The sequence below is a fragment of the Xenopus laevis genome, chromosome 1S (assembly GCF_017654675.1).
Source record: "Xenopus laevis strain J_2021 chromosome 1S, Xenopus_laevis_v10.1, whole genome shotgun sequence".
NCBI lineage: Eukaryota > Metazoa > Chordata > Amphibia > Anura > Pipidae > Xenopus > Xenopus laevis.
The window spans coordinates 92,640,298-92,700,985 of NC_054372.1; the positions used below are offsets into that span (position 1 = coordinate 92,640,298).

Genomic DNA, 60,688 nt, shown 5'->3' on the forward strand with positions numbered 1-60,688 from the left:
TTTTTGTTTTTCTACTAAAGCAAAAAAAGTTTTAGTAAATAACCCCCTTACTGTTTTTATAGACCACTTTTTGCAACCCATAGTACAGCAATCTCATTAATGTAATTTAACACCTCAAGGGCTCTTTGTTGATTACTATGTATGTCAGCAGTCTACAGCATCATTCCCCATCAAGTGATCTTCAAGCCTGTGCTAAAGTTCTGAGAGATTTCTACAATGGCCATCCACTGCTACAGTTTTTGGTTGAACTACTAAATCTTGTTCTGTTGCATAATTATTTTATATTCAGGGACACCTGCAAGTATTTGTGATGGTTATAGGATAAAGTTTTTCTCCTTTATTTGCCAATATGAGTGAATATGAACAGCAAAACATTTCTCTTTCAAAGGTGGACCAATTGCATTTTACAAAAGGTACATTGATGACCTCTTCGTTATCTGGCATGATTCTAAGGATAGTCTCAAGGTTGCCATACACAGGCCGATATGGGGACCTCCGACTGGCTTCCCCGATCGATATCTGGCTGAAAGTCGGCCATCTGTTTATTGATGCGGTACCATGATCCGAAAACCCGTTACCCATCGTTAGGATCTGATGTTGAGCCCTAGGGCCCACGATCGGATCAGCCCAATATTGGCATATCGGGGAGAGATCCGGTCATTTGGTGACATCACCAAACGAATGGATCTCTCCGTGTATGCCCACCTTCAGGCTAGTGCCACACCTGGGCTGAAATCAGCCTACTTTACACAGGCCAATTTCAGTCTTCATGAAGAAGAAGCTACTGCCCATGTAGGGGATGAAATCGGTCTCAGTATTTTAGCAGGCCAATTTCAGCCTTCATATGGTTCTAGCCTTACTTTGTTAAATATCCTATCTGTTTGCATTCTCCTGTAAGGCTCAGCATGCAGTTCAGGCACTCATTGAAATTGCAGAACACATTTGTTAAATGGGATGTCCTGAGTCAAAGGGGGACTGTTGAGAAAATTTTAATATATGCTTCCTCATACTGAAATAAGAAACTTTCTAAATACAATCAATCAAAAATTCTGCATAGTTTCTGAAATAATCAAGTTTATATTCACTATTTATCTCTCAGCATCTGTTTCACTCTTTCTTCATGCAGCAGTTGGGTGTCAGATGAATGATCCAATATAACTTATAGTGGGCTCCCTTTCCTAGCAGATGAATTAGAGCTCACTCAAATAACTGATTCCGGTACAAAAAAAGTCTAACAAAATAACTGCCCTTTGCACAAATTCTGCATGTAGAGAGACAGGATTTCTAGTGATTTTAATAGAGTGAGCTCTAATAATCTTCTAGGCAAAAGGTAGCCCCCTATAAGATGCTGAGAGATGCATAGTGAAGATAAACTTGATTATTTCAGAAACGGTACACAATTTTTAATTGTTTGTATTTAGAAAGTTTCTTATTTCAGTATGATGAAGTTTATATTCAATTTTAATTTTCACAATAGTTCCCCTTTAAATGAGGGCCAAACTTCTGAAACAACTTGTCGTCCTGCACAATAGGAAGGCTGACAACAAACGTGATGACCCACCCTAATTTTTGGCACCACATATTGCATAGCTAGCAAAGAGATTTGCAATATTGTGAATAAGAGATGGGAAAATTGTCTGGAAACTCCCTACCAAATAGAGACCTCCATTTGCTTATAGACATGGCGGACATTTTGGTGATCTCTTAGTAATAAAAGATTTGTTACCAGATGCCTCATCCCATAAAATTACCTGGTTGGATTCACATAAGAGAAATGGTTTTTTTCGTTACACTGGCTGTTTTACATGCAGTGGCACATTGCAAGAGAGTACTTTCAGCCATCTCCACACAGGATGTATATTTTCTATTAAATGCCACATCACATGCACCACTGGGTGTAAAGTTACAGAATTATAACTCACTACACAGGAATAAAATAAAATATGAGAGGCTTTGCATTACTTATGGAAGTTAGCCATGCCTGAAATTTCTACATTCAGATCACTGTTCAGAATTAAACCACATTTCTCTGGATGTCTTTTTATTTTTATTTGCCACAGTCACATGCACCATGAGACAATTTTCTACAAATAGTATTATCTTAACTCCAAATGGTTAATTGTTTAACTATTTGGTTTTCAAGTATCTTAGCAAACTCTATGGTGAAAGTTTGTCTTCTACTCATGGATCTTCTGTGAGATACAATTCTAACCAGTTTGAAATCTCTGCTAGCTATTGGAACTTTTGTCCCTTCCTTAACATTTTGGTCCTTAAGCTGGCCATAGACGCAAGGATCTGATCATACGATTTTCGGAACGTGTGTGGAGAGTCCCAACTTTTTTGTCCGGCGGAGATCGGTCATTTGGTCGATCGGACAGGTTAGAAAATTTATGTCGGCTGCCGATAATATCTCTGCGTGTATTGCCGATCGTACGTTTTTCAGAGGGAGACTGTCACTAGCTTTGGTTGGACATAGATATTGTACGATTGCTGTCAGGGGCAGAACATTGCTGATCTGTTCTTTTACTAATCTGACTGGTAAGACTTTGATCTGAATGGTTAGTGGCGGGTCGGGAGATGGGAAAGTCCGATCGTACGATGATTCGTACGATCGGATCTTTGCATCTATGGCCAGCTTTACACACTGCTTGCCACAACAGAGACCCCTTGCACTGGATGAAATCTTTTCTTCAGTATTGTTTGTTTTCACTATTTTGAGCACAGCAAGCATATGCTTTGAGTTCATCAGTTGGCGTTACAATAAATGCCGCAGTTTTCTGACGATAGGAGCACCGGCCCGGGGTTTCAGGTAAGTCAATACAATCACTTGGGGGTGCCTAACATTTGCTGCAAAGTGCAAACAGACTTTCCTTCTCATTTAATAGAAACATGAGCATAACTCGTGTCCTCGTAGTGATCATGATAGATACCATACCTGCTAACCTCCACTGAATATGACTACAGACCTTTCCGATTGCTTAGACTGCGCACCTCTGGGGCGAATTAAAGCCCTTGATTGCCAGATGATGAGCATCTCAGCCTGCACAGAAACGTAGACCAAGAATCCTCTCCTCTGCTTTTTGATGTGCCTGCACCCAGAAACATTGCCTTGCTTGAGAGCAGATGCCATATTTCGGCGTCCAAAAGTGAAATATTGCTTTTTTTGAAGGGTTTGATTGATATAGAAGAGGCAGAACTGATATTAAGGAAACTTTTGGTGCCTGCGATGTTTTTGTTGGGGAATTGTGGCCAGAGTGAAGTTTTCTGCAGAGTAATCAGGCCACTGGGAACACCATGCTAGGTGAGCTATCTTCAGACCAACTAAGCTTTTTCTTGGTTTGGAACAAACTTCTAAAATGTCCAAGAGTGTGGATCAGGTAACATGCCATGCAGCACACCAGCCTCTTAGTAGATTTCTTAAGAGCCAGAAATAAACAGTGACAGATTAAATTATTTGACATTACAGCTGCTTCCACTGATGTCAGTGATTAACACTATTGCAGCAGCAACACTTTAACCCACAATAAGATCGGTGAAGCGGCACATGTGCAGTTGGAGCAATTTTCTGTACCGCGACAACTATTAATTCAATCCAGGATGCAGCATCCTTACAACAGGATCTTGACAAACTGGCAATCTGAGCAGCTAAAATTAGATTCAATGTTGATAAATGTAAAGTCATGCACCTGGGATGTAAAAATATCTAATATATTACTGCACTAGGCAAATCCATTATGGAAATTGACCTTGGAGTCTTTGAAGATGATAAAATTGGCTGTAACAAGCAATGCCAGACAGTAGCATCAAGGGCAAATAAAGTTTTGAGCTGTATTAAAACGGACATTAATTCACGGCAGGAAAGGGGTCATTCTTCTACTGAATAGAGCACTAGTAAGGCCCCATCTAGAATATGCCGTACAGTTTTGGTCTCCAGAAAAGAGAAGGGCAACTAAGCTGGTAAAAGGTATGGAAAATCTTAGTAATGAGGAAGACTGGCCAAATTGAGGATGTTCCCATTGGAGAAGAGGTATTTAGGGGGAGATATGATAACTATGTATAAATATATAAGGAGATCATATAATAATCTCTCTAATGCATTATTTACCAGTAGGTCTTTCCAGCTGACCCATTCCGATGAAAAGAGGTTCTGCCTAAATATTCGGAAGGGATTTTTTACAGTGAGAGCTGTGCAGATGTGGAATTCTCTCCCTGAATCAGTTGTACAGGCTGATACAGGACTTCAAACTTGTCACAGGTCACCATCTTAGAAAGTGTCTGAGACACTCACATGCTCAGTGGGCTCTAAGCAGCTACTGAGAAGGTAAGCTTAGGGGTTGCAAATTATCAAGCAGAAAATGAGGTTTGTCTGTGATATAAGCTGATGTTACAACGCTGATTATTAAATTCTGGTGCTAGTTGCATTGGTTTCTGAGCTGCCATGTAGTAATTATCTGTATTAATTACTAATCAGCCTTATACTGTGACATTTATATTCTATGTGTACTGTATATTGTGAGTTGGTTCCTAAGCTCAGTGACAGCAGCACAGAGCATGTGCAGTGAATCAGCAGAAAAGAAGATGGGGAGCTACGGGGGCATCTTTGGAGACATAGATCTTCCCTGCTAAAGGGTTGTGGTTGCCTTGGGCTGGTACAGAAACGCAAAACATAATGTACAACATGCCTAGCCTACTTCTTTAGTTAAGCTTTAGTTCTCCTTTAAGGTTAGATTATACTAGAATCAGGGATTCTATTCCAAAACATAAAACCAGTCCTGGCTTAGAGGCTTGCCTGGGTCCTTTCAGCCATATAGTATGTATATATAAATTTGTTCAATTTCCTCCATCATTGTTGGACTGGGATGCCACCAGAAGGCCCCACCAGGAAACCTTAGACTGTGGACTCACTTTCCTATTATTCCTCCTCTCCCCACTCAACCTCTTTATTCTTCTAGTCTTTTATATTTACTTACTATACTCTTTTCTTCCATTATTGAGCCTCTTTTCTCCCCCTTAAAGAAATCGGAATGATCATGAAATATGCTAAATATACTGGTATCCCGGTGGGCCAACCTGACACTGCTCATCACCATTAGTGTGATATCCTGTTTTTTAATTCTTCTTCACTCTAAATGGTAACATAAGATTGAAACATTACCACTCTTATGAAATTGGGTTAATTGATATGTCTATGTATGACAAACATTAGAATTAAGAGTAGCTGCTGAATTAGATTTTAACATAAAGTTTAGGAGCAAATTAGAAAGCAAATTCTTTTAATTTGTTCCCATTTCTTCCTTGCTCTACAGGCTGAAGCCATATAGGAGAGCCTTCAACATGTCTTTTCATGCTATTTCTAATGGACAATATCAATAGCCACCTGCTGTCTATCTGAACTTAAATAAGAACTATAGACAAGATAATGTTACTGGGAGATGTAGCTTGCACAGTTTTTGATAAATATTGATATGTACTGATTATACTATTCTGGTGGGATGCAGTGACTTCTCTGCACAGTAGCAGTGACGACCCATGACTACTGTGGGACCAACGTTCCCATACTTAATGCAGTTTAATCAAACTTAAAAAGCTTCTTGACCAATGGCTATTCCTTCTTCTTAGGTCATCTTGCCCGTGGTAGGTACCCCTGCTGCTCTTGAATTGTTAGCAGAGTAACTTTGTAATCTGGAGTTGCAGTGATAGTCAGGACTCTTACCAGTCAGTATGATGCTGCAAGCATGGCTGATACTTTATTCTCCTCACAACATGCAGAAGAAGGAAGGATATAACATCACCTCATGGGGATTATTCCCAAGATGCACGTTTCAATAAAACTTTTTGAACACACAACATGAACACTGACACCTATTGGCAGAAGTAAACAACAGTATAACACAGCATATGAGAGAAAAGTTTTTTTGTTGCTAACTGATAGTGTACACACACTAGTCTAACATGAATAAACCTGTAATTAAACTTTTTTTTTATATATAGTATTTGCATTTTACTATGATGTAGACAGTGCTATTCTGAGACAATTTGCAATAGGTCTTAATTTTTTGTGGTTTTCAAATTATTGTGTTGTTTGTTCAGCCTCTCTCCATTTTGTAATCTATGATTGTCTACTAGCTAGGGTCCAAGAATAGAAAGAGGAAAAGTAGAATTCTGACACCCAGTGGACACATTTGGTAATGCTGAAATATCAGCCTGAGTGGAAAAGCTCAGATTTGTTGTAATAGTAAAATAAACTTGTTAACTTTTTTTTTTTTTTTTTTTTTTTTTGGCCTTTTGCCAAATCATTTTCTTCAATTTGATTTAGTTCAGTTTTTAAATTTAAAAGATGATTGATTGTCATATAGTCCTCTATCCTGAACTCCAAGGGTAGGATTAACTGCTGGAATGTAGTGTATTACAGTATATAAAAATTATATTACTTTTTATGTATTTTTTTTTAATTAATTTTAAAGATGTACTAATCTCATTTAATTTTTGTTGTCTTCTTATTTGTGTTGGGCATTTTTATGTTACTTAAAAAGAGCAATGTAGAATTTTCTTAGTTGGCATTATGTCACACAGAATGCATCTGTGGTGAAAGACAGTTTCCATGCAAGCCTGCATAGTGGTTAAAGGGATTCTGTCATGATTTTAATGATGTCATTTTATTCACACTGAAAATAATTCACTCTACAATATAAAATTGCATTCCTGAACCAGCAAGTGTATTTTTTTAAGTTGTAAAATTGGTGTGTAGGTAGCGATTTCGGGTAATTTTGCCTGGTCATGTGCTTTCAAAAAGAGCCAGCACTTTAGGATGGAATTGCTTTCTGGCAGGCTGTTGTTTCTCCTACTCAATGTAACTGGATGTGTCGCAGTGGGACCTGGATTTTACTACTGAGTGCTGTTTATAGATCTACCAGGCAGCTGTTATCTGATTAGTGTTAGGGAGCTGCTATCTGGTTACCTTCCCATTGTTCTGTTGCTAGGCTGCTGGGGGGAGGGGTGAAATCACTCCAACTTGCAAGTATAGCAGTAAAGAGTGAATGAAGTTTATCAGAGCACAAGTCACATGACTGCTGATGCGGTAGGGTTTTTTTTTGTTTTTTTTAACAAAATGGTCTGGTCTGGCCCGGCGGGGGCCCATTAAGGGTCGGGGCCCACCAGGTTTTTTCCTGGTTTGCCGCCGGGCCAGTCCGACACTGCTAATGCTAATAGCAAAAGGGTCTTTTTTTCTGCCAGCGTTTATGCAGCAGAGAAAAGCCAATCCCCTGCCTTCCACAAATGTATTTGTGCTGGCGGGCATGGGATCAGCCTGCCAGTGCACACAGCAGCTTTCCCATGCCTGTCAGTGTACACTCATTTAAGATCTATAAATGCCAGTTGTGAAAACAACCTATCGATCGTTAGCCTTAGGGTTCTCATAATGGGTGGAAATGTTCTCTGAACAATGTGCTGAAGGTCAAATATGGTCAAAAACATTAGGTAAAATACTGCAAACATTACTTATTAATGGGGCTATCCTGGCCCCTTTGCTGCCTGAGGTGGCTTGCCGCTGCCTCCTCCCCCCACGCACGAACTTTTTGGCACCAGAGGGTATCATGGGGTGGTCAGGGGGCCAGGAAGCTAGCCCAGAGAATTGTTCTTGTACTAGAAGAGCCGGATTTCCAGTTTGAAAACAGGAAATTCTGTTCTTAAAGTAATCAAGAGTAGCATCTTTGCAGCACCCCCTGGTAATCAACCCGGCGCTTGCTGATTCAGGTGAGTATCACAACTTGCTTCATTGGCGCAGCACCCCTTGTTATTACATTGCTGATCTATCATCATGCACCATTCCCTAATGACTTCAACAATAACATAAAGTTATTTATGAGAACACATTAAAGGGCTTGTTCACCTTCCAAATACTTTTTTTCGGCTCAGTTGTTTTCAGATTGTTCACCATAAACAAAGACTTTTTTCAATTGCTTTCCATCTTTAATTGTTACCGTTTTCCCAAAATTTAAGTTTAAAGTTTAATGTTCGTGTCTGTGGTGAGTCTGGCAGCTCAGTGACCAAGGAGAATTCTGAACTGTTACAATGTTGCTACATTTAGTTGATACAATTAGTTGATACATTTCTCAGCAGCATCGGTGGAATATTAGCAACTATTGTATCATTTCTAACAGGTGCCTTTATTTAATTAACTAAATGTATCAATTTAGAACAGTTACAGTCAGCAACCCCCCTCCCCCAGAGCTGCTTCAGAAGGGGAAAAATTATACTTTACACTTCAATATTAGAAAAACAGTCACAAAAAGAAAGTAGTTGGGAAAAGTCTTTATTTCTGATGACCAATCTGAAGCCAACTGAACTGAAAAAAGTGTTGGAAGTTGAACAACCCTTTTTAACCTACCTACCTGCAGATAGTAACTTGCAAAGGGAACCGTGCAAGAGATTTCAGTTAAGGCTGAGAGGGTTTTTCTTTCACGCTCTATGGGAGACACTTTATGCATAAGATTAGTATGCTAAAAGTGGGCATAACATATCTACTAGATATGACTTATAACAAACAAGGTAAAGCTAATGCTCACCACTAATTTTTAAAACCATTAGGCAGGGTTGCAATGAGGCTGTGAGCACAAAATACATATAGACAAATACAAGAGTTCCTTTGTAGTGATGTGCGGGCTGGAACGATACCCGCGGGTCGGGCGGGTTTGGGCTCAGATGCAATTTGAGTGTAGGACTGGCCAGATATGGGATGACTTTGACGTAGTTGGCCAGCTTAAATATATTGTAATATATGGACAAACAATCCCTGTTTTGTTTAAAGGGTAAGGCATTTTTCAGTAGCAGTATGCACAAAATGTCTCTGTCTTAAATATATTGATAATGGGTTGAGTGCAGAGGACCTCTTGTATTTGTCTATAGATATGACTTAAAATAATGCAACTGAGTTTTAGCCACCCTTTCAATCACGTTAGACTATGACAGCTGACTGAAACCAATTTGAGATCATAAGATAGTTTAGATTCTCATCTGTGCGACAACTCTTTTATAAACTGATGACAGTTTGTGGGACAAGTGGGTCACTGTAAAAGCATTGTATGATGTGGTAGAATATTACTCTTTCAGCAACTGCAGAGTCATATAACAAAGTTGATGTTTTCCGCTCTTCCACATTTTGGCTTATTTGACTAGGGGCCTGGGCACTTCTTGTGCTTACATCAATGTAAATACTATAGGATAGGAGGAAGCAGACTCTGTATCTGCTCTTGGACCCAGAAACTATAAGGGGCACGATAGGGCAACAACTGATTTTTAAATCTGTTAAGCTGTTTTAATATATGTTTATGAAAAATGTTGTATTTCCAAGGTTGGGGGGGGGGCTAAATGATTTTATTGTGGAGTAACTTTTAATTTAACTAGTAACTTTTAATTCCCCAGTGCTCTAGCATATGTAATGTATGCAAGAGCATACATTGCAAGAACATAAATCTCTCTTTCTACTGTATATACATGTGTGTGTATATATATATATATATATATATATATATATATCTATATATACATATATATATATATATATATATATATATATGCGTATATATGTGTGTGTGTGTGTGTGTGTGTGTGTGTGTGTGTGTGTGTGTGTGTGTGTGTGTGTGTGTGTGTGTGTGTATATATATATTTGTGTCTATCTGTCTGTTTTTCAGCTAGTAATATAAATTGGCCTGTGAGATAGGGGGGACCTGTAAATTACTGTGGTAACACAACATTAAAGGGAGTTCAGGAAAACAAATTTATGCCACTGAATACAGGAACTTGTAATTTAATGTAGCTGTATTTGAACGTGCATTCATTTCAAGAAAGTGTTTGATACCATTCTTGCAATAAAAAAGTGATAAAAAAAACAAGGTCACTGGAATGAAATCTTAGTACAGGTACAAAGTTAATGCAGGAACTGGTTCAATTGCCCTCTTGGAGTCTAGAAGGAAATAACTCTGAGGAGTTAAAGATAGGTTCAGTTTTTCCTCCTTCTTGGTAGGTTTCATTTGGATGAAAAATGCTAGTCTTCAAGTACTATGCTACAGTTATGTTATACACCAGGGGTGTCCAAGAGGTAGATCTAGATCTACCAGTAGATCTTTATTTGGTGATCAGTAGATCTCAAGACACTGTCAATAAACAGCTTGACTAAATTACCCCTCTTTTTTATTCTTTTCATTCAGGTATTTATTCTGTTAAGGTTACAAAGAAATAGTTGTTTTTTAAATATAATAATATAAATTCTCTTATAAATCAATATAATATTTAAGTAATATTTTCCATGGAACAGAATGTTAACAGTGATATTATGGCTGTAGATCCTAATAGGACAACATCACTAAAAGTAGACCCTACATTAGTGAAGTATGTGCACTCCTGTTATACACCATAGCTTAGGGTCGGACTAGTCTTCCAGGGCACAGGGTAAAAACCCGGTGATCCCTAGTTACATCAGTGCAGGTGAGTGAGGATTGGGGCAATGGGCCCACTGTTGCCTACATCATTCACTAAGTGCAGGAAGATGCAATGAACACTAGTGCAGAACAGTAGCGGCCAGGGCCAAAACATGTGCAAATCGACATTGTATGCGGGGAGTGTGGGGCCCCTGAGGTGGAAGCCCCAGTGGGCCCCGGACCCTCCAGTCTGACGTTGCCATAGGTAATCAAGAAAAAACACCTTTGCTGCTTTGATTTGTCAAAGATTGTGTCAGAAAGCAACCCGATTTTCTGTCCATTGATTTATAGGAATGGGATCCCTTATCTGAAAACCACTTATCCAAATTACAAGAAGGCAATATCCATTAGTCCATTTAAGCAAATAATTCTAATTTTTTAAATTGATTTACTTTTTCTCTGTTTAATAAAACAGTACCTTGTACTTAATGGTAAATAAGCTGCGCAAATCCAAATTGGTGGAAAAACAATTCTTATTGGGTTTATTTAATGTTTTAATGATTTTTAGCAGGCTTCAGGTATTGAGATCCAAATTTTGGAAATACTCCTGATCCAATAAAGTCCAAGCATTCTGGATAATAAATTTAATGCCTTTACTTCTATAAATGGTTGTCCTTCTTGGTGTTGTAAATTAAACTTTTAAATCGCTAAGTCTTTATTAAGAAATAAGTTACCGAAACTCTGCTTGCGCTCCTCTTCAGAAAAGGTGTCACGGCAACGATCCATCATGCGGCGCTTGATTTCTCCTCCCTGGCTGTCTCCTATAAGAAAAGCAGGGAGGAGAAATCGAGCACCGCACGATGGATCGCCGGATCGCCTTTTCTGAAGAGGAGCGCAAGCAGAGTTTCAGCGACTTATTTCTTAATAAAGACTTAGCGATTTAAAAGTTTAATTTGTCCTCGTGGTTTTTTTTGTTCTATACTAACAACATTTTTTATTTAAAAAAATTGATGTTAGAGGCGTACCAAGATGTCTAATTGCAATACTGTTTTGGGCTGATTGCAATTTTTAGTCCACAAGGTGGCAGTGTAATCCCTGTAAAGCATAGGGCTTATTGCAATTGCTTGTTATGTTGTGCATACTTTGATTACATCACAAAAAACAGTCCAACTAAACAGAGATACATATGAATAAGCCTAGTGTGACCAATAAAATTATTAATTTCTCAGTTACTGTTTCTAAATAAAGATAATGTTCTAAAGGGGAGGTATAGATGGATTTTTTGGTTTATAGACACTGGAAATTTGGTTTTCAAACTCAAAATTACTATGGGTGGCATTTGTGCCATCTGAGGCACATTTAGGGTTTCCACCTGTCCAGATTTCACCCGGACAGCCCAGTATTTCAAGGGTTGTCCTGTCTGAATTTCCTAATTTGGAAATCTGGACAGGACAGTGAAAATAATGACATGGCGATCAGCCCGAAGTCACCAGCCCGCCCCCTGATGTCAGCAGCCCGCCCCCACCTCCGACACCATTCGCCCCGACCCCCTTCCCATTTTTATGGCCGCAGCAAATGTGGCAACCCTAGGCACATTGCCTCATGCCAGAAACAGCACTGTATAGAGGGAGCAGAACCCCTCGTTGTAACATGCTTCATTCAGGGCTGAAGTATGGCTTGTAGAGCTTTGCACTCTTTTATTTTAAATCATGCCCAATAGAGGGAAATGTAGGGAACATGTGCTATATATGTATAGTCAGGGGAGGAATCAGCGAGAAATTTGAGAGGCGTTACACAAGATTGGGGTTTGGGGGAGGGGTGCAGTAGGTGGTCAAAGGGCCATATAAGCACAGAATTTATGGCAGAAATTCATTCAAGCATGTAAAACTGAATATAATAAGGCAAGTAATAAAGAAATTGTCTATGTTTACTAAAGTAGATGTCCTGGTGCGTGGATAAAATGCAATCACAAAATGTGGACATGATAAGATTAAAGCAATGAGTTATTTTTGGGGGATGTATTAGCAGATGAAAGGTCTAATGCTGGGCCCCATGCAGTGTCAAACTGGCCTGCAGGTGGAATCTGGAGTTTTTCCAGTGGGCCCTTTGACCGTTCTGGTAAACAAAGTATTAGCGATTTTCTCCTTTTTCCTGGTTCTGCTTGTGTTTTGATTTATTACCAGCAGTAAAAAGGCTAGGAAAGAGTTAATAGAGAATTTTTTGATGGTGTCAGGGAAAAGACAGAAGACAAATGTATTGCCACATAGAAGCAGGAGAATCCAGTGAGGCTGTTAATTATACAGGGCTGCCAGGCGGAATTTCTCAGTAAGGGCAAGGGCATACAGAGTATTGGCACCGCTGCTCTAAGCCTGCATTTTTCTTTTTTTTGCAGAAAAGCAGATCTGCTCCATTGCCCAGCTCTGTTTTCTGCACTTAAAGTACAGCTTCCGCTTGTGTGCAGGCGCAGGCAGCGGGGTTGGCCCAAAAATGGCTGCACCACTGAGATACTGGAAGTAAAATCCCTGTGCCTGCTTCCGACTGCTTACTGCCCTTCTGGGTCATGTCGACTGCCCACTACCTTGCTTGGTTCTGCTGACCACCTGCTGCCATTGCCAGACTGAAACAGTTTGACTTCTTTGGAAGGCAACAACAACAACTGTGGAATGCATGGCTATCTTTATATTTCATCTGTAAATAGTGCCATGCATTCCAGGAGCATGTGAGGTAAGCAGCACTAGAGGACTGGAAGAGAAGATACCTTTGTGGAATTCTGCTTGTGCAAGTGTGGGTGAGGTAATGGTTTCAGTCTGCTAGTGATTGATACGTAAAATCCCAGGTACCTGGGATTCTACATATCAATCACTAGTGCACTGAATCTTGAAATTACTTTTGTTTTACTCTGTGTATCCACAATTACCCTTGGTGCTGCTAATCATCTCCTTGATTGGACTTTGCGCAGAGCTCACACCCGACTGCCATAATGGTTTCAGTGTATCTAGAATGGAGACCAGGGTAAAAATTTCATGAATTTAGTTTAACTTTCCAGATGCTGATTTAAGTTAATTCATGGATCTGTTTAGATTGGAAACAAACGTAGTCGTTTATTAGACCTACAGAATGGTCTGACTGCCCAGTTACCAGAACCAGATAAACTTTTCATGCATTTGCATTTTCAACTTGCTGATTATTGCCCCCGTGTGGCCTTATATTATATGTGGCATATATATATATCATATGTTCAGTACCCCTGTTTACATTTTCTGAGCTTAGCCTGTGTAGTAAATGTTCAAGAACTTGTTAGATAAAGGGTAATCAATCCTGCCTGCCATACAACAAGATAGGAATTCTACTGTTTGCTATAAAGGAAACAGAATTAATACTGGATAGCCCCTATGGTAATACACCACTGGCACAAAAATGTCCTGTGTATGCGCCAATTGGGTGGGGATGGGGCAGATGGAGGGGTGCTGCATGATATTGCATTGTAGTATACACTTTTGCACTAAATCTGGCAAGGTCACTTTAATACAATATTGCTTTGATACAATGTAGTCATGGGCACAATCCAATCCGAGGAGCAGAGAGGGTGGGTATAGGGATACGTCTGATTAATATGTGATTTTAATATGTATGTCCCCTACAGATCATGTTCCCGTACAATCAGACTTTCCCATTTCTCGACCCTCCACTAACCATTCAGATCAAAGTCTTACCATTCCGATTAAATAAAGTAGTTAAAGAACAGATGAGCCGATGTTCTGCCCCTGACAGCAATCGTACAATAGTTATGTCTGACAAAGCTGGTGACAGTCTCCCTCTGAAAATCATATGATCGGCAATACACGCAGAGATATTATCGGCAGCCGACAGAAATTTTCTAACCTGTCCGATCGACCAAACGGCCGATCTCCGCCGGACGAAAAATGTCGGGAAGCCACAAAAGGAGTCAAAGCTGAAGCCCCAAGCCACGAAAAGACCTGAAGCCACAAAAGGAGCCTAACGTAAGTTCCACTGAACATCAATGTGTTGTTTTTAATTATATTAAACCCCTGGCCACCAATGCATTATTTTAATAGTGCATAGGCCCCATGCCACTATTTTATTTTAAATATTCTATGGGGCCCCTGACCCATGTCAGTATGAGCCAGCATTGATGGGGGCATTATGGGACCTGTCTAGAATGCTCCAAAAACAGAGTCCACCAAGCTGATGCCACTATCATGCACAATACAGCTAGGCCTGCTTTAATTAGATAAGTGAGTGGGATGCCACACAAAACAGATTTACACCATTTTATTTTGATAATCTGAATTCCTGATGCTATCAACTAAAAAGCATTTCAAGATTCACTTTTGTAAAAGGTTAATGATTTGAAAATCATATTGAATGAGATCACTGCAAACAGCATTGTTTATATTTCTTTCATCTGAACTATTGTAATGAAACATAGTCTATCTTTCACTCTACTCCTACAGCTAAGCTGTGGGTAACAGAAGTTGGCACGAGGAGGAGAAATTTGTGCAATTTGTAATATTTGGCACAATGTTACGGTAACATTTTGACAGTGAAATTGCACCGAATTGAGTGGACTGACTCAGGTGGGGTCATTTTCATGGCACTAGCAGTGGAATGCATAGGAAAAGGATAGTCTGATAGTTTGACTGTGTGCCTTAAAGGAGAACTATGTGATAGATTTACTACAGTATTCTTAGCAGCATTATTTATAATAAGGATCAATTTAACCATACTATTTTTGCCCTAAAAAAATACTAAAGCACAGTAAGAGAACCACTGCCATTAGGCAAAACTCCCCTTTACCTGTGCTTCCATCAATTTAGCTGATAAACTGTAGCAGACTAAAATAGGTTTGATTATTTTCTAAAGGGGGGGGCATGCCACAAGGACTGCAAATTAAAATGCAGCCAGTCTCTACATAATGTGGGGAACCTACTTTACTACCACAGAATAGTCATCAACAAAATGCCTCTGAAGCTGTTGCTAAAGCATGACTTCCCATGTCACGTGGGTGACTGTATTTATAGTAAATCATCTCATCCATTTTACCATAATACAGTATTTAGAACTAAGCCATCACTTCCAGAAATGCGGTTTCACGTCTATTCCACCAGTTGCTAAACCCCATTTCACATGAATCTATTAAACAAAATCTGTTAAACATGCTTTGAAATTACTGGCCTAACGTTAGGGTTATTTGTTTTTGATTTCCCCCAAAATGTGGCTATTTGGTGGCATCTAGGGAACACATCTAAGTTTTTACACAAAGCCATGCTGTTGCCATGCTGTTACCATGATGTCGTGGACTTGCCTCTTTCTCACCTGACCGCGTTTCACACCCACCTTAAGTAATAGGTTGAAGTTAAGGCGCAAGTACTGCAGTAGACTTCCCGAACAGCTATAAATAACATTTTTATTACTGCTTCTATGCTGCAACCGAGATACTGACTGGACTGTAAATGTGTAGGACCATCTTTAGCGTGTGGTGTTACAGGAGCATAGTGTCGTTCCTGTCATTTGTGTTCGCTTTCACATGTGTTGATGAATTTATTATTTGGGCAGAACTGGTGTTCAATGGAGTAATGGTTTCTGACAGACTAAGGTGTGAGCAGAGTAGAAATGCAGCCAGTTACTATACACTGAATAAGCAAAATACATGTTTGATTAGGTTTTCTTCTGCTTTTAGACAGTGCACTGTATTCCTTCACAAATGATTGCTTATCGGTCCCTGGTCCTTTTGTACTCATGGGATGCTCTTTTGTTTTTTGATCACTTTATTGTTAAACTAGCGCATTGAAAAGCTTGGTACAACTGGCGCAACCAACTTGTCACTTTAACAGAGTACAAGTAGTGTAGGGCACTATTATTCTTTGTTGACCAGTTTAAAGAACATCAAGCTTCCTTCGTAACAAATTCATATTTGCCAGGACTAGAGCCAGGTTTTGAAGTGAGGAAATTAATCTATTTTCCCCATGAGCGAAATTAGAGACAGATTATTTTTTTTGCCTTCTAGACTAGAAAGTATTTTAATATTGAGTTAAAGGTTAATCTTGATAGACCATGTCTTCCCCCCACCCCTGTGTATTTTCCATTGTCCTATGAATCCAGTTTGCACATGTACTCTGCTCTGGGTCCTTTTTTTACTTTGATGAGGGCTAGTGTTGCCTCCTTCCAGACTGCCTTTTTGTTTTTGTTTTTTAAATTGTGTGCTCCCCGAGCAAAGTCGGTGTGCTACATCCTAGATCTTTGCCCCCACGTATGCCAACTTATTTATGGGATGGTCAGCGGCCAACTGGGTTTTTGGAGACCATATGGCCCAATATGCTCAATACATATCGTACTGGTTTCGCTATATTGACGATCTGACGTTTTTTTGGACTGGTACCAAAGAAGATTTAAGTGAATTCCTAAAATGTTTTTTAAAGGTTTTTTATTTTTGTTTTTCACAACAAAACAACACACACAGTAACAAGTACAGTGAGGCTACGACAATCCAAAGCAGTTATACATCAAAATAAGTTGACAATTAGTATTAACATATAGCATACATCCGTAAGTGGGCAAGGGGAGGGGACGGGGCACCCCGGACCAAGGACGTGGGCCTGTTAAGGAATCACAAAGCTAGGGGGCTGCTTCTGAGTTGGCATCTAGAATTCCTAAAATGTTTACACACCAACCACTTCAATATTAAACTTACACATACTATCAGTAATGAAAGCATTGACTTTCTGGACATTACAATTACCATCAGGGAGGATGGAACTATTGGTATTGATCTGTATCGCAAAGCTACCGCAAACAATTCTATATTACATTTCCAAAGCCATCACCCAATGGCAACAAAAAGAGGAATCCCCGTTGGTGAATTCCTACGGTTGCGTCGCAACTACTCAGACTTACAACTCTTCAAAAAGAGGGCAAGTGAACTTACTGAATGGTTAGTACACAGGGGATATTCACAGAATGTGATTCAAAAATCTCACTCTAGAGCAGTTAAGACCCCAAGGGATTCACTATTAGAGTCAAGTAAGCAAAACTCACATAACACTGAATAGCCTATTAGATTTATAGGTACCTACTGCAAACAATGGCCAATCATTGACTCAGTATTGAAAAAAATATTGGCAAATTTTATATACTGACCCAGTCCTTTCCACAATGGTGGGACCACGACCTTTGACCTGTTGCCGACGGGCACCTAATTTAAGGGACCGTCTGGTCAAAAGTCACTTTGCCAAACAGCGACAAACAACAGTAAATGGGACTTCCGCATGTGGCAAATGTAAAGCCTGCAGGTATATGCATAATCAGAATTATGTGATTGACAGATTTGGTAGAAGGCATCAAATCATACACAATTTTACATGCAACACTAACAACATTATTTATATGTTGATAGTCCTTGCAATAAGATATATATTGGCAAAACTAACTGAGCCTTCAAAAAGAGATTGATGGAGCACATCCATAGCATTGACAATGCGTTGGATTTATTGAAAGCCAACAAGAAATTATCACCAGTTAGCCGGCATTTCTTTGAAGTTCACAACCACTCAAGCTTTGGTTTAAATGCAATGGGTCTCTCGAAAGTGTCCCTCGGTATAAGGGGGTGATCTAGAAACAGCTCTTCTATCTAGGGACAGCGAGTGGATATTTGTGATGAATGCATAATGGCCTAAATGAGAGCATCACAATGAACACGTTTATCTAGGGACTTTAGGTGTACTGTCAATAATCGACATAACATATTGGTAATGTTACTATATTGCTTCATTTAGCTCTATTTGTAACAGTTAGAGGATGCATTACTAACACATATGCCTCAGCAATAAAATAAAATGTTTCATTGTGCGGCTATGTATCACTTCATAATATCCATCTACCATATTAGCTGGTGATAATATTGACCATTCTTATCAATTGAGTATGGAGTGGTCCGGTGTGACCTCGGACCACTTTGGTACTGCCCTGCAATTGAAGAAGATATGGTCCATTTGTGTACTGTCATCTGCCATATCTGATAATAAGACTAATTTACCATATCAAGTATATTTTTTGTATTTTTTATATTTCGTTGCGCTGGCAAGGTTATAAAAAGATAATGGTCATTGTTTTGCTATGTTGGACTGATAGCACTAGAAAGGTTAATTGGTGCAGTAGAGACAGTAGTTTATGTACCTTTGTATCCATCTTTTCATTGTATATACATTATTTGCTGTTACAGTGCAAACATTGTTTCTTTCCTACTGATGAGATATTGTAGAAGCGCAAATGATGTTCCTTAATGCAAAATCCGAGCCGCATATTTGAAGTGGCTTACTGCACATTCATATCTTGTCAGCATTTTCCGATCTCTCTTCTCCGTGACGTTCAGCGCACGGATTGGTCTATTCAAACCAGTACTGGCTTTCCCGTAGTGATAAATGGAAGTGCAGCACTTGCTCCTTTATGCCTTTGACAAAGCCCGCAACTGGCGGGTGAAATGCACGTCAGGCACTTTTTTTTAGCTTCAGTTAGGCAGGATGGCTTATAGGGACTTTAAAGGGCAATCATTTGTACGGATTGGGAGGGTACTCTTTGTGGGTGAAGGGGTTGGATGCTCAGGGAGATCCGTGGGTTACCTACTTCAGCTATTTGATGGTCAGATGTGCCTTTGGCACACTGTTTCCCAACGTGCATTGTTGGACTAACTGATATCAACTTTTAAAGTGTGTTTGGCTCCTCACTCTTTGGGAGGGATCTCAAAGTGGGTGAAGGTGTTGGTATCGTGAGGGGTATTCTCTGGGTGACCTTTTTGGCGAACACACTCTATTGTGGTGACTACTTGTATATCCATATAAACAAAAAGACGGCCGGCTCCAATCTCTTCTGTACTAATTATTGTATTCATAGAGCAATACCACTTCTAAACTTGCGGGTAAAATCCCCAATAATTGCTCAAATAATTAAATCAAAGATTCAAAATGAATCTGCACGCACTCCTGTGACCATGGCCATGGAGGTTAAAATTGTAACTTCCATATTAGTTAAAAGATATGCGTCCTAACGCGTTTCGTATCACTTGTATCACTCTACTTGTATATGCCACATACTAATTTTGTTTACCAGCTATTTATTAACCTTATAGGTGCATATAGCACGTAAACTCCTGAACCCACCTATTGCCTGTCAATCGGCCTCCTGCGGCTAACTGGTATTTTAACTTTGCACACTAGACAAATGGCCCATATATCTGCACCCTCCCATCCAAGCACTCCTGAGTTTGGGAGTGTTTGGATGGGAGGGTGCAGATATATGGGCCATTTCTTTCATTTCTCCTTTTGTTACAGGTAGGGATGTGCTGAATCCAGGATTCGGTTCGGGATTCAGCCTTTTTGAGCAGGATTCGGATTCGGCCGAATCCTTCTGTCCGGCTGAATCCTTCTGTCCGGCCGAATCTAATCCGAGTCCTAATTTGCATATGCAAATTAGGGGTGGAGAGGGAATTTGCATGACTTTTTGTCACAAAACAAGGAAGTAAAAACAATTCCCCTTCCCACCCCTAATTTGCATATGCAAATTAGAATTTTGTTTGGTATTTGGCCGAATCCTTCGTGAAGGATTCGGGGGTTTGGCCGAATCCAAATAGTGGATTCGGTACATCCCTAGTTACGTGTTAACTATTGGACCCTGCACACCATCCCCTGTGTTTGATGGGCAGTGCTCCCTAACTACTAACTTTCATACACATCCAAGACCTAGCTGTACCCTTTTAATACAAGTATTGTAATCTTCACATTGCATATTAAAGAACTGTGAGGTTGCAGTGCTCTTGCAATAAGCATTTACAAAAAAATGTTATGGGCTAATTGGGAATAAGGCAAAAGTTGAAATCTAAACATCTGGTGTCAAATCGGAGAAGTCACCCTTAAAGTGGAACTATCACAAAATTAAAAATGATCAGAATGAATCATTGCATCAAGTTATTCAATTTGCTAAATATATTTAAAATTTTACAGAAGAACCCCCATTTTCCATCCCCTGATTTTAAGTTTTGGTTTACTTGGGTTCTCCTGTGTAGGAATACATGAAACACCCTTGTGTAAGAGCCCTTAGTTTGAAAGAGGTTCCAGTGCATGTAGCTGTTAGGAGGTTGCTTTGCATTCAGCATAGGGGAGGACAGGACATTTCTAATGGGTTTGTGACATTACAGCTAGGTGTTTTTCCTGGCTCTCAGGAAAAGGATCCTAAAAGACTGTAATATTGTTTCTTTAATTTAAAAAGTAATCATTTTATATATTTTAGAATATTATTATTTTCATCATATCTGTCCATTTAGACAATTTAATTTTCACGATAGTTCCCCTTTAAAGTATCACTTGGGGGGGGGGTTGTTAGGCATTTCCCAGTGATTTAATCTCTAACATTAGACCCAGGGTACTTTTCATTTTACTATTGCTCCCCCATACTCTTAGGGGCAGATTTATCAAAGGTCGAGGTGAAGTTTCGAAGTGAAAAACTTTGAATTTCGAGCTATTTTTTGTGTACTTTAATTAGGGAATAGTTATACTTCAATTTGAATTTAAAAAAACTTCAAAGGTCGAATTTTTTGAAGTACTGTCTCTTTAAAACTTTAACTTTGACCATTCACCACCTAAAAGCTACCGAAGTGCTGTTTTAGCCTATGGGGGACCTCCTACAACTGGTAAATTGGGGGAGTTTGGGAGATCGAAGGTCGTAGTTAAAAAAACTTCGAATGGAAGTACGATCGTACGATTCGAAGTAGGCCGAATTCGGCCCACTTCGACCCAAAAAAAACAGCGCCGGATTTCTTTGCTGGCCGCCCCTAGGCCGCGCGGTCTGACCAGGCGGCCGCGCGGTCCTAGCGCCCGCCTACACTTCCCCTTCGTGACATTCGGCGCATGTGCAGTAGATCCGTACCGGTTACTGTTCCTACTGCGTGTGAATTTATTCAATCTTTACACATTCCTAAGTGAATTTATCTTCACTTCACATATTCCTCCACATCAACGCTTTCAGTTCTCTCTGAACCATTGTCAGGATACACACAGAGGTCGTCACACCATATAAATATTTAAAACACACCAGTCACTAACCACAATTAATTAACAATGTGACATGTTTGCATTATAATGCTAGTGATTCAATCAATGCACGAGCTAGATAAAATTAATTTCACACCATACATATTCTCAGATAATAAATAAAGAACATATATATATATCACATACATCAAAAATATCGAAAAATGTGCATTATAAATGTTGTTTATAACACCCTTAAAAAAAACTGATTCCGCATTGATAACTTGTAGCCACATATTGATGCCCAGATGCCCAATCATTTATACTCTTCTGAATTTACAGTCACATCAACATCTGGCCGACCAATTGACTTTTGACAGGGACACAATAGATTTTTTGGATGTTAGGATTTTTGCTCTGTTAGTGGTAATACTCTGTATTGTAAAAACACAGACATAGTGTAGCTTTCATCCACCCTCTATTCTGAAGTCAATTCACAATTTTTAAGGGTGTTTTGAAAAACTATTTTAACTCTGAGACAGCAATACAACAAGCACATGACATGTGGGAAAGGTTTCTCCATCGGGGATATCACTGCTCCAGTATTTGTTTTTAATTTTATACCAGCAAGTAAACAAATTTGTGCAGTGATTAAGAGAAACTGGCCTATACTACAAATGGACACTAATTTGCCCTTTGTTCAAGTTGATACTCCCATATGTGCATATCAAAAGGGATATCACTATATGACATTTTGATGGTGAATGATTTGCAATTGGATCAAGAGATGGATTTGTCAAAGTCTTGGCTTAAAACAAATAAAATGTTGAGCCCATGTGGGTTGTACTATGTTGGAAAATGTATTATGAACATTCAATTACGAATGAATAACCACAGGTCCACCATACATACTGCCCTTAACTCTGGTAAAGTAGAAACTCCTCTTGCAAGACATTCTGTGCTGTTTTCACATTTGCTTCCTTCTATTTGATGTATTTTGATTGATCATGTACCTCCACCTAAATGTGAGGTGACAGAGGAAAGATGTTGCCACAAAAGCAGGACAAATGGATTTGAACATTGGATACTGTAGTCCCTCAGGGCCTCAATGAAATGTATTCACTGGCTTGTTTTGGTTAAACTTGATCATGTCCTTTGGGTATATTATTATGTCATATGGAAATAGAATATTTATGCAGATTATTAATGAAATTGGAGGATATATGCCTTTTCTATGTATAGTAAAATTGAGGTGAACATTAATGCTTTATTCTTTTTCCTGGCCGCTGAGAAATGATATAGCTTTGCTACAGGTGATTTTGAGATGGAGACAAGATGATCATATAGGAAGGGAAATGTATCTTTATATTGGGAGTTGTATCAGATGTTGTAACATACCTTTAAATGTAGCCACTTATTGGTTATTGTGTTGTTTGGAATGTTAGTTTGTAACAATGTCAAAATGTGGCTACATGTTAGTGATGAAGCAGTTTTTTAAGGGTATAATTTTTAATGCAGATTTTTTGATATTTTGATATATGTGATTTGATATGTTCTTTATTTATTATTTGAAAAAAAAAAAATAAAAAAAAAATAAATATATATATATATATATATATATATATATATATATATATATATATATATACACATAGTCCATGAGCGTTCAGCATATCATTAAGAAGATAATGACCCAGGTGCTACTCTCAATAGCAGTATGCAAAAAACAAAAAAATGAGGTGCACACCAGGAATGTTTTTCAAATAGTTAAAAAAGTTTTTTTAATGCATTTCAAAAAACAGGTCAAAGTTTCGGTCTGTGCCTAAGACCTTTCTCAAGACCATACATGCAACAGTAAAAATGTTCTGTGAATAAATAGCTAAAACCAATTACACTCACCCAACCCCGTGCTCGCACATGACCCATGTGATTAAAAAAATCACTCCCCTCTCGCGGGGGTTAAAAACCACATGAAACATATCAATCAATGGACTATATTGAGACATGCAAAATCTTTATCTCAAAGGCAATTAAGTAACTAACCTGTTCCTATATCAAACATTGTATCCAATTAACTGGTAATGTATATAAATATCCTGTCTAGGACACAGTTTAAATAGCTACAAAAAATAATAACAAATAGCATCCTGTCCAAATCACTTCAGCGTTGTTCCAAGAAACATAGTAGGGAACAGTGCTCATTTAACCCTGCCGGTGCCATGGGTATTCAACTTTCTTATCCAGAACACTTCCCTCTGGAGTAAAATTTTTGATCTATCAACCCCTCTCCTGAGAGGGGGGATATGATCAATGGCTATGTACTGGAACGTAGGCAACCTATGATCAACTGTTTATTTGTATAGCCATCACGGAATGCCGCTCTAATGGCTGAACGGTGTCCATCCATGCGTAAACATAATGTTTGATTGGTTTTACCGATATACGACAATCCGCATGGGCATGTTATTAAGTTTATTATGTGAGTCGTTGTATAGGTTATGTGGTGTTTAATCATAAAACGTTTATGTGGATGCAAAAAACTATTGCCCGGTGTCATGAATCAAGAAGTACAATTCGGGCACCTAAAGCCAAGTGTTCTGTCCCTTCTGGTAACACCCTACTGGGTCCGTTTTAACCAAAAGATCTTTAAGGTTTGTACCTCGTCGATAACAGGTCATCAGGTCCTCTGGAACTACACTATTCAGACCCGCATCTGCCTGAATTATACTCCAATGGTTACTCACTATCGTCTTGGTCCTGTTCGACCCAGTAGTGTACTTGGTAATACAGATAAATTTAGGGGGAATTTTTGTCTCTACACGTGGTGTGCTTACCCTCTGTCTTGCTAATACTAGTGCCTGCTCTAAAATCGGCTCAGGATAACCACAATCAAGAAACCGAGTCCTCATGCTGCTAAGTTGTTGTTCAGCCAACTCTGGATTTGAGTTGTTCCGAAGAACCCTGCAAAATTGTGAAATAGTTGTGAATGGTTATATAGCAAATGGTGGAACGTACAACCAAAAATAAATTAAAAGTCTGGAGTTTAAATTTAAATATCCAACTTTTCGGTTCTATATTTGAACCTTCATCAGGGAATGATGCAGTATACATATATATATATATATATATATATATATATATATATATATATATATATATATATATATATATATATATATATATATATATATGGGCTCTTAGTGATACTGACACTGTGGTATTAAAATTTGGACTAATTTTGACTAATGCTCATATGTTGTATCCAGAACCCAGTATTATGGGGATGGCACATTGTTTTGCTAGAATGACTGTAGTTTTGGTGCTGGATCAGCCCAGCAGAAGTCAGGTTACACTTTGTTATTCTCTACAGGAGTAACCTGACTTCTGGTGCTCTGTGATGACTCAAGTGTATATTATTGGATTAAAAATACCGTTATTTTGTCAAATCAACCACAGGAGCTGAGTTTAACAAGCAATAATAAGGTATATATGAACAACTCTCTACGTTCACCCTTGTTGTGACTGTTTTGTATAACAGAACATAAGTCCATTCTTCTGGGCAATTATCTGTGATACTAATTAACTGGTAGATTAATCTACCTCACAGGAACCACACAGTGAGCAGCTTTGGTTTCCCTGTTTATTTCAAGAAATATCACAAACTTACATTATTTGTATTTAAAACAATAGGGGAAATATGTGTTCACTCGTCGTGTGAAATCAGTTTATTCTCACATCATGGATGCATTCAACAGTAAAGAATTACCATGCATGTAATATACACAAACTGTCATTTTATTACTCCTAGCTACAAATTCTCTGGAATGAATGATACTATATAGAAAACCTTTTAAGAACTCTGGCAAAATGCTTCAAATCAGTCAAGGAAGCAGCAGAAGCACAGCAAAGGAAGTTAGGCATTCTTGCAGCATGATTCAGACAGCAGAGGATATGTTGTATGAATCAGAGGTGAATGATCGAGAGTAACCTTTATTCTTCCCACCTATAGCTGTGCAGCTCTCTTTATTACTCGTGCATTTCCTATTGGAGGAAGCTACGCCAACTGCTGTACTTCAGCTTGTGTGTGTGCTTACTAAATGAGAAGTGTTTGCATTACTGCACAGATGCCTTTCACATTAAAATTATCACATGCTGTCTGGGTGTAGAAGTTAACTTGCTGACTTGTACCTTATAGGGAGTTAAATCAATGTTTTTTTCACTGCAGTCACCCTTTTTGTGCTGTTCTCTATAAGGCTTAAATAAATGCTTTGGAAATTGTAGTACAGGTGTGAGACCTGTTATCCAGAATGCTCCGGACCTGGGGGTTTTCCAGATAAGGGATCTTTCCATAATTTGGATCTTCTTAAATTATGTCTACTAGAAAATCATGTAAACATTAAATAAACCCAATAGGCTAGTTATGCTCCCAATAAGGATTAATTATATCTTAGTTTGGATCAAGCGCAAGATACTGTTTTATTATTACAGAGAAAAAGGAAATCGTTTTCAATCGTTTTTCATTTGAAATATTTGGATAAAATGGAGTCTATGGGAGATGGCCTTCACATAATTCGGAACTTTCTGGATAACGGGTTTCCGGATAACTGATCCCATTCCTATATTATAAATACACAGGACATATTTCTGTTTGATGCCCCTGCAGGCATTTTTAAGGTGGCCCATCTCTCTTTTTTTAATAATTATTTTTACTTTCAATATTTTAAACAGTTTTGTGCTTTTTTGGAATGATGCTGTGCATTATTCAGCCAGAAAGCAGGTAATTTCTGCTAATTTCTGCTAAAACCCAACTAGTTCCGACCATCTGTTCCACTTCCTGCCCTCTGAATTCTCTGGCTGGGCAGGGGAGCTGGTGGAACTCAGCACACTGCACTGTAGAATAGGCTGACTTGATAGGGAACTGAAGCCTGCCTGTGCTTATGTGACTGCAGGGCTGTGATTGGCTGTCCCCCTCCTACTGTGCTTATGGCAGGAACAGCTTGGACACAACCACCTCTCATTGGAAACACTGGCAGGGACTGTAGGATAGGCTGACTTGATAGGGAACTGAAGCCTGTCTGTGCTTTTGAGACTGCAGGGCTGTGATTGGCTGTCCCCAGGAACAGCTTGGACACACCCACCTCTCATTTGAAACACTGGCAGGGACCAGTTAATGTCTATAGGGAGCTCCAATATAGGGGCCATTTTTAAAGATAATATTAATTTGTAGCCCAGTGTGAAACCAATGTCATATATTATTCATATTGCCTACAAAATGAGGGATTTTTCCTTTTTTCTATATATCTCCTTTAATTGGTTTTGAACAGCCAATTGCGTAATTTGCCCTCTTTCAAGTGGGCTGGTCAGCAAAATCAACCTTAGTTATACATTCCTGTCTACAGGGCAGGGGTCACTATATTATTTGTTCCATGTCTATGTAAATAGAATAGTTTGCTCATCCTATGTACAAGTTGTTGGGCAACACTGAAACATTTAGGGAAGATGAATATTTACAGATAAGAAGACATCTTTATTGCACAAATTGGGGTAAATGTAAAATATTAAGCACATTCACATTAGCCACTGCTCAGAGGAGTTCTAAATTAAAGGGTATTATTTTTCTTATACCTAGCATATGTTTAGTAATTTTACTAGGAGCCAAATATCCTGAATATATGTTTTATAGGGTAAAAATGTCTAAATATCCAGAGAATAGACACACACACACCAGGGAAAAAATGTAATAAACATATTTCTTGATCCCCCCTTGAGTACTGGCTGTTGGGCAATAGTTGTGTTGAACCTCACATGTTTATAAACACTTAAACTGTCTGTTTTTATTTAAGTAAATACAGTACTGCTGCCAAAGGCAATTATGCTGGCCTCTGAAAACTTTGGAGATGTATTACAGTGTTAATATTAAACCTTTATGTAAACCCAAACTTGTGTAATTTGAGCATGACTCTAGTATAGGGTCGTGCAACTGAACTTTAGATAGTTCCGAATAAATATTCCTGAGTTCACTGGACTGTTTAAGGGTTCACTATGTTCTCAATAGCTATTATTTAACAAGCATTTTCAGCTTGTTTTTTTAAGGATTGTGTCTGCCCTCTTCTGATGCATTCTACATGACTTTCAGTGCCTGTTTTCAAAATATTAATGTACATTAAAAGTTACCTATAGGTCATGCTGATATTTTGTAAGTATTTGTTACTAGTGATGGGCAAATCTGACCTCTTTCTCTTCGCCGAAAATTCACGAAATGGCGCAATTTTTGCCAAACACATTGAAGTATATAGGGGAGACAATTTCTTTTGACATGCAACACTTTTTTTCACTCATTGGAGTCTAAGTAACAAATAGTGATCACAACCTGTTCCTCAACCTGACTGTTTTGCCAACTTAACTGTCCCTTCTCAATCTGTCAGAGTATCTATTGCTAATGGACTACTGCTATACAAATATGGCAGCCCTCTCATAGAGGAACAGGGAGGATCAGATAGGTAATGTAAAGCTTTGGACAACTACTCATTTTTTATAAATAAAACTTTTTTTAGCAATATGTCTTGTCTTATATTAGCAAATATAGGAAAGCTTTGCTTGTCTGACCCATTGGGTTCTCATTGCTTTACCCTCAGAGATAAGTTGAAAGGGCACTAGTTTTGAATATTTACATGGTTATGTGTTTGAGCAATATTAAACTGCAACAGCAGCAACTCAGACAGTAGACCTAATGCAATCATTGCTTTGTGTGGAAATGTCATATGCAAAGGTCAGGTTGACTTAAACCAGAGATAAGGATGGAAGAGTTCCAGCTGTACCAGTCCATCCTGTTTTTCTGCTAACAATAAAGGATCAGCAATGGGGAATTAGTGGAGTCCCCTATTAGGAATAAAATCTGCAGGCTTTAGCAGTGACTACCATGTAGTGCTAAATCCAAAAATGCTTTTTTCTACTGGGGGATTGTTTAGCTTAGCATATTGGCACCCACAGTGAATTTAGCTTTCCTTGTCCCTTAAGTGAAACTGGTTTTTTTTTTTAAATTTTTACTCTAGCAGTTGTTGTACAACATGTTTCATAATCATATGAATCGGTAATTTTCATCTGCTAGTAACATAGCAAGTTTTAGTGATTAGCACGAACACTTTTTTTACCATTGCATAGGAAAGAAAGTCCCTGTCACATTTCAATTAGTATAGGCCATACTTGTGCTCTGTCATTGTTATATGGCACGTTAATTGATACTAATTGAAATAGTCACTGTGAAAATTACCAGATCACTCGGGAGATGCTTGTATAAAAAGAGAAGAAAACTGCAGGCAAGTTTTCATGTTACCCTGCTAAATTGGGTGTGCTTGTGCTTCTTATTCCTTTAATAACCATTAGGGAAAGGGCACACACCGAGTGGATCGTCTGCTTTCCTGAGCCTGTGTTTTATACACAGGCAGAGAAAGCAGATCTGCTGGCTCCTTCGTGTAGCTCCATTGATAGGCACAACAAGCAGATTTCTGTCTAGAAACTCAGAAGTTTGCATTTTCCCACCAATATTGGGGCATTGTAGTTCCACTTAGGCTGATGCTGTGTCTGTCAGTGGGGCTACACAAAGGAGCAGATAACAGCTGATCCACTTTCCTTCGCTCATTTACTAAACAGACCCTCTGTGGTGCACAAAGGCATACCTCCCAATTTTGGAAGTAAAAAGAGGGACAAAAAATGTTTTTCCGCACGTAGCACAGCTATTTTTTTTGACCACACCCCTTTATGTGGCCACACCCCCTAATTACCATGTTTGTTTTACAAACTTTGGCAGGTTATGAAAGTTTGAAAATATTTCTCCTTATCTAAACTGTGTTTTTGTGTCTCAAAATAGTTACAAAGTATCTTATTTGCACCTGTGGCTGTTCGGGGCTCTCTGCTAAAAGCCAATTAAGTGAGAAACTTTGTTTCTTTTTCTGGCTGTTCAGTGCAGAGAAAAGAGGGACTTTCCAGTAAAAATGAGGGACTGCGGGTTGAGCTGTCAAAAGAGGGACTGTCCCTCCGAAAAAGGGACAGTTGGGAGGTATGCAAAGGGAAAATAAGTCCTGTGCAGGATAATATTTAGGGTTTCATGTTCTTTTATGGTTGTCTTATCTATATGAAACATCTCAGTGACCCGTAGAAGATGAGCTATGTTTTCTGTAAAATAAACAAATAAATAAATAAATTAAAATTGGGTGCACATGCAATAGCCCTATGTATCTTGAGCCCTTCCTTTATTTTATATTACCACATACCAGATTTGTATACAGGGCGCAACAGACATTTGCAGGTGCCATCTATTTAGGTAGGAGAAAGTTTAACATTGGGGATCATTAATAAACCTGGACAGTAACCTGTAGCAACCAATTATATGTTTACTTTTGTTGTTCTACCAGAATCTACCTGATTCTGACTAAAAATAAGCTAATCACTGATTGGTGGCTTTGGTTTACTGCCCAGGTAAGATTTGCCCAGTTTATAAATGAGCCTCAATGCTTCTTTGTTCACAAAACATCTGTTTCCCCCAGTTATAAAGGCCAGCCAATTATCTGACCAATTAGATTTTGAAAATCCATAGGGCATGACTGAAAGTAATGAGATATGTACTAGGAAGTTTTCAAAAGTGCTGACCATTAATCTACCATCTGTTTAACTGACAATCAATGAGATTGTGCCATCTCATAGTTCCAGAGAATAGGCCGTTTTCAGAAATCATGGGGCTCCATACTGCTTAGGTAGCAGGGCCCCAACGAGAGCCGAAACATTGGATACGTGAGCAGTGTCGGACTGGGACACCAAGGGCCTACACAAAAACCTTAAACCAGGGGCCCACCAAGAAAATTTAGACCAGGGGCCCACTCTCAGTATAATATTCTTCCTCTCCTCATTCTCCTAGTCTCTTTTCTTTACATACTATAATCTATTATTCCATCTATTTAGTCACTTTGTTCTCATAGAAACAGGGAATGGCCAGGAATGTTTAGCAGCATGAAGCCCACTGATACCTGGGCCCACCGGGAGTTTTCCTGGTATCCCGGTGGGCCAGTCCGTTTGTTTGGAAAAATTTGGAGTATTTTGAACATTGTACACAATATTTGACCAAGTACCCACAATTGGATTCAGATGTAAGAGTGAGGGTACTTTTCAAATCATTATAATAAATATATTGATAATGGGTTGAGTGCAGAGGAATCTTGTATTTGTCTATATATATATATATATATATATATATATATATATATATATATATATATATATATATATATATATATATATATATATATATATATATATATATATATATATATATAGTCCAGAAGTTCTTAACGCACACCGTAATGCATGATTCTGAGTTGATACCTGGGTGCTATCTTCAAGGGCAAAATTATCCAAATAACGAAAGAAGAAAGATGCACACCAGGGTTTGTGTACAAAAGATTAAAAATCCATATTTATTATATTACATTAAAAAATTCGGCCAACGTTTCGGTCTGCTCCTAAGACCTTTATCAAGGGGTCTTGATAAAGGTCTTAGGAGCAGACCGAAACGTTTTTTAATGTAATATAATAAATATGGATTTTTAATCTTTTGTACACAAACCCTGGTGTGCATCTTTCTTCTTTCGTTATTTATATATATATATATATATATATATATATATATATATATATATATATATATATATATATATATATATATATAGTCCACCGGAAAGCCAGCATTCTTGAAAATGAGGGTCACTTGCCTGGGTGCAGCATTGTCAATTTAAATCAATTTATTTGAAGGATATATATATATCTAAAATACTGTGTATATATATATATATATATATATATATATATATATATATATATATATATATATATATATATATATATATCCACAGCAATAACTCAGCAATAACTCAATAATGGTCTTAATATGTGACCGAAATGTTGATTTTTTTCATTTTTTTAAGCAAGTTCTGAGTGCTGAGTTATTGCTGCAGATATATATAGATATATATATATATATATATATATATATATATATATATATATATATATATATATAATGTGTGTATGTGTGTGAATGTATATGAAATGTTTATATAAAGAGGGATGATTTAAATGCAGAACTTGTGCTTTACTAATTATAAATTTTGCAAAGCATGATTTGGTTTTCTGTTATTGCATGTGTTTTTGCCCTCCCCTTAGTCGTCATTCTATTGCATGATGTTGAGTATTTATTTTTTCATTGTTGACCGACAGTAACCTCAGCAGCTGTGGAATGGGGATATCAGCGTGTCCTATAGGAAGCGTGTGATGGCACTAGTGTGACTTCAGAAGACCTGGGGGGGGGGGGCTTGTCAGCACATCCTTATTCTGCCCAATAAGGCAGATGTTTGTGGGCTGATGAGCTTCTTCCAATGACAGAGCAGCCAAGCAGTGATGTCACAGACTTGCTGGTCTTCCTGATGGGGGCTGGTTTAGGCTTAGGTTATTTTGGTGTATGTGTGTAGCAGGGAGGCTGCTTGTTAAATACTGCAGAGGAGACAGCAGAACATCATAGTACCAAGATGCTGTGTGAGTATCTAAGGTTTCTTTTTTCATTAGATACATTTGCTCACGGTTCTGTCAGCTGGCAAAGAACTGTGACATTTCCCATGAACTAGATTATATTCCAGTTAAATATTATTTTGTACATTATGGTATTTCTATGAAATGTTCTGAACATATTTGATGTACAATTTATAGATGCTCTTTTGATTTGTAGAATAATTCAGCATAATGGTTGTCTAAATTTGCACATGCTTTGCAATGAATTATATCTGTGTATACACATATATATATATATATATATATATATATATATATATATATATATATATATATATATATATATATATATATACACACACGTGTGTGTGTGTGTATGTTTTGGGTGTTTACTGATGTGAAGCAATGGGAGAGTCAAATAGGACAATCTGTCCATTGATAGGAAATTGTTTTTTCTATATTACTTTCCAAACAGCCTTCTTAAATAAGCATATGATATGTACACCTGCTAAGTATGGAATATTGGAGTATGAATTTTTTTCTTAAAAAGTTCACTAATTTCTACACTTACCAATACTGGTTATCGTGCTGTTCCACCTCAGCTATTATGCTTTCTGTCTTCAAATGAGCACCGCAGTCCCAAAAGCATGCTCTGGAACATGTTAAGCATGGCAGTTGTTCGTATGCCAAACTCAGAAGTGATTGCAATTAATTGAGGTTGGAAGCTGTATCTATTTTTTTCACTAAAATAAAAGCTATACATACAGGATAATTGCCATTTTTGCCCTTGTCCTATACCACAATAAAAGTCATAATGTTTGTTCTTGGTCTTAAAAAGACTAAGAAAGCAAGTGAATGCATATGCACTATGTTGGCTTCTTGATTTTTGAACCTAAATTGAATAGAATGTTTGGCTTTAAGGATGGCAGTTGGCAGCCCACTAGTTAATCAAATGATATTAGCATGTGTGAAAATGTTGAATTTTAGTTCTACTTAAGCTGAGCAACACAGCTCTGTAAATCAGTTCTATCATGGCGAGAGTATCTTGTGATGCATGCCGTGTCAGTGATAAGTAACTGACATAGAAAATGTGTTTACAAATTAAACACCAAACGTATAAAAAGCGTTTAATGACACATTTATGACATATCACAAAGGGTTCCTGGTAGTTCAAGAGTTGCCAAACTGTCAGGGACACATTCAAGACATTCAGGAAAGCTTTTAGCAAATTGACACATTTATCAAATCTGATGTGTGTAACTAGTTGTGCTTCGTGGCTAACCTGTGCTACCAAACACTTCAACTGACCACTATACCTTGAGTTAACAGTCTAAGCTACCTATTGTTCAATAAACTACCAATGCTGTAAATGTTCTCATCAATGTATTTATTTGTAGTGACATTACAGTGTGAAACAGACATGGCTGCTGTGGTTTCAAATTCTTCTGGGACAGAGTTGTATATGGATCCCACCAAAGATTTGTGTATCAATGATGTAGTCCTATCCACTCCACAGTGGTAAGTCCAATGTATTTTGCCAAGTCAAATTTCCTGTTTTACTTGTGCACTTGTTTTAAGATTTTAAAGTTTAAAACGAAAGCCTTCTTTCTCTCCTGTCTAGATAAGGTAAGATTTTACCTGTGCATGTAATATCCATAGGAGGTGATCAGATAGAAAGAAGATGCCAAGGTATTGTCACATACAAGGCATTGTGGGAAATAGAATAATTGTTAAATATAGGTTATTGTATTGTACGTTATGGATGTGCATTAGAGGGGTAGTAAGATGTATTCATTTTTGTTGTGTGAGGATGCATGACTGTTTAATTTAATGACAGTTAGATGCTGCCATCTTTATTAAACAACTTTAAATTTGGTCTTCTAAAAGAAGGTATTTTAAGGATTAATCCCTACAATGTTAAAGCAGACCTTCCCGATAACTTTTTTGCTCATGTGGCTTTACCCCCTACACAGGTAAATGATAGTTGCAAAGTAAACTGTATTTACAGAAGCTTTGGCAGCTACAGGACAAAGTTGGGCTCATTTATTAAAACTAGACTAAAATAGTTTATCTTGAAGTAGTTATTGCATGTCAATCTGTATGTTCATTGTATACATGATTTTACTGTAAAGTGCTATGGAATATGTTTGTGTTTTATAAATACATGTTATACATAATAGTAACTGATAGCAACTAGTTTCTCAAATCTCTACTGTTTTAGAATCTTGAAAATGGAGTTGTTACTAGAAAGCATCATGTTTTTAGTGCAACTAAGTAACAGCAATATTTTTGCTGTTGACTTATTTTAACATCCCATTAACATGCCGTTGCGTGTGAGAATCATGCACACAACTTGACCACGCACTGCAAATATTTTGCGTTTGGACTCGGTTCAGCCAGGCTCTTGGATTCATCCAAATTCAAATCCTGACTAAAAAAAACTGATTAAGCCAAATCCTGGTTTTGTTGCATCCCTACTGCTGATGTACCATATACTAGCCATAATAGCGCATTGGAAGATAAGATTCAAGCAGACATGATTCCCAAACTGGGCAACATGCATAGCACTTGGATACCTGTCTGGATTAATGCGGTGAACATACATGTATAAAACCTAAATTTTCTACAGTTTTATCTGTACATGTATAGCTGGCTTAACTCTTGTGTGGTATGCTCAAAACACTTATTGCACTTGGGGCATTTAAACTGCTGTGGTCTTGAGATCCATGGCAGGCGAGACACCTGAAGTAATGTCACTGCTAATGTTTCTGAGCAATGTCTGCCATAGACAGCATGCTAAACATGGTTTGCTGTGTAAAGTATTTACATGTGACAATTTGAATTCATAAGGATGACAAGGTATTTTCAAGTGCTTTTTTGCCCCTTGTGCCATCACCTATGACATTTTGTAATCAGTCTTCATTTTTTTATTGTGCTTTTAAAAAAACATTTCTTATCTGTGTTGCAATTCTCAGACCTGGAATTTCAACTATTATCTAAATGCTAGGATTTTTTTTATTATCCTTGGAACAGATATAATTTATGACTGGATGGTGTAAAGTGACAGAATCCTATAAGTTCAAAATTATACAATACAATGTATTTAATGACTTCATAACCCAAATACACATTCCTGCTACAGTGATACCTTAATTTTACATACCCTGATTCTACGTTTTCCTTCATTTTGCACTTTTTTTAGGTCCCACCGTATAAAGTACATAATGCAATTCACTGATTTTATACCATTTTTTTTCTATTCCCCTGAAAAGCTTATGTGGGGGCTTACTGTATGCTGTTTGATGTATAACTTATTGGTCCAGTCTATTTTAAAGATGATCTCCACCCAAAAGCTGTTCTTTGAAAGAAAATATAATTCTAAAAAACTTTATTTTAATACACATTAATTACATTACTCAGTAATATGCTTGTAAATGAAATTGCAGTTGGAAGATGTATTTGTTTTTTTGCTTTCTTTTCTCCGGTTCAGATTAAAACAACATAGCAGAAATCTGTTCTCCTCCAGGTCTGTTAATAAGCTGCCTTCTGCTACATTGTTTCAGTAGAAAGCAGCAAGGCAGAGAATATAAACAGTATGCTTTCGGTAGAAAATACATGTACAAACAACTAAAAATATCAAACGTGTAATTAATGTATATAGGAAAGTTGCTTAGAATGACATTTTCTTTCATTATGCAAAAGACAGCTTTTAGGTGAAAGGCCACTTTAATTGTATAATTTTGTTAATTATATGGTCATCTTGCTTCCTCTAGTTTGTTAAGCATTCTGATGGCAGACGAGTTATACCAGTAACTTTCTGCAGTTTGATGTCCCACTTATTTTGCATGGGGAAAATTCTCAGTAATGGTCTGCCATTACCAGAGGGGCCATGCAGACGGCCTTCATTTTACTTTTAAATGTCTCCATACCCATTTCTTATCGGTCTTGGCAAATACACTTTATTGTGAAAGCTCTGCCAAAAGATTTGATATACAAATAAAACTTATGCTAATTCAATTTAAATTGAAGACCCAAAGCTGCATGATTAATAACTTCAAGCAATGTCAAATGCTTTATTATAACAATTGCTAACTTGTGAAATTTATCTTTTAATACGTTGATTGTGTAAATCCCAGTTCCATATGCATAAATAAAATAAGTGATTCTATTTTTACTTACTACCCTTACTCATTAATAGCTATGCTGAAGAAGAAACTCTTGTGCAGTCTCCAGCTGACAACAACGCAAGGAACCGCAACGAGACATCCATAGTTACTGAAATTGCCTCTTCAGCTGCCATGGGCCAGTCAGCTGGTAAGTACTCTGAATGTAATCTTTCTGGGGCCACATAGTCACATGCGCAAAACATTTTTCCTACCATTCCTATTTGCAGGAGGCAATGGTTTAACTGATGGTAGTGGATATTTTTATCATGCCGCACACCTGTACATACATGCTATACTGAGAACTGCTCTCTAAGAACCTTCCGCTCCAATTCTTGATGGTAACCTCATGAGGCATTTACCTTGTGTGTTAAAGGTATACAGCAGTGGCTAACATCCCCTTAACACAAAGTACGTGCCGTTTCTGCCTTCTTGTATGATGTAACATGGTTAGCAACACTATGTCTGATCAGTGTAGTTGACTGTTCTAAATTTGGTTGACTGTGCTGCCAAAAATCCTGTTTTTTAGGAAAAGTAGTATCTTCCACAGGAATGCCGGTCCTAGGGTGAAATTGTGGTGATTGTTGTATCAGTGATAACGTTTTTATATTTACTTTTTAACTAAGATATGCTTTTCAGATCACTTGGTCTTCAGCTGCCCAAACATTTATAATGGTTTATCTTACATACCTTACCACTCCTTCTCTCAAAGCCCATTTAGCTCTGTAAAAACCATAACATCTTACTGAAGGTTGCCATGGACATTAAGAATTATAAAAGAACTTTTCATTATTGTAGAACCAAGCTTATCCTGAAACAACCATTTGAATATGCACTTTGTCCATCTATGAGAACAACCATTTCAACGGATATTGTCTAGTTGAAGCTAGGAAAACTGTGGCTAGCTGCTTGGCCCTGCAAACAAGTGGACATGGATACATTTAGTTCTGTGCCTGCTAACCTCACGATAATTTGACGGATTTGTCAGATCACACTAAAATTGGTCCTTAGGGAGTGCAAAATCTAAATGTCTGTGGCCACCTTTAGACCCAAAAATTTTCATCCTTCAATTGAATTGCCCAGGAATTAAATTTAAGGTGGCCATACATGGATAGATCCGCTCGTTTGGCGATGTCACCAAACGAGCGGATCTCCCTCCGATATGCCCACCTTGAGGGCCCAACGATCGGATCCTAGCGTTCGCAACGGGCGGTCGGATTGCGGGACTGCATCAACGAACAGATGCGGCCGCGATCCGCCGGGATTTTTAATCCCATCCGATCGAGATCTGGCCGACTTTTGGCCAGATCTCGATCGGGGAAGACGGTCGGGGGCCCCCATACACGGGCCAATAAGCTGCCGACTCGGTCTGTCGGCAGATTTTTTATCGGCCCGTGTATGGCCACCTTTAGAGATGTAGTCACCCCTCAGGTTTCCTTTAGGGCTAGTCCACACGGGGAGATAGCCACGCGTTTGCGGTCGCGGCGACAAAGCGCAGCGCCAGTCGCCGCGACCGGCGCAGGCGACAGTTTTGTATGGGCGCCTATGTAAAAACGCCTGTGCTAACCACACGAGGCGATGCGCTTTTCAACAGTCGCCTGAAAAAGCCTGGCGAGGCATTTTCAGGCGACTGTTGAAAAGCGCATCGCCTCGTGTGGTTAGCACAGGCGTTTTTACATAGGCGCCCATACAAAACTGTCGCCTGCGCCGGTCGCGGCGACTGGCGCGGCGCTTTGACGCCGCGACCGCAATTGCGTGGCTATCTCCCCGTGTGGAATAGCCCTTAAAGGAGAAGTATTATAGAAACATTACTATAAGCTTAGTTTAAGCAGTGCACTCTGTGCCTCCTGTATTAATCAGTAATGGTATGTTAGGTGTATATGCCCTTTTATTGTAAAGTGTTGCTGAATATGTGGGTGCTTTATGACTATAAAAATAGTAAATTATTCTAACCATTTAGAATCCTTACTGTTTTTGAAACAACATGTTACCCATCACTATTTCTCTCTCTTTATTATTTTAGACATGGTACAGAATTTGTAATTATCTGATCGAAATAAGAAACTTGATAAATATAAAGATTTTATTCTCATGATAGTTCATCTTTAAAAATAAAAGATGCCTTAACAAGGTTCCTAAATATGAGGCAGATGACACCTTTTATTTTCTCACTCTCATTTTGTTTTCTCTGCAAAATTTGTACCATTTCAATTTATAATAGTGTTATTTTGTTTGATAAAGCATAGCTAGGTAGCTAAAGTCGTTAAACAAGTGCCTTTGTAAATACTGACGTCTTTCTGTTAAACAATTATAAGCCTATAACAAAGGACAAGTAAACTGTCAGATGTGGAAAACAGGTACAAGAAACAACCATCAACATAAATTGTGCACCCATTACACTTAGATAAAATAGTTAGGTTGCCAGGATAATGTCTTCAGCTCAGGAGTGAGTTGAGATTATAATAGGCCCATTTCACTTATGCAGCTTGTACTTTCTCGCAGACAATATCTTCTAATATAGTGCTGTTAGGCAGACATAAAAGCCTATCATTCCAGCCTAGTTTAGGGCCAGAAATGAGTTTTCATTGTACTTCTAGATGTTTATAGATGAGTGACATATTATTAAGTGAAGAATTTAGGCGGTAGAGTTAGGGCACCCTTTCTTAAACTTTTTTCATGGTCCCATCGGCAAATCAGCTCCATGAGCCACAATTTAGTTAAATATTCACATTTCATATATTGATGACTGATGAAGGTAACACAGTAGCAATATAAACTTTCTTTTTTAAAATGTATATGTTAAAGTCTAAATGGATTTAAGCTAAATGGATATTTGGTAACAGCTTTAATTTTCTCAGTATGTTGGAATATTGCAACATTGTTGCAATATTGGAATGAGTTTACTTCCCCCACAGATTATGTTGCATATCTCCCAGTCAAAAAATCAACAGTGTGTAGATTAGCTGGAAAAATTCTAATTGACGCTATCAGAGTTATCTCCTCAAGTTGAGAGTAAATTTGTTAGGGATGCTATATTTTAAGAAAGTCCCCAAGGATTGTGCTTTTTATATTTCATATAAATAGACCCTCGCCAGCCTCTCTTTTCTTCTTCTTTTTTTTTTTCATTTAAAATTTTTTATTCATTTTCAGCTGCCAGAGAAAATAATATTGTCAACAAATGGAACAAAGGATTAACTTGCTAGACAAAATATACATAAGTGTAGTCTGATTGCATCATTAGTCAGTAGCATCACATATTATTCATACAGTATTATCCATCTATGATGGAGTGAATCACCACCTTTTTACCAATATTGCTAATTTAGCGTACTGTGTGCCATTGTTTATTTTGGGGGGGGTGAAGGGGGGGGAGAATGGGCGAGAGAAAGAGAAAGGGGAAGAAAGAGAGAGAAAGCTATCAGGTTCTAGCTAAATAAAAGGTTGAAATATCTTGTGCTCAACAAGTGGTACTTCTAGCCTGCAGGTCATCCAGGTACTGGGCCCACGGATGCCAATCCAGCTCTACTGGGCCCACGGATGCCAATCCAGCTCTACTGGGCCCACGGATGCCAATCCAGCTCTACTGGGCCCACGGATGCCAATCCAGCTCTACTGGGCCCACAGATGCCACTCAAGCTCCCCCTCATAATTTCTGTCTTGAAGTCTGTTTCTTATGGATTCCATTGTTCTGAACCCACCTCTTTTTTCAAACTTTTTTTTTTACCATTTGAATGTGGTTTACAGATAAAAAATGTTGTGGACCTCTACACTAGACCGTTCCATTTTCCGTTTAGGTTTGTGTGATCTACTGCAATGCAACACAGTTGTAATTGTAAGTGGGATGCTGTAAGCATCTGGTTCGAGGTTGTGGATGCTGCTCCATCCCTTGAGAGCCCACCCCTGTAAGGTGGGGATATCTGTGCAAGAGACATAAGCAGCAGGTGTTCAATAACTGAACTGTCACCAACTTTCCTCTCCTGCACTGGGAGTATGTGAGAGGGACAGGTCCGGACTGAGAATTAAAATAGGCCCTGGCATTTCAGGTACACAGAGGCCCAAACAGCCCCCACCAGCCCACTAAATAGTAACGTTCTATGGCACCTTATAGCAGCCCCTCTAGTATTTGCCAGAACCCACAGATTGCCAGTCCGGGCCTGGGGAGGGATCATTAGAATAGAGAGTGCAGAACTAAAAAAGACCAACTTTCTGTTGAAGAGAAAGCAATTTTTAAACTAACGTGGAGTAGCTTTCTGGGGGTTCACAACATAAGATTTTATCATACAAATTTAGGTCAATTCCAAATTTTATTTTCCAGGCACTTGCTGTATTACTTGTTAGTTGCAAACTAGTTCAAATAAATGGATTACAATCTGATAGCTCGATTCAGTCAATCACAGGCATTCAGTTCTTAAAGGATGTGGAAAATCTAGCAGAACTATGAAAGGCTATGTATTAATAAATAATGAGTTAAAGGGAGCCATTACTGTTTTCATATATTTCGGACATGGTGAAGTGAGGCATGTGTCACACAGAGAAGATGTGCAAAACATTTGTATTTTCTTCTTATTTCATACTTACTGAGAGCTTGTGGCATGGAAGTCACTTGAAATCCAGTTCTTGCCTGACTTTGTTCATAAAAATCTGTTTGTGTAGACTCTCCTGCTCACCTATTTAGCTAATCACACAGTGATAACATCGCAGCCAAAAGGGAAAACTAGGTTGCTCATAACGTAAATCGCCTTGTGTATAAGACATCAGTTGACCTAGAACTGTGTGGGCCTTTATATCCGTTTAATGGTTCAGATGTATACAGGCAGTGCTTTTTAAAATTAAGATTGAAAAATATGCTATAATGAATACATAGCTTAGCTAACTTTTGGTCTTGTTGCAGAAGGAAACCTGCCATCCTCTGATATGAAGCTTTGGACATCACAGAGGGACAGTGAAGTGAAATTGCGACTGGAAGATTCAGGTGTTGCCAGTTTGCCCCCTGTTACCATTCACCAGTTGTTCCAAGAGTCTGTAAATAAATACGGAGATTATTTGGCCCTTGCGTCTAAGCAGGGAGATCAGTGGCACAAATTGACTTACAAACAATATTATGAGCAGTGCCGAAAAGCAGCCAAAGGGTTCATTAAGGTATACATTTAATTATTCTGCACATAACCCTTCTTCAGCATTCCTTGTTATTTTACTTGTACCGCAGACCTTTATTTAAAATAATAGAAATGATTGGTGTTTTTTGATCTGCTTCTAATATGTCATCTTTTTCTTGTACAGTTGGGTTTGGAAAGATACCATGGTGTGGGCATCCTGGGTTTTAACTCTGCGGAATGGTTTATTGCTGATGTGGGAGCTATTTTTGCTGGGTAAGTCAAATGATAGGAATTTTTACAGTACATATTATATTCCTGTCCTGTGTTTTACTGTGAGAATATTAGTTATTTGCATCAATGCTAATGTATACAGGAAAAGGGCAATAAGCCTCCCCTGATAAATTTAAGAGCTGAAATCCCTGTTTGTAAATCGGGATTTTAGCTCTTCTAGTGCAGAGAGTGTGATTGCATTAGTGATGTGTGCCCCCCCCAAAAAAGGTCAGTGCAGGGGGGTGAGGGGGGAGCAGCAACAGTGGACGGCTAAAATGACTAACTGTGACATTGATTTGAGACAATTTTGGCTCATTGGGCAAGAAAGTTTCCTGCTGTGAGTGTGGCACTGTATAAATGAATTATTGTACTGTCAGATCATGCATGGAAGATTTTGTGGAAAGTGACAGTGATAAAAAAATGCAGGCTTCGGTTTCTAATGCTAGTTGCTTTTCTGGGACTTTGAGCTCTTTCTGTTGATAACAGTGGTAAATACATCAATTCTTCTGATGGATATAATGCTTGCCATGGTTTTATTTATAATGGACATTCCACAGTCTTCAGTGTATAATTGTAGGTCTTTTGTTATCCATAGCATTCTGTCTTGTTGAGATGGTGACTTGTATTGCTCTGCCAATACCCTTTTTACACCTTTTTTTGCCAGGATTGTAGCTTTTACATTTCTGGATTCCACTAAATGGTAATTGCGATTGCTTAGCAACTCACAGTTTCCCCAGTCCCCACTGGCACTGAAAGGGTTAAAAGAGAATAGTAGCAGAGGCTTTTGGATGTTTGAACACTACTGCAAGTGCTTGATTGCATTGTTAATCAATGGAAGCTGTTTCAGGCATGTTATTAACATGTAAATTTGAAAATGGCTACAGCGCCAAAAACATAAAAAGCAATCAAAGTTTAAGGGTCATTGCCCTTCCTTGGGGGCAATGCGAAATCCATCCAAAGGGATGGAATGATTATGACAGTACAAAGTATATTATAATACTGGCAAATTCCACAGATTTATCTTATCAGAGGCCACAATCAGATAAGATAACTCTATTGTTATTGTAGGTGAAAATCCTTAGTGGGTAATTTATTTTGGTACAGTGAAGCAGTACAGCCCCCTCACTCCCTATTACCTCTTTTTTTCCACTTGTAACATCTAAGTTTTGTTTTTTTCTAGTGGCTTTGCTGTGGGCATCTATACAACAAATTCTGCTGAGGCTTGTCATTATGTGGCTCAAAACTGTGAAGCCAACATCATTGTGGTGGAGAACCAGAAACAACTTCAAAAAATCCTTCAGGTTAGTATTATTGGTGCAGAGTAGAATAATCATCTGCCTTAAGTAATGGAATGATATTATCAATGTGCAACACAATTCCGACTCTTAGGGGGTTATTTATCAAAGTCCGAATTTATCTCAATATGTTCTGCAACAAACTCCGATCAAATCGGCTCAGGTTTTTTACACTTATTTATTATTTCATTTTCCCGAAAATTTGCTTTGCGGGAGAAAAATCAGATTTTCACTTTTTTTTTAATTTTTTCATTTGATTTTCGAGAAAACTACGAAAACTTTGGGGTATTGCATTCAGAGTTTAGTAAATAACCCCCTTAGTTTGATTAATACTTACACCATCTACCTGATGTTTGCTGGGTCAATTAGGAAATTATAGCTACAGCCATTTTAGGTCAAGTTACACAACCATAGCCCGGTGTGTGGCCCCTTGGCCCGCCATTAACTCACATTTCATATGAAAATAATTTGGTAGCTCAGTGTTGGGAGCAACCTGACTGGGAACAGTTTGGGTGAAATGGGAATATATTGAAGGGACAAGACTTACAATAAAGCACTGGTTGTCAGAGTTCACTAATTTTAGCACACCTTGGTGGTCAGCCTTTGGCCAGTTTTCCCTTAGCTCAGGTTACAGCTATAGAAACACATTGGTATGCCAGTCATTAGGGAACAACTACAGTAAGGTAAATATAACTCCATTTAACAACCACAGAATTGGGAGTTTTGGATAGGACAAATGAAGGAAGGCCATTTTATAGTGTAAGGGCTTGGGTTCTACCCTACTGGTTAAGCTGGCTAGAATGCATAAATGATATGACTGGCCTGAGTCTACCAGAAATGCTTGTAAATGAAGGTTATTTGATCATGATCTCATAAATGAAGGATGAATATGGTTTTGAGGCCTTCCACTTCAGCCTTCAATGCAGTATGGTAACATTCATGCTTAAATATGATTTAGACACTTTCTGGGAACATTTTCATGACACTTTAAATTGTCTTTAGTGGGAATAATTCATAATGCTGCTTCCTTTCAGGTTCAGGATCAGCTGCCTCACCTTAAGGCAATCATCCAGTACAAGGACGAGCTGAAAGAGAAGAGGCCTAATCTGTATACAGTATGTACATTTTTTTAAATTCAAATTTATGCTGCTGTTAGGCCCCCTGCAAAGGCCTATTTTGGGCAGGTGTTCCTATTCCAGTTCACTCATGCTTCGACTTGTATATCTCCCCCTGTTTTAAAGTCACAAATATTAGAGGAAAAATCAATGATGCACACTGCTGAGATTATTTATGGTGGAACACTGTGGGGGATTGGAGTAACTGTTGTGGAATCTGTGTGTGTGAGTGGAAACCCTACCTTTCTGCTTTGCTTGATTTGTGCCCAAGCAACTGAAGTCTTTTCTTTTTTTGCCTCCTGTAATTGAAGTTGTGAGCAGTTGCCACCATAGTGTATTTTTCCTGTCTTTATTGCTATTTGGACCTATCCTGTGAATTTCTGTCATTCTAATAATGTTTCTTGCAGTGGAATGAGTTCATGCAGCTGGGAAAAGACATTCCAGACTCTCAATTAGACCAGATCATTTCATCCCAGAAGCCCAACCAATGTTGCACCCTCATCTATACTTCCGGGACCACTGGGCAACCTAAAGGAGTCATGCTTAGTCATGATAATGTAAGTGAATATGGAACATTTCTTTCATTGAGCAGCCCTAAAATGATGCCAGGCAGTAGTCTCTATGGTATATAAGGTGTAGTTCTAATGGAAGAGGGGTAACATTCTATACATTCTAAATGTAATGCAATGAGATTTAAACATAATATTATATTTAAGAGCATCAGAGTTAATTCCAGTGATGCATTTAGCAGCCAGCTTTCCTGTGTGCTTTAAATGATTTATAAGTTTAAAGGGATCCTGTCATCAGAAAACATGTTTTTTTTTCAAAACGCACCAGTTAATAGTGCTACTCCAGCAGAATTCTGAACTGAAATCCATTTCTCAAAAGAGCAAATAGATTTTTTTTAATTCAATTTTGAAATCTGACATGGGGCTAGACATTTTGTCAATTTCCCAGCTGCCCCTGGTCATGTGGCTTGTGCCTGCACTTTAGAAGAAAAATGCTTTCTGGCAGGCTGCTGTTTTTCCTTCTCAATGTAACTGAAGGAGTCTCAGTGGGACATGGGTTTTTACTATTGAGCGTTGTTCTTAGATCTACCAGGCAGCTGTTACCTTTCCATTGTTCCTTTGTTTGGCTGCTGGGGGGTGGGGGAAGGGAGGGGGTGATATCACTCCAACTTGCAGTACAGCAGTAAAGAGTGATTGAAGTTTATCAGAGCACTTGGGGCAGGTGGGAAATTGACAATATGTCTAGCCCCATGTCAGATTTCAAAATTGAATATAAAAATATCTGTTTGCTCTTTTGAGAAATGGATTTTCCCATGACAGTATCCCTTTAAGCTCCTATTCTAGCCCATATCAGGGAGCAAACTGCCTTAATTCCACTATGGTGTGAATCATAACAATGAGTAAAAATCTGAGGAAATCCTATTGGAGGGCAGTTTACCTCATAAAACTAATTTTCATGTGTAAACCATAAAAAATGAATTAGATTTTTTTTCAGTTTTTTACTTGTAAGTTTAAGTCGTTAAATTTCTCCATCACGTATCTTGATACTCAGAAAGTTGTTCTTTCTTAGCTGTCTCAGTGGTATGTATTATTTGATACATTTTTCAGCAGCATCGGACAAATTACAGTAACAGGTATCAGTTGCAATAGTTGCTCTGTGAGCTTAGTAAAAATCAGGGAGCAAGCTGGGTATGAGAGAAAGCATATTGTAATTGAAGTTCTTTTTTTGTCTTTTAAAAGATCACTTGGACCGCAGCTGCAGCAGGAAAGACTGTGCGACTAAGAGAGGCTACTGATATGCAGGAAACTGTGGTTAGCTATCTGCCCCTTAGCCACATTGCAGCACAGATGATAGATATCTGGTTGACCATGAAGTATGGAGGAGCCACTTACTTTGCTCAGCCTGATGCACTGAAGGTAACATACATTATCTACTTATACCTGGTTTGTGTAAGGTGGGTATAGCTGGCCACCTCAAAGTAAAGCTCGAGAATCCCCTTGAAAAAACTTGACTCCCGAATTGTTGGGTTTTCTCATAGATGCTAACGCATCTGCTTTATTCAGCTTTCTTTCACTTGTGGTATGTAAATGTATTTTTATATATATGCCTCAGAACTTAATTCATTGCACATTGAATATCAGCGTATTGTCCTAATTCTCAATGGACAGATTATTTGAAGGGATAATATGGAATATGGATAAGGATAGAAAGGTGTTTGGTGAAATAGATTTAAATGAAAAACGTGTTTTGTTTTTCACCCCTTCATCAATTCTTTAAATTGAGATAAACAAACATCTTCCGCTAAACCAGGGGTTCTCAACCTTTTCTTCCCATGAGCCACATTCAAATGTAAAAAAGTTGGAGAGCAACATAAGCATGCAAAAGGATCCTGGTGGTGCCAAATATGGAAGTATGGACTTTGACTTGGTAGAGCTTTTCGTCAAGTGGCAGCCTACGGGAGGCTCTGTTTGCCAATACACATGTTTTTTGTGCAACTAAAGCTTGCCTTAAAGCCAAAAATTCTACAAAAAGCACCTGCTTTGAGGACACTGGGAGCAACATCCAAGGGTTTGGTGAGCAACATGTTACTCACAAGTCACTGGTTGGGGATCACTGCTCTAAACTGCAGCTGTTTTCAGGCTTTAAAATAAGAAGCAGCTTACTATACAGAGGACCTCTCTGTGGACTAGTAATTTAATTTGCTACATACTACCTGTACAGATAGTAACTTTGAATCAAGAAATCAAAGCTAGAAAATGGTTTTCCTGCTTAATTATAAGCCATTAATTAAAACAATAGGCAAAAAGTATGTTGCACATTAAGGTCATGTTGTAAAATATGTTATACTGTCTCTATATGGTTCTTATGATATTTGGTCTTTATAGCCTGTGATAGTTAAGTTTTATATCAAAGTAATTAACAATATAAAGAGTTAAAATGTACATTAGTATGTTATTGTTTCTAACTGACTAGTTCAACATTTTCCCGTATAACAAAATAAGACCCTTCTGCCTTCTTTATTTTAGGGCTCTTTAGCCAACACCTTGCGTGAGGTTAGGCCAACAGCCTTTATGGGTGTTCCAAGAGTGTGGGAGAAAATGCAGGAGAAAATGAAAGCTGTAGGAGCCAAGTCATCTACAATCAAACGAAAGGTGGCAACTTGGGCCAAAGGAGTGGGCTTAGAGACAAATCTGAAGAAAATGAATGGGTATTGATTTGAATTCTATATATATTGGAAATGCAAACAAAAAAGTATAATGCTAATAAAAACAATTAAGGTCACTGGACCCACCAGTGTGATGTCCTACATCTCTTGCGTATTTATCAACAGCAATAACCCTTAAATAAATATGTTCATTTGTAAGGAAAGCAATACATGTAATGTTTCTTTTGTTCCTAAACTCAGATCAGCACCCCATCCAATGAAGTATCACGTGGCAAAGAAATTGGTTTTCAAAAAAGTCCGCAAGGCTCTTGGACTAGACCGATGTACAAAGTGTTACACAGGGGCAGCCCCCATCACAAAGGACACCTTGGAATTTTTCCTGAGCCTCAATATTCCTGTTTATGAGCTTTATGGGATGAGTGAAAGTTCTGGCCCACATACCATCTCCTTGCCTGATGCATTCAGAATCACCAGGTATGTTCTGCTGCCACAGCAACAGCCTGAAATCTGTTCACGTTGACTTTGCTAAAGATAGAGGGGCAGATTTACTAAAGGACGAAGTGACTAACGCTGGCGAAAATTTGCCAGCATGACATCATTTCGGTACTTCCCAGATTTACGGTCGCTGGTGTAACTTCGCTAGTGAAGGAGATAGACTCTAGCGGTACTTCGCTCCCTAACGGTGAATTTGCGCTCTGGCAAATGGACGTAACTACGCAAATTCACAAGGATGCGGATTTTACTGAACGTTACCTCTTGCGCCAGAGTTGGCTTCACCACCTCAGACCAGGCGAAGTGCAATAGAGTAGATAGGACTTCCTAGAAAAATGCTAGCATCTTTTCCTTTTTTGAGGGTGATAGACTGAAAAAGAGCATCATTTTTTTGGGGGTACCTGCCTTCCCCCCTACATTTCCTAACATATGGCACATAAACTATACACTGAGCTCATGTGTAGGGCAATATAGCAACTCCATTTTATTTTATTAAACTTCCCTGGGCTTGTGTAGTGTAATGTATTTGATGCAACATACACGTCCATTCAACTTTAACTTCCCGCCGTATGCAAATTAAGCAACGCTAGCGCAACTTCGCTCTGCTTGCCGAATTAACGTTAGCACAACTTAGCCAGCGTTCGGCGCACTGGATGCAACTTCGGATTTTAGTGAATTATTGTTGTCCTGGCAAATCTACGACTAGCGAAGTGCTGTCACTGGCAAGTTGTCGGAGGTTAGTAAATTTGCCCCATAGTCTTTGCCTTAAACAGTGCTGGCTCTAGAGTTACTTGTGCCCAGGGCAAGTACCTCTTGTCCCAGCTCCCACTTTAACCTCATGCATGTGCTGCGTCGGGCAACCCCCGGTGCCAGCACCCTCACACCCCCTGCTCACTGTCACAAACTACTCTTTATGGAACGCCTGGGTGGGCGGGAGCTGACTCTATTAAACCTTCCCCCCCCCCCTGGCCCTAAATGTTGTACTGGAACATTGTTTACTCTATTTATGTGATATGCTCTTGTATTTACAGTTGTGGAAAAGTAATTTCAGGGTGCAAGACAAAAATCCATCAGCCAGATAGTGATGGCAGTGGGGAGATCCTTTTCTGGGGCCGTCATGTCTTTATGGGATATCTGAACATGGAAGACAAAACATACGAATCCTTGGATGAGGAGGGCTGGCTGCATTCTGGTGATATTGGGAAACATGATGAGAATGGATTTCTTTACATTACTGGAAGAATCAAAGGTACTATTTCACTCATGTATAAACCATGAAAGTGTAATGGTATGGGTGCAATGTCTTATCACTAATACCTAAAAGTTTGAATGTTTTACATACTTCTTTAACAGTCTTTATATGCCTTGTACTGCATCCAGGTTTGTGCTGGCCCACTGAGACACTGGGGAAAATATCTGTGCCCTAGTGGACCCCACAGTAATAAGAATTTGCAGAGTATCTGATTTGCACAGATCTCTAAAGATCTTAGCCGTTCTATGAACTTCAATTGCAGAAGCACAAGTTTAAATCCAGTGCTCTGTGAGGGGTTGGAACACACTGATGGTTTGAGGGAAGGGCAGGAGAGTAGGAGAAGGTCGAAAGGTGCAGCTGGGGAGGAAGATGAGCAGCATGAAAATGGAAGCTGAGTTAGATTTACAAAAAAAGGACCTGCAGGTATGAAGGTAAGTGGAATGGGGTATGTGAAGACAAGAGTGTATGTCATGGCAGATAAAGACAACAGAAAATAAATAGATGGACAAAATTGGGGGGGTGAGGAAACATAGCAGATAATGTAGGCAAGGAAGAAGGGAGCAGAACAGCAAGGCAAAGAGGAGGAAGAGCATGCAGTGTATTTTTGTTTATTCCCACCAGTAGCCCCTTTTTTCCAAATATTCAGAAATGTATGTATTCAAAAAGTCTGTCTTTAAAAAGAAATGTTTGATACAAGGTGACGGGGGTAGTCAAATTATAAAAGAAAATAATGTGAGAATGATAGGGAAGAGTTCATTTTGGGTTAGGTTGATGGGGTCAGGGGAAAAAAACCCAAATATATTGGCCCAAATAAGCAAGATAATCCAGGGAGGCAGATAATTAGGTAGAATGGTAAAATGAATACTTCAGGGAGAATTTGCACAGTGTAACAAGAGCTAATGCCTTATCTGCCCACATTGCATTACTATTTGTTGAAGCTGCCACACTGGTCGCTATTTTTGTATAAATGGTGTTTTTCAGTTTAGAATATTAATCATTTTGAAAAATAGTGCCTACTGTAACTGGCTATATTAAGCAGTATGCAGTGAGCTTCTCAGTCATGGGCATACGCAGCAAGAATGGCCGCTAAGGATTGGTGGACTTTTTCTTGGCCCTTGTTGTCCCTTTCCAACATTGACTGGATTTTGCAACCTTATAAAATGTACAAACTGCATCTTGTTCTTTATTTTCAGAGCTGATAATAACAGCAGGTGGAGAGAACATTCCTCCTGTTCCAACTGAAGATGCTCTCAAAGAGCAGGTTCCAATAATCAGTAATGTCATGTTGATTGGAGACAAGAAGAAGTTCCTTTCCATGCTTCTAACTCTTAAGGTAAAAGTTTGCTTTGAGATGTTCTATTACAATACACCATAGGGTAATTTGAAGTAGTGAGAAGTATTGCTTTTCTTGCAGTGCAATGTGAATGCAGACACAGGGGAGCCAGAGGATGAGCTCACTCCAGAAGCCATTGGGTTTTGTCGGCAGATTGGCAGTAAAGCCACACTAGTATCTGACATAGTTGGGGGCAAAGACATGGCTGTATATGCTGCAATCCAGGAAGGGGTAAATTCAATAAACCAGAAGTCAACCTCAAATGCACAGAAGGTCCAAAAGTGGCTCATCCTTGAAAAAGATTTTTCCATCGCTGGAGGAGAATTGGGTGAGTACAGCATATTTTAGTTATTACTAAAACAAATTTAATATAAGGTTCATCTCAAGGAAATAAACATTCTAAATATAATCCATTTACAATTATCTGAACCATTTCTGGAATAAAGTTACTTAATTCCTCTCTCAGGAGTCACTAATACAAATCATTAGCCATGTGAATATAAAACTCTGGGTAAGTGAAAGCCGCTAGTGTTTTATTTTCTCAAATGCAAACATGCAAATTAGGCTTTGGATGTAATTCTGAACTTGCCCCAATCCAAAAATGATGGATTCGGCGCATCTCCAAAATTCAGTTACCAATAGTTCTCCAACTAATAAGTAATAATTCTGATACAAGCAGGCTAGGGATCAGATAGCTTCATACTGTAACTGTAATGGAGAGCTTAATGGACATGTCAACCCAAAAACCTAATAAAAATTTATTTAGATATTTGTATATGTATTGCTATTGAAAACAGTGTTGGTCTATCCCTTTCTATTATCTGCTCTGGTGGCTCTGGCTTTTGAAACACAAGCCAACGGATCGACAGACCTGTCCTGCTGGAGGAGACAGGCGGAGCTAAGCAAATGCTGCAATAAATTCATATTGGAACGTTATAATTGTGTTTTCTTTTATTCTGCAAAAAGTAATTGTTTTGGGTTGACATGTCCTTTAGTTAGTTTAATAACTAAATTGACTCCATTGCAATCAGGAGCATTAGAATGAGAATGGAGTGTACAATTCCATTCCTCCTACTCCTACACTGGTCCACCGTGACCGTGACATGTATAAAGTGAAGTCTGCAGATGCAGTGATGTAAGAGGAAGAACTTGATTGGTCTGCCCTGTCCACAACTCAAGTGAACACCTGTGGAATGAATTGGAACACCAAGTACATGCTAGGTCTAATCACTCAACATCGGTGCCCAACCTCTTATATGAACAGAAGCAAATCCCACCAACCATGTTACTACATCTAGTGGGAAGAGCAGAACACAGGGACAATTTCTTATTCTTATCATTGGTTTGGGAGTGAGATGTTGGGCAGGCATTTATTGGGTATATTTTTAGCAGTATATTCATGTAGCATATTGAGAGCAAAACTGCAGATTAAAGGGATTCTGTCATGATTTTTATAATGTAGTTTTTATTTATAAATTACACTGTTTACACTGCAAATAATTCCTGAACCAGCAACTGTATTTTTTTTAGTTGTAATATTGGTGTGTAGGCAGCCATCTCAGGTCATTTTGCCTGGTCATGTGCTTTCAGAAAGAGCCAGCACTTTGGGATGGAACTGCTTTCTGGCAGGCTGTTCTTCCTCCAACTTAATGTAACTGAATGTGTCCCAGTGGGACCTGGATTTTTACTATTGAGTGCTGTTCATCTACCAGGCAGCTGTTATCTTGTGTTAAGGAGCTGTTATCTGATTACCTTCCCATTGTTCTGTTGTTAGGCTGCTGGGGGGCGGGGTATATCACTCCAACTTGCAAGTACAGCAGAAAAGAGTGACTGAAATTTATCAGAGCACAAGTCACATGACTTGGGGCAGCTAGGAAACTGACAATATGTCTAGCGCCAAGTCAGATTTCAAAATTAAATATAAAAAAATATGTTTGCTCTTTTGGGAAATGGATTTCAGTGCAGAATTCTGCTGGAGCAATACTATTAACTGATGCATTTTGAAAAAGAATTTTTTCCCATGACAGTATCCCTTTAAGTTAATATGTATTCTTTTCTTTCCTTAACAGGCCCCACCATGAAGTTAAAACGTCCAGTAGTGGCAAAGATGTACAAAGACCAAATTGATAGCTTCTATCAGGATGCAGTAACCCCTACAGAAAACATCACCCCTCCTAAATAGGGTCTTCTTGTTGGCGCTTAGATAACGATCTCCACAATTTGCTTACCTCCCAGAATCAAGCAAAACAGTGCAAGTTTTTTTTTTGTATATTTTATATTAAAACAATGAAACGAAAATTTCCTTCCACTCCATCTAAAAACATGTACCTATTCCTCACTGATATGTCTGTTTACAGAGCAGGCAATTAAGGATGCTGGTGAAAAAAAAAATCAGATTGTGCTTGATGTACTAAGTGCCTCGCGAAGGGAAACGCCAACGTATCCTTGCCTGAGGCTGCGGTGCTGATGATTCTTATTGGATAAAGCAGTGCAGGCGCTCAGAGAAGCTGCTCATGAAAATGTGCTTTATACAGAGATGGGCCTTCACAGCAGCTCTGCCATATATATATATATAAACTTATAAGAACTCGCTGTTTATTGTGCCAGCATATAGTGCTTACTGACATAGGATGTGCTTTATCAGAAATGAAGGAACACAAGCCAAAATAAGCTTTGTGTTTGCCAATGACACAATACAACTCAGGATTGCTGAGGCTGTGAAATGTCTAGCGTATTTTTTAATGTAAAAACATTGAATAATTTATTGAATTCTTTTAATTTATATTTTGAATGTATAATGGAGTTAAGGCCGAATCTCTTAAATTATTCACGTGGCATTGCATATGCAAATTTGGATTCGGTTGGGTATTCGGCCGTATCTTTTGCGAAGGATTTGGTGCATCCCTATTAATTACTGAATTGGTGATTGGTATTTCAGACCTGACTTCTAAGGGTAAGTCCACACTGGGCGTTTTGGGGAGATTTGGTCGCCTAGCGACTAATCGCCTCGTCTTTGCGTCGACCAATCTCCCCAAACGCCTTCCCTGACTCTGCGCAGAGTCAGGGAATGTGTTTGGGGAGATTGGTCGCCGCAAAGACGAGGCAATTAGTCGCCAGGCGACCAAATCCCTCCAAAATGCCCAGTGTGGACTTACCCTAAGAGTGAGAACCAAAGATCTGGTTTGTATTGTTGCCATACATATTTGTGGCAGATTTCCATCTGTATAAAAGCTGAAGGAATCTGTGGCATTCTCTGTAATTGGCTGTTCTAATGCTCAGTGAGCCGAATCTCTCAATGTATCTGCTACTTTGTTTCTGTTCCTGTTGTATTTATTTTGCAGACATGATTTTCTATGTGTTCTGGTGCATATGTGTTTTTGTGTGTGTGTGTGTGTGTATTTTGCATTCCTTTTATCTGGATTATTTAGGTAATTTCTGCTCTCAGCAGCCTTTGTTCTGAGAGAGAAGCTGGAAAGGAAAATACTTGAAAAATAATGATCCAACTCCAGACTCCATTACCAAAGTAAAACCCAAATCTTTATTAAGTTGCTGTTCTGCTGCACAGGGGATACCCAGGGTGGATGTGGAGAGATAAGCATTCCAATAGAATATATCCGTTTGTTATCCATGCAATTTCATGCACTAGTCACAAAGTGGCATCTTTGTGGCCATTATAGGAAAGGCAGGGATTCCCTGCTGGTCTTTAATCTTTGGGAATTTGTTAAATGGTTCTCCTTAATGAATAAACATCTGATGAAAGCAAGTGATTTGATTTTCTATTTTTTATTACACACACAAACACAAGATGATTCTCACAAATCAGTGCTAATGTGCTCATTTTCCATTGAAAATGTTAAACCAGGTGTTTTTTGCTCAGACACACTGTCCTGTAGAGAGGGATGGTGCCATTGAGCTTCGGTGCATAGGGACAGAGAAAAACACTGAATGCAGAAAATAGGCCTTGCTTTCTTGTTTCTGCTTTCATTTGTTTCTGTTCCTATGGATATTACAGCTCAGTGGGACCAATTACCCTCATCCACTCATAGGAACAAATGGCAACAGGCTCATGGGTAGGTATGGTAAATGTGCACTAAGGACACCAAGCTAAATACAGTGCATTCTTCTATACAAACACAAACATTCACTGTATAAACTGAAAAATGTTTCAAGATTTTGCTTTCCTTTGAATCACTGAACTAATATTTAGTTGTATAACCAGTGTTTCTGAGAACTGCTGCCCATCTGTGTTGCACGGAGTCCACCAACTTCTGGCACCAGTTACATTCCACAATTCTTCTGCATTTCTTGGTTTTGCCTCAGAAACAGCATTTTTCATTTCACCCCACAAGTTTTCTATTGGATTAAGGTCCAGTGATTGGGCCTAGCCCCTCCATAACATCAATCTTGTTGAACTGGAACCAAGATGTTGCTTGTTTACTGGTAGGGATGTAGCGAACGTCGGAAAAAAAGTTCGCGAACATATTCGCGAACTTGCGTCAAAAATGCGAACGGTTCGCGAACGTCGCAAACCCCATAGACTTCAATGGGAAGGCGAATTTTAAAAGCTAAAAAAGACATTTCTGGCCAGAAAAATGATTTTAAAGTTGTTTAAAGGGTGCAACGACCTGGACAGTGGCATGCCAGAGGGGGATCAAGGGCAAAAATGTATCTGAAAAATACATTGTTGACACAGCGCTGCGTTTTGTGCTGTAAAGGGCAGAAATCACACTACATTTCTAAACCTGTGTAATAAACTGCTTTAAAACGTCCAGCGTCTACATGTAAAGGTTACAGCCTGTTCACACGCAAAGACGAAACGCGGCGCTTACTGCAACGCAAAAAAACGCAAAGAGCTTTAATGAATGATACCGTCAAGTGAGCAAATAATAGTTGTTAATTACTAGTTGAGCTTGTCACCTCCAGGATGTTCGTCCTGTTGGTGGCAATATTTCTGTAGTGGTGTGTTTAGCAATCACCGTGCTTGTGCGCACGTGCACGGTCAGGCAGAGGTAATTCAATGTACAGTGAAGTGAACCAAAAAACACTGATTCTGCAGTGTGGGCCCAGTTTTGGTCTACTTTATTGATCACCTGTGGTGACCATAAAAGATGCGATTTTGCCACTGTTACAGAACCCTGAAAAATTAGGCATGTGTACTTTCCTGAAAAAATTATGTTTTTTTTGTCGCAGCCACTGAAGCACAGAGGCCAGAAAAAATATGCCATATGAATGCTAAAAATATAATTTTTTTTTGTCGCAGCCACTGAAGCACAGAGGCCAGAAAAAATATGCCATATAAATGCTGAAAATATAAAAAATTTTTGTCGCAGCCACTGAAGCACAGAGGCCAGAAAAAATATGCCATATAAATGCTGAAAATATTCATTTTTTTTTGTCGCAGCCACTGAAGCACAGAGGCCAGAAAAAATATGCCATATAAATGCTGAAAATATTCATTTTTTTTGTCACAGCCACTGAAGCACAGAGGCCAGAAAAAATATGCCATATAAATGCTGAAAATATTCATTTTTTTGGTTGCAGCCACTGAAGCACAGAGGCCAGAAAAACTCAGGATTTACCTGGATTCAAATGAAACCAGTAGGGTTTGCACCCTAGTTTGTAACGGTGGCGGAGGGAGGAGGACGCTAAAGGACAGCTGTGTGTGGAGTCATGAGGCGTGCAGAGAAGGACAGCTGCATGGGGAGTCAGAAACTCAGAACAAGTCTTCCGGCGTGCAGTAACCCTCCGAGATCCACCCCTCATTCATTTTAATAAAGGTCAGGTAATCCACACTTATGTGACCTAGGCGAGTTCTCTTCTCAGTTACAATCCCTCCTGCTGCACTGAAGGTCCTTTCTGAGAGGACACTTGAGGCGGGGCAAGACAAGAGGTTCATGGGCAAATTGTGACAGCTCTGGCCACAGATCAAGCCTGCGCACCCAGTAGTCCAGGGGTTCATCGCTCCTCAGAGTGTCGATATCTGCAGTTAATGCCAGGTAGTCCGCTACCTGCCGGTCGAGGCGTTCTTTGAGGGTGGATCCAGAAGGGTTCTGGCGCTGCCTTGGACTGAAAAACATTTGCATGTCTGACGTTACAGAGTGGCCAAAGTGCTTTGTCCTTGCAGGTGCGCTCGTGGCAGGATTACTGGCACCTCTGCCCCTGGAATGTTGATGAGTTCCTGAAGTGACATCACCCTTAAAAGCATTGTACAACATGTTTTGCAGGCTGGTTTGTAAATGCAGCATCCTTTCGGACTTGTGGTACGTTGGTAACATTTCTGCCACTTTATGCTTGTACCGAGGGTCTAGTAGCGTTGCGACCCAGTACAGGTCCTTCTCCTTAAGCCTCTTGATACGGGGGTCCTTCAACAGGCATGACAGCATGAAAGACCCCATTCTCACAAGGTTGGATGCAGAGGTATCCATCTCCGCTTCCTCGTTATCAAGGACTGCATCATCCACGGTCTCCTCCTCCCAGCCACGTACAAGACCAGGGGTCCCCAAAAGGTCACCACCAGCCCCCTGGGAAGCCTGCTCCTGTTGGTCCTCCTCCTCCACAAAGCCACCTTCCTCCTCTGACTCCACTTCTGACACCTCTCCCTGCGTTGCAGCAGGTGCCTGGGTTCGTTCTGGTGATTCCGACCAGAAATCGTGCGCTTCCTGCTCCTCGTCTACAGCCTCATCTGTCACTCGTCGCACGGCACGCTCCAGGAAGAAAGCAAAGGGTATTAGGTCGCTGATGGTGCCTTCGGTGCGACTGACCATATTTGTAACCTCTTCAAAAGGGCGCATGAGCCTGCAGGCATCGCGCATAAGCACCCAGTAATGGGGGAAAAAAAATCCCCAGCTCTGCAGATCCAGTCCTACCACCCAGTTCAAACAGGTATTCGTTGACAGCTCTTTGTTGTTGCAGCAGACGTTCCAACATGAGGAGCGTTGAATTCCAGCGAGTCTGGCTGTCGCAAATCAAACGCCTGACTGGCATGTTGTACCGCTGCTGAATGTCAGCAAGGCGTGCCATGGCTGTGTAGGAACGTCTGAAATGGGCCGACACCTTCCTGGACTGCCTGAGAACGTCCTGGAATCCTGGGTACTTCGAGACAAAACGTTGGACTATTAAATTCAGAACATGTGCCATGCAGGGCACATGTGTTAAATTGCCCAGTCTCAGTGCTGCCAACAGATTGCTTCCATTGTCACACACCACTTTTCCGATCTTCAGTTGGTGTGGGGTCAGCCACCGATCGGCCTGTGACTGCAGAGATGACAGGAGTACAGATCCGGTATGGTTTCTGCTTTCCAGGCACGTCATCCCCAAGACAGCATGACAACGGCGTACCTGGCACGTCGAATAGCCTAGGGGGAGCTGGGGGTGCACAGGTGTGGAGGAGGAGGACCCAGCAGCAGAGGAGGAAGAAGAGGAAGAAGACGAGGTAGAGAGCGAAGGAGGAGTAGAGGTGGTGGCAGAACCTCGTGCAATCCGTGGCGGTGACACCAACTCCACTGTCGTTGTTGAGCCACACATTCCCTGCTTCCCAGCCATTACCAAGTTCACCCAGTGGGCAGTGTAGGTGACATACCTGCCCTGACCATGCTTGGAGGACCATGCGTCAGTAGTCATATGGACCTTTGGCCCAACACTAAGTGACAGAGATGCGGTGACTTGGCTCTGCACATGGTGGTACAGGTGTGGTATTCCCTTTTTTGAAAAAAAATTGCGGCTGGGTACCTTCCACTGCGGTGTCCCAATTGCTACAAATTTGCGGAAGGCCTCAGAGTCCACCAGCTGGTATGGTAAAAGCTGGCGGGCTAAGAGTGCAGACAAGCCAGCTGTCAGACGCCGGGCAAGGGGGTGACTCGCAGACATTGGCTTCTTACGCTCAAACATGGCCCTCACAGAAACTTGGCTGGGGGCAGATGACTGGGAATGGGAACTGGTGGTCAAGGTGGAAGGCGGAGTGGAGGGTGGTTCAGACGGGTCAAGGACAGCAGAGGTAGAGCAGTAAGATGCTGGACCAGAAGGAGGGTGGCTTTTAGTTTGCCTGTTGCCTTTGAGGTGTTGCTCCCAAAGTGCTTTGTGCTTGCCGTTCATGTGCCTTCGCATAGAAGTTGTACCTATGTGGCTGTTGGGCTTCCCAAGACTCAGTTTCTGACTGCACTCATTGCAAATTACAACACTTTTGTCAGAGGCACACACATTAAAAAAATCCCACACTGCTGACCTTTTTGAAGCTGGCAATCTGGCGGTAACAGTAGAAGTTGGCGGCGTTGGCGGCAATGGCGGGCGCGTTGGCCGGCTGACCACAGGTGCCGATACATGTTGTTGCCCTACTGTTCCCTGCGAGCTGTCCTCCCTGCTTCTTCTAAGACTTATTCTCCTCCTGCCTCTCTGACTCTCCGTCTCTCCATCTGAACTATCCTCCTCTTGCTCTCTTCTACTGGGCACCCACAAAACATCAATCTCCTCATCATCATTCTCCTCAGATGCATCAATTTCTTCTGACAGCTCACAGAAGGAAGCAGCAGCGGGGACCTCCTCATCACTCATTATGTCCATCTCTGTTGTGTTCTCTGCCAGAATTAAATCTGGTGTAACGTCCTCATCTCCTTCATCTTCTTCTGCCAATAATGGTTGCGCATCACTCAGTTCAAGAAACTCATGTGAAAATAACTCCTCTGACTCCAGTGAAGAAGGGGCGCCGGTGGTGGAGGAAGTGTTACGTGGGGTGGCCATAGCAGTGGAGGATGAGGATGTTGTGGTAAAGTTAGAAACGGTAGAGGATGGGGTGTGCTGTGTAAGCCAGTCAACTACCTCTTCAGCATTTTGGGAGTTCAGGGTCATTGCCTTTTTAAAACTGGGCAATTTCCTAGGGCCACAGGATAGCATAGCAGCACGGCCCCTAGTGCCTCTGCGTGGCGGCCTGCCTTTGCCTGGCATTATTTTTAAAACAACAACAACAACTCAGGTGGTGTTTCTGGAGACGGTATTATTATTGATATTTAGACAGTATGTGAACAAGCTCACACAGCTAGGTGGCAGTTGTTTGAAAATGAAGAACACACTGGGCAAACAATGCCTACAAGGTCAACGTATACACTACTACAGCAGTGGATACGGAATATATTATTGCTGCTTGAAAAACGTCACTCAGGTGGTGGTTCTGGAGACGGTATTATTATTGATATTTAGACAGAATGTGAACAAGCTCACACAGCTAGATGGCAGTTGTTTGAAAATGAAGAACACACTGGGCAAACAATGCCTACAAGGTCAACGTATACACTACTACAGCAGTGGATACGGAATATATTATTGCTGCTTGAAAAACGTCACTCAGGTGGTGGTTCTGGAGACGGTATTATTATTGATATTTAGACAGAATGTGAAAAAGCTCACACAGCCAGATGGCCGTTGTTTGAAAATGAAGAACACACTGGGCAAACAAATTGAAACAATGCCTGCAAGGTCAACGTATACACTACTACAGCAGTGGATACGGAATATATTATTGCTGCTTGAAAAACGTCACTCAGGTGGTGGTTCTGGAGACGGTATTATTATTGATATTTAGACAGAATGTGAAAAAGCTCACACATCTAGATGGCCGTTGTTTGAAAATGAAGAACACACTGGGCAAACAAATTGAAACAATGCCTGCAAGGTCAACGTATACACTACTACAGCAGTGGATACGGAATATATTATTGCTGCTTGAAAAACGTCACTCAGGTGGTGGTTCTGGAGACGGTATTATTATTGATATTTAGACAGAATGTGAACAAGCTCACACAGCTAGATGGCAGTTGTTTGAAAATGAAGAACACACTGGGCAAACAATGCCTACAAGGTCAACGTATACACTACTACAGCAGTGGATACGGAATATATTATTGCTGCTTGAAAAACGTCACTCAGGTGGTGGTTCTGGAGACGGTATTATTATTGATATTTAGACAGAATGTGAACAAGCTCACACAGCTAGATGGCAGTTGTTTGAAAATGAAGAACACACTGGGCAAACAATGCCTACAAGGTCAACGTATACACTACTACAGCAGTGGATACGGAATATATTATTGCTGCTTGAAAAACGTCACTCGGGTGGTGGTTCTGGAGACGGTATTATTATTGATATTTAGACAGAATGTGAACAAGCTCACACAGCTAGATGGCAGTTGTTTGAAGAACACACTGGGCAAATAATGCCTGCAAGTGCACTACTATTGGTGCACTACTATGAAGAACAGCAAACAGCACTGTACACGTTAAAGAACAGTAAGATAAGTAAAATAAAAAAAAAATTATATGTATATTAAAAAAAAAAAATTCTCGGGTTGGTGCTGCTGAACTACTAGGAGCAGCACAGTAGCACACCAGTCCCACTCCCCAACACTGCTAGACTAATAGCACTGGGCTCTTATAGTAGCAACTAGCAAAGTAAAAAAACAAAAAAGAAAATAAAAGCAGTCCTTACAAGGACTATTGGGTT

The 60,688-nt window shown here is 39.5% G+C and overlaps 1 protein-coding gene across 2 annotated transcripts; it reads left to right on the forward strand.

The window, feature by feature from the left end:
• The first annotated feature begins 14,268 nt into the window (after nucleotides 1-14,268).
• On the forward strand, nucleotides 14,269-52,520 carry acsbg2.S (acyl-CoA synthetase bubblegum family member 2 S homeolog). 2 transcript variants are annotated; one of them, XM_018243632.2, is made up of 15 exons: nucleotides 14,269-14,416; nucleotides 33,406-33,526; nucleotides 36,207-36,322; nucleotides 41,063-41,310; nucleotides 41,452-41,540; nucleotides 42,718-42,838; nucleotides 43,867-43,947; nucleotides 44,355-44,504; nucleotides 45,696-45,872; nucleotides 46,983-47,164; nucleotides 47,363-47,596; nucleotides 48,646-48,863; nucleotides 50,060-50,199; nucleotides 50,281-50,527; nucleotides 52,269-52,520. In XM_018243632.2, exons 2-15 carry the CDS (start codon nucleotides 33,429-33,431, stop codon nucleotides 52,379-52,381), a joined length of 2,214 nt encoding a protein of 737 aa, XP_018099121.1. In that variant the 5' UTR covers nucleotides 14,269-14,416; nucleotides 33,406-33,428; the 3' UTR covers nucleotides 52,382-52,520. The 2 variants fall into 2 exon arrangements, with proteins under 2 accessions (XP_018099121.1, XP_041435852.1); XM_041579918.1 differs by lacking the exon at nucleotides 14,269-14,416 and adding an exon at nucleotides 31,932-32,035.
• Nucleotides 52,521-60,688: the final 8,168 nt, after the last annotated feature.

Bases quoted from the DNA above. Each gene is read 5' to 3' on its own strand.
- acsbg2.S (XM_041579918.1), top strand. The intron at 41,311-41,451 runs GTATACATTTAA...TTTCTTGTACAG, and splicing joins CAGCCAAAGGGTTCATTAAG to TTGGGTTTGGAAAGATACCA. The intron at 50,528-52,268 runs GTGAGTACAGCA...TTTCCTTAACAG, and splicing joins CATCGCTGGAGGAGAATTGG to GCCCCACCATGAAGTTAAAA.